The 61,125-nt window shown below is 48.2% G+C and overlaps 7 protein-coding genes across 10 annotated transcripts; 4 read left to right on the top strand and 3 right to left on the bottom strand.

The window, feature by feature from the left end:
• Positions 1 to 6,946: 6,946 nt before the first annotated feature.
• On the top strand, positions 6,947 to 22,836 carry ARPC1A (actin related protein 2/3 complex subunit 1A). 2 transcript variants are annotated; one of them, XM_058849965.1, is made up of 10 exons: positions 6,947 to 7,083; positions 10,246 to 10,350; positions 11,119 to 11,223; positions 13,663 to 13,885; positions 15,537 to 15,644; positions 18,484 to 18,696; positions 19,875 to 19,950; positions 20,140 to 20,333; positions 21,254 to 21,344; positions 22,431 to 22,836. In XM_058849965.1, the coding sequence occupies exons 2-10, from the start codon at positions 10,287 to 10,289 to the stop codon at positions 22,467 to 22,469; spliced, it is 1,113 nt and encodes a 370-aa protein (XP_058705948.1). In that variant the 5' UTR covers positions 6,947 to 7,083; positions 10,246 to 10,286; the 3' UTR covers positions 22,470 to 22,836. The 2 variants fall into 2 exon arrangements, with proteins under 2 accessions (XP_058705948.1, XP_058705947.1); XM_058849964.1 differs by having other exon boundaries at positions 10,269 to 10,350.
• Positions 22,837 to 25,649: 2,813 nt separating this feature from the next.
• ARPC1B (actin related protein 2/3 complex subunit 1B) lies at positions 25,650 to 32,580 on the top strand. Of its 2 annotated transcripts, none has more exons than XM_058849508.1 (10): positions 25,650 to 25,806; positions 28,161 to 28,234; positions 28,877 to 28,981; positions 29,625 to 29,847; positions 30,153 to 30,260; positions 30,553 to 30,759; positions 31,231 to 31,306; positions 31,389 to 31,585; positions 32,047 to 32,137; positions 32,283 to 32,580. In XM_058849508.1, the coding sequence occupies exons 2-10, from the start codon at positions 28,171 to 28,173 to the stop codon at positions 32,319 to 32,321; spliced, it is 1,110 nt and encodes a 369-aa protein (XP_058705491.1). In that variant the 5' UTR covers positions 25,650 to 25,806; positions 28,161 to 28,170; the 3' UTR covers positions 32,322 to 32,580. The 2 variants fall into 2 exon arrangements, with proteins under 2 accessions (XP_058705491.1, XP_058705493.1); XM_058849510.1 differs by having other exon boundaries at positions 25,665 to 25,806; positions 28,043 to 28,234.
• Positions 32,581 to 33,886: 1,306 nt separating this feature from the next.
• Positions 33,887 to 42,076, bottom strand: PDAP1 (PDGFA associated protein 1). Its single transcript, XM_058849511.1, has 6 exons — positions 41,931 to 42,076; positions 38,748 to 38,839; positions 36,802 to 36,909; positions 36,314 to 36,435; positions 35,330 to 35,481; positions 33,887 to 34,740 (listed from the first exon to the last, which is right to left on the bottom strand). The coding sequence occupies exons 1-6, from the start codon at positions 41,938 to 41,940 to the stop codon at positions 34,682 to 34,684; spliced, it is 543 nt and encodes a 180-aa protein (XP_058705494.1). The 5' UTR covers positions 41,941 to 42,076; the 3' UTR covers positions 33,887 to 34,681.
• Positions 42,077 to 42,126: 50 nt separating this feature from the next.
• Positions 42,127 to 44,297, top strand: BUD31 (BUD31 homolog). Of its 2 annotated transcripts, none has more exons than XM_058849512.1 (5): positions 42,127 to 42,266; positions 42,636 to 42,788; positions 43,245 to 43,367; positions 43,579 to 43,745; positions 44,032 to 44,297. In XM_058849512.1, the coding sequence occupies exons 2-5, from the start codon at positions 42,695 to 42,697 to the stop codon at positions 44,080 to 44,082; spliced, it is 435 nt and encodes a 144-aa protein (XP_058705495.1). In that variant the 5' UTR covers positions 42,127 to 42,266; positions 42,636 to 42,694; the 3' UTR covers positions 44,083 to 44,297. The 2 variants fall into 2 exon arrangements, with proteins under 2 accessions (XP_058705495.1, XP_058705496.1); XM_058849513.1 differs by lacking the exon at positions 42,127 to 42,266 and adding an exon at positions 42,289 to 42,536.
• Positions 44,298 to 44,753: 456 nt separating this feature from the next.
• On the bottom strand, positions 44,754 to 49,264 carry PTCD1 (pentatricopeptide repeat domain 1). Its single transcript, XM_058849572.1, has 8 exons — positions 48,693 to 49,264; positions 48,031 to 48,171; positions 47,617 to 47,835; positions 47,189 to 47,290; positions 46,128 to 46,880; positions 45,778 to 45,894; positions 45,279 to 45,461; positions 44,754 to 45,070 (listed from the first exon to the last, which is right to left on the bottom strand). The coding sequence occupies exons 1-8, from the start codon at positions 49,149 to 49,151 to the stop codon at positions 44,891 to 44,893; spliced, it is 2,154 nt and encodes a 717-aa protein (XP_058705555.1). The 5' UTR covers positions 49,152 to 49,264; the 3' UTR covers positions 44,754 to 44,890.
• A 124-nt stretch (positions 49,265 to 49,388) lies between these two features.
• On the top strand, positions 49,389 to 56,271 carry CPSF4 (cleavage and polyadenylation specific factor 4). The gene is made up of 8 exons (XM_058849575.1): positions 49,389 to 49,706; positions 50,650 to 50,700; positions 51,181 to 51,333; positions 52,059 to 52,154; positions 52,304 to 52,397; positions 53,102 to 53,174; positions 53,725 to 53,817; positions 55,061 to 56,271. The coding sequence occupies exons 1-8, from the start codon at positions 49,604 to 49,606 to the stop codon at positions 55,127 to 55,129; spliced, it is 732 nt and encodes a 243-aa protein (XP_058705558.1). The 5' UTR covers positions 49,389 to 49,603; the 3' UTR covers positions 55,130 to 56,271.
• Positions 56,272 to 57,218: 947 nt separating this feature from the next.
• On the bottom strand, positions 57,219 to 58,873 carry ATP5MF (ATP synthase membrane subunit f). The gene is made up of 4 exons (XM_058849576.1): positions 58,818 to 58,873; positions 58,621 to 58,728; positions 57,692 to 57,808; positions 57,219 to 57,363 (listed from the first exon to the last, which is right to left on the bottom strand). The coding sequence occupies exons 1-4, from the start codon at positions 58,831 to 58,833 to the stop codon at positions 57,335 to 57,337; spliced, it is 270 nt and encodes an 89-aa protein (XP_058705559.1). The 5' UTR covers positions 58,834 to 58,873; the 3' UTR covers positions 57,219 to 57,334.
• Between the last annotated feature and the right edge of the window lie 2,252 nt (positions 58,874 to 61,125).

Here is a 61,125-nt window from a genome sequence, read left to right on the forward strand (position 1 = left end):
CCTTTGTTACTAGAATGCAATTTTTCTATTAAAGCCTTTGGAGCTCTCCTTCCATAGAGTGTTTTTATTATTATTATTATTATTTTTACAGCAGCAGCAACAACAGTCCTCCAATGATTCATATCAGTAAACAGTAAGCGCTAAATGAGCTGTGGGACTCATATTTTCCATGAGATAAAAAGACACATCCATATCATAAACTGTGGAGCAGAGGGTATGTTTGTTGAGAAAGCAATCAAATACAGATTCAGTCAGTCTAAAGCCAGCTGCTGCTACTGCAGCAGAGCTTTGAAATAAATAATATTGGTATATAAACTCAATTCCAACAGAAATCCAGAAAAATGCATGCGGACTTCAGGCCTTGGTAAACAACAGGGTCTGTTTCTGCCTCAGAGGTGTATCATTGTATCATTCACAAATCATCTCTGGCAGCTGAATGGAAGAGACAAGCAGATAAAAATGATGTTTTGGGTCTCTAAGACGTCTTTCTGCCCTCTAAAATCAGTTTGTTTACTATTAAATAAAAGCTGGGGCCTGACCTTCAACACATTACTAATGAGCACAAGGAAATCATCAGTGAGTACTGAGGAGGTGATGAGGGAGCAAAGAAAGCTGTGGCTGATGTAAGTCACCTCCCCACCTTTTTGCCCTTTATGGTGGTAGCTGGAAACTTTCAGGTATGTATTCCATTATTTCTCTCCAGTGCTGATTTGAAAGCAGTGTTAATAATAGATGTCAGCACTTGCACTGCTTTTTATGATCCTGAAAGGCATGTTAGCTCACTGATTGCAGCCTGGCAGAATTAATCCACAAAAGAAGAAATTCACTTTCACTCTGCCTGCCTGGTAATCTGCATCACAGATGGCACCCTGAGGAATTCCTCCATTTCCTCTTGATTTGTCCTTTCTTTCACTTATTACACAACTCCACTCCTCACACCTATCAGCCCTCCAACAAAGAGTAGGCTGGGTTCCCTCTCCAGCGAGTCAGTGGCATTTGGAATTGGCAGAGGGGAGCAGAGCTGCCAGCACTGAGCAGATTGCTCCTTTGGCACTGTGCTGACAACTGGCACTTCCCAAATATCACAGCTAGCTGGGGATTTAATGCACAGCGTTTCCTCCCAGACTGACACTGAGCCTTCTGCCACCTTTGTGCTTTCTGCTACCGCGTGCTCAGACAATGTCTTCACCCTCCACCTACGGCACATGCTCAGCCACCTTCTTTCCACTGGAGGGTTCAAATAAAAGCCTGAAGTGTCATTAGAATCAAAGCTATTGATTTAATAACAGGTGGGGATAACAACTTTCACTAGTCCAGTGGTTCAAAACAAGCACCCCACCACCTGGTTTATGGTCTGATCTAGAGTTGTCCAAAACGTCAGGGATTACTTCCAATGATTTCAGTGAACTCTGGATCCAGCCTTCAGAAAGGCAGGCTGTGATACACAATAAAATTAAAGATATGGCACAATTTCTCAGAAAGCAACACACAGATTTCAAATCTACATATCCTAGCTTTCCATGATCTGTATAAATAGCTGTGCTCTCAATCTGTTTCATACCTTCCTCACAGGCTTCCTGTGTGGCAAAAGATCTGTGTCAGGAGCAGGATCATTATGTGCACCTGGAAAAGATTAAGAACAACTATTAAATTGCAATAAAAGACCTGTAAGTCAAGATGGAATAGGTAGAACAGCTAGCCCTGAGAGGAGGGGAAAAAAAAAACACCATTATGAAACTCCAGGGTAAGAAAAACATGTACAAATATATTAGAAGATTATTCCAACAGAGCAGCTATGAAACTCTTTCCTGCACCTGAGCTTCCACATTCAGCACAAATACCTGAAAAGGAACATTTTCATTTAACAACCAAGATGTCCCAAAGGGAATGCACTAATTCAAGGAAATCCAGACTAGGCAGAAAAGCTGCATGTGGGATACTCTGAACCCACTGGAGCGCAAGGGAATTTCAGCACTTTGCACCCCGTGCAGAACTCATCCATCAGAATCTTTATGGTGCCTGAATGCAGCAGTAACAAGCCACTGGTCTCAGCAGCTGATCTACACCCACAAAGGAGAATTTGGAAGGTGTGCTGTCATCAGCAGCATGACTTTTATTTTTCAACTGCAACAAAATTCTAGAGCACAATTAACTTCAAATTCCTGGGGTAGATACCATTGTCCTATTTCTGACCCTCAAAATGGCATATCAATTGTCCTTCTGCTCCTCTTCAGATGGAACTGGAAACAGCCAGACACCGAACAGAAACACTGTGTGGAGACTGAAAATTCTGCCCAAGAAGAGATCTCTAAAGGAGCTGGTCTTCCACAAGAAATGGCTGTAAAACCATGATGGGACAGATGCAGAATAAACTGTAAATGTGGAGGCTGTAGGTCTTCCATGCCCCAGCTCAGTGTTTCATTACTTGGGAGTTTGATTGGATGATTCTTTCTGGTGCCTTCCAGCTTGATGTGTTCTGTGATCACACAATGGCACCTGGTACACACCAGGGGCATTTTCCCTCTCCAAAACACCTGCAGGAAGCACATGTTCTGTTTGCACTGACAGTATCCCTAGACATGTGGACCTTTGTAGACTTGGAGGCACCTTTTGAGACAGTCACTGGAATGTGTGCATCACTCTACAAAGGATTGTTCTTCTCTGCCTTCTGTGCAGCCACTTCCTGATCTCAAGCACAGTCTCTGATGTGTGCACAGACATGAACACACAATTTATAAAATATTTATCCACTCTTCAGGGTCATGCCCATTCTCCTCACCTTGATGTCACCGTGCACAAATATCAAGCATGTTCCAGGTTAATTTTTTCCAGTGCAAAGATTTCTCTTGCTAAATCAAACCACTTCTGGTACAGCAACAGAGCCTGGCCAATTAAAGGAAGTCCATACACGAAGTGGAAGATGCAGAGAGGGAGGTGGGATGGCTCCATTGGCTCTAAACAAACTGCACACCAGGCACTGTGTCTCAAGCTTGGCTTCCTGAGGAGGTTATCCAAGGCCTCAATCCTCTTCCTCTGTGCCAGTGGCTCAGGGAAGCTGGAGCTCGCGTGTTTGAATCCACCTGCCATGAATTTATTAGAGCAGAAAAGGGTGTGGGATGGAGATGAGGAAAACATAGGTGTGTTCTCAACACCAGCTGACTCATGCAGTTCCCTGCAAAAGGGAACACAGATATTCCACAAGTCTCTTTAGGCACAGAGGTACTCCTGGAACAGCTAATGGATAGTACAGATGTTTTCACTAATGGCAAAACAGAAAGGGAAGAAGCAGTATCCTTCTACTCCCCAAATGCACGCACAGTAAGGGCTAAATCTTTTCTTGAAAGAATAGAAGACAGAAAAGGTGTGAAAGAATCTTCAGACAAAGGAATTATCCGTGTGTCAGGCTCAAAACCTTCCAAATAATATATCCCTGGTCTATGTGGAATAATGGAACACATCCAACACTATGTGAAAGATCTGTGCTAACAGAGATTTAAGATTTTTCAAGTCAAGGATGGGAGATGTGATCCAGGTCACCTCTTGCAAATAATTCCTCTCCTCAATAGCCTTTATTCATAGTCTTATTAAGGTTTATTATATGAAGAAAAACCTGAATTTGTTCACAGTGAGGAAGCAGAACGTATTCTGCTCAAACTCAAGATGTAAGGCATCGCAACAGGAGGGTAGAGAGCACAGAAAGAGCAAATTCAAACAAGCTGAGAGGCAAGAACAGCTCCTGTGGCAATGCACACCTAGAAAGCACTCAAAGCATGACTTTTCATCACCAGTTACCTGTTTGTCTATCTAACAGCCTGCTTCCAGATCTCTTTTTGACTAGCTGCTACCCTGTAGCTGAATGAGGATGTCCCATCTTAAATCTTTTTTCATATATACCTTAAGGCAGATTGCATCTAAACCACTTTCACTAAGATCAGCTCAGCCTTGCTTGTGAGGCTTTAATCTCAAAAACATCAGCATCCTTCTTGGATTAGCGCAGTGCAATTGTATCAGCACTACAGCGGGGACTGTAGTTCTGCTGTTTCCGCAGTGGTGGAAAATTCTTCGGGAAGCTTCATTGGAGACAGGGTCTTAGCTTTTAATGCTTAAAACCTCTGCAGAGCTCCTCATTTAGATGCACTCCCTCCATCTGGTGAAAGTCATTTTGTAAACATAAAACCATACTTAAAATGTAATTTTGTTGCTGTTACGTAACTCTACTCAGCCTAGTTGTGTGTCTCTAATCCCTGCAGCTGAGGCAGTTTTATTGTTAAGCCAATAAGGGCTGCACTGATTACACATCTCGCAGCCACAGAGCCACAGGACCACTGACAGAGGCCATAGACTCTCACATCCTTCCTGAACACAAGACCTTGTATTACACTTTTGCCATCCTGACAAATATTTCATTTGTCCATTTCATCCATTCCCAAAAACTTCTAAGAGCAGCCCTTCATCCTGTCAAATCAGTTCCTAACACAGGGCTTCACTACTTCAAAGCAGTCGCTAGCAATTTTTTACCCAGATCTGCCTTGTTGTTATCTTAGCTTATGACTTCTCGCCCTACCCTGTGGACATAAGAGAACAAATTGTTCCTTTCCTCAGAGCAGCAGCCTTTCATCTATTCAAAGACTACGCACATCTTCCCTCAGTTTTCTGTCCTCTCAACAGGCTCAGCTGAAGTCATGTGTTCAAAGACCCTGATCATTATTGCCACCTTTTTCTCCAAATCATCCACGTTTCTCTGGTGCACAGGACCCTAATGCTCTTCTAATGGATTCCTCTGCATATGTTACTTGAATTTTCTTACCCACATGTGTCTGTGTGGTGTTTACCTCATCTACAAAAATAGATTTTTTGTTCCTGTTCAGCTTTTAACCCTCAGCAGCCCCTCCACCCTTCCCTGCAGCACCGCCAGCTGCCCTATTCCCAGTGGTGTAAATCTGAAGCTGATGGTGTTGAAGTGAACAGCAGTGCACCTGCTGCTCAACCACATCCCATTTCTGCCACAGAGCTCCCATTTTGAATCCTGGTTCTGCCACTGTGTTTATTCTGAACTTGGTCTCAGCTTCAGATGCAGTAATTGCATTATTGCATCACAGATGAGTAATGGACAGGTAATTCCCCGTACAAGCACTGATATTAAGTATTTATTCCCTCAACCAGTTTTGCAACTCCTTTAGAGCAGTATCATCTAGACTGGTTTCCCAGTTTATTATTAGAATATCCTGCAAGCCAGTGTCACAAACTCTACTAAAAATCAAGATATATGATATACATTGCTTCGCCCTTATCTGCAATCCTTGTTATGCTGCCAGAAGAGGAAATTAGATTGGCTCAATTCATTCCTGACAAAGCCATACTGGCCAGCATTCACCTTCTTTTTTTCCTTTGAGATGCTTATAAATTGTTTATTTTCTCTCAGACTCGAAATTAAACCCACTACTCTATTGCTCCTCAGTATATCTGGGAGTCACTTATCTCTTCCCATTCTCCCAGACAATTTTGTTCATTGTTGTCGTACTTAAGCTCACAAAATCTCACAAGTTTGAAGGAGACAAACCATGAGACCCCAAAGAGGAGGCAATTCCTTGAGGGGTTTGAGAGTAGGGGAAATTATTGCTCATTAACTTTTTTGATATTCCAGTTCTCAATCACAGAATGGTTTTGGTTGGAAGAGACCTTAAAGATCATGCAGTTTCACCTCTCTTCCATGGCAGGGACACCTTCCACTATCCCAGGTTGCTCCAAGCCCCATCCAACCTGGTCTTGGACACTTCCAGGGATGGGGCATTCACAGCTTCTCTGTGCCAGGGTTTCCCCACCCTCACAGAGAAGAATTTCTCCCCAGTATCCCATCTAACCTTGCCCTCTTCCAGTTTGAAGCCATTCCCCCTTTCCCTGTCCCTCCAGGCCCTTGTCCCAAGTCCCTCTCCAGTTCTCTTGGAGAACTTTTAGGTCTCGGAAGGCTCTCTAGGGTCTCCCTGAATCTTCTCCAGGCTGAACATGCCCTGTCCCCTCCAATGGCATCTTTCCTTGTATCAGGCCAGCAGGACCAGGGCAGTGATCATCCCCCTGTACTTGGCATTGGTGACACCACACCTTGAGTGTTGTGTTCAGTTTTGGGTCCCTCATTTCAAAAAGGACATTGAAGTGCTGGAGTGTGTCCAGAGGAAGGCAGAAGACTCATGAAAGGTCTAGAAAACCTTATAAGCCATGGCTGAGGGAACTGGGTTTGGTTAGTCTCAAAGACATGCAATGTGGATTTATTTGCTATCATATTTGTGTAATTTTGTCTCCCATTATACCGTGGATGCCTCACGTACAGTATAGATTCTCTGTGATATATTCTGTAGGATGGGTTATGACTGCTGCTGTTTGGGACCCCAAGCTCATGAATATGTTCATCATTGTGGCACTGCTGTATTTTGCGAATCATCTACAAGGAACAATTAATAATCACACCTTTGTTTTTTTCTCCTCAGAGAAACAATCGTGTGGGAGGAAATAGCTTCCTTTTTCCCCGTTTTCTTTCCTTGTCCTCCAGGCTGACTACAGCAGTAGTGCAAGCAGGGTGTATTGAGGTGGGATCCAGCCTTTTCTACCGCATCTGCAGTGCGTGGACTGAACGAAATAGCCTTAAGTTGAGGCACTGGAGAGTCAGGTTAGATATAATTTTTTTTTTTTTTCACTATTTGGATGGTCAGACATTGGAACAACATACCCAGGTAAGTGGGACTCACCACCCCTGGAGGCGTTTAAGAGGCGCTTGGGTGACACGGCTGAGAGCTCACAGCAGCAGGGGTGGACTGACAGTGGGATCCTATGACCTTAAAGATTATTAATTCCTTAATTCCCAGGCAGGGAGATTATTAATTCCTTAATTCCCAGGCAGGGCCGCCCCGCCCTGAGGGGCCGCGCAGGCGCGGCTCCGCCTTTGTGAGGGGAGGGCTGGCGGCGCAGGCGCGGAGCGCGTTTCCTGCCGCCCGTGTCAGAGCCGGGCCCGCTCGGCCTCTCCCGCCGCCGGAGCGGAGTCGCGTTGACTGCCCAGAGTCCGCGAGTCCCGCTCCGCCCCCGCCGCCTCAGGTGAGTCCCGGCCACGGCAGCGATGGGCCAGGGGAGCCTGCGGGCCCGCCGGCGTGAGGAGAGGGCGGGGGGGAGGCACCGCAGCATCGCTGCCCCGAGGGGCTGGGGACGCCCTGCTGAGGGTGAGGCGATGGGCGCCGCTCATCCCCTTCGCCCTGAAGGGCCGAGGAGGTGCCCCCATTCCCCTCGCCGTGCCCCCCCTTATCCCCCGCTGTACCCCCTGCGGCCCCTTGTGTTGGCAGGGCCGCAGCCTCCAATCCATCCCTGTCCCGGCGGCTTTATCTGCTAACGGTGTCTTGTGTCAGGAGGTGCCCGAGAGGAGTCACCCCCTGGGAAATCCGCGCTGAGTGACTTGAGAGGGAGTGACAGTGGTAGGAGGCTGTCCTTCGTCGCAGGTGCTTCGCTTCCAGGTGTTTGGAAGTGGTGTAGGTGCTCCGAGAATGGGCAAGGATTAAAAAGGTTCCTTTCTCGCTGTCACACACACATTCTATCGCCACTTCTGAGTCCTTATCCTGGCCGGTTGCTTGTCCAGGAATGGGATTTCATCACGTATTTCTGACCCCACTGAGAGGTGGCAGTAGCTGAGTCCTCCACATCCCAACCTCAATCCTTTCAGGCCTTGTGTTGAAATAACTGCTCTACAAAGGTGCAAGATTTCCCTTTTTTTCTCCATTTTAAAATATTGAAAGTCAAAGTCAGTTGCTTTCCATTTGAAATAAAACTCAGAGAGAGCTGCATTAAGCAACAAAGGTAACAAAGTCATACCAGTATCTTCCCCATGCAACATTCTGAGGCTGGATGACAGGAGGGCATTGAGGTTATTAATTTGTAAAGAATCATAAAGCTAGCAGCATTTTCCTTGGTGAAATATGAGTTGAATTTTGTCTTTGTATTGGTAAGGAATGAATACAACTGGAAATTTTCTTTAAGATTTATCTTCCCAAAGAAAATACCACTGTACCTATCAGGAGACAGAAATAGAATTGCTTTTTGAGGTTATCATCATTGTTGTGTTGTATGGGTTTCTAACCAAACCAAAATGGAAAAAGGTCACTTGTAGCCAATTATGGAGCTCAAGTAACTCAATCAATGGGAAGGAATAGATCATACAACTTTGCATTCGTTTTGGGAGCAGCTGAGTAAAAATACTTGAACTAGGAGTTAGGGTGGGACCATATTTTATATGTCATGCCAATCAGTGAATAAAATACTACGGTTGTATTAGAAAGTGTTTCAAAATAGCTGCATTCCTTGGGGAGAGGAGACTGGATATTTTTACATTTTACTTAGGAAAGTGTAGCAAAGGCTGAGCATTCCATGCTGGTGGAGCAGCTCTTGAACTTTTCCTGTATATGGAAATGTGCTGCTACTGAATGTTGGCAGGAGCTAAAGGAAGATCCTGGAAAAAGCACTTTGCAGTTGTGTTTTGCTTATATTCACACGTGGGATCTCAAATGATGGATGTCCAAGGGCAGAGTTAACGCGGATTATGGCAACATTTCACATTAACAAAAAATATGTAATTATTTTGCCTAGGACGTATGTATTTAATACTTCATTTGATTGGTAGGGTGTATTATTATAAGAACTGTGAAAATCATGCTGGTTAAAATTGTGAGCTGGACTAAAAGCTCATATTGACAGAAATGTATTTCAAGTACGTTTGAAACACACCCATAATTTGCATATTTTTAGAATAACAGTGCTGGATTTCTTTGAACAAAAAACCTAAATAAAATAAAAAAGTCTCTCCAATTACTTGCATTGGTGCAGTACTATCTCACCTTTGCTCCAAGATCCAGCATTTTCAAGGTATTTGTTAAACTGCTGATGTGATAGTAATTCCTGAGGCTCCGTAAGAGTGTACTCATCCTTCTTTCACTCCTGAGTTTCTGTTGGATTGCCATTCATTTCCTGTTTGCTTCCAAATTCCTACCTTGTCCTGAAGTCTCCACCCTCTGCTAACATGGCCATACTTGGGTATGTTGTAATTCCAGGCTGTAATGGGTGTGGATGTCTTGGAATGACATCACGGAGATAGTTCTTTTAAGATGGATATGTGGTGGTAAAAATGCTTTGATCCATCAGGCACTGATAAATTGCTGTGAAAATTAGTGGAATATGTGAAAGGAATTGACAGAACCAAGTTGGATGTATTGAACTGTGCACATTTTTGTTCTTACAGGTGACCTTGAGTTTTTATGATGCTGTCTTCCATCCATTTGTGCTGCTCTGGTTAATATAGCACATAAAATACTATATTTTAGTACCTAAAATATTTTAATGCCTGAAATTTGATGTCTAAAATATTTTAATTTCAAAAATATACTATTCTATGTCCTGTATTAACCAAAGGCAGCATAAATGGATGGAAGATAATATAATAAAAACATTTTAAACAACTTTTTGTCTGCGGATGGGTGTGACTCCAACTGCAGATTTTCAGCACTATCTCTTGTAACAGCCACAAGTTAAAAGAAAAAAGTAGGTATTTAGCCATTTTTATACAAAATACTCACAAACTGCAATGATTCAGCCTGTTATACTTTTTGAATTTCATGGGGCAGAAGTCTGATTATCAAACAGTTCAGTGCTAGAATTAATTTGAAGAAATTACTAAGTAGTTAATTACTAATCTTAGTAATTTTTCCCCCAGGATACATATAAATGGTTTTATCAAATAATATATCAGCAGATCACAGTTACACATCAGTTTGACTTCTTGAAGAAGAAGATTTTGCTGTAGTGCTGGTTGTGGGCCTGGATACAATTCAGGCTTTAGAATCAGTTCACTGAGCTTTGTCCTAGATATTTATTTTTTCAGTTATTCTATTTCCATAGTAAAATTAATAAGTTTATAAGATTTCTTGAGGACCTGCTCTTTTGTCTGTGAGGATACACAAAGAAGCAACTGTATCTGGCTTTTAGGGCAATTGCAATTAGCTAACATAAGCAGGACAATGAAAATCCATCATCCTACTGAAAATATCTGGGGGTGTGACACAGGCAGCTCTTGAGCAGCCTTATCATATTTATTAAGTTGTGATCTGTGAATAAATTGTAACACTGCACTGAAAGCTGCTTAGTAAATGTTGAAGGTTAACTTTGTTTCATTGATTCTCTCATTTTGAAGCATTTTGTTTTCAATTTTACACCTTTCAGCCTTTTCACTTTTTACAACATAGGAATCTCTTTAACTCGGAATGTCTCTACATCAGTTCCTGCTGGAGCCAATCACCTGCCATGCCTGGAACAGAGACCGTACTCGTAAGTAATAAGTTCATTTTCATTTTAAATTCATTTTTTCTTCAATTGCTATTTTCGTTCTGCTGTCAGTTTTTGATCTTCTGATGTTCTGGGTCACATTTAGGGGAAGGTGTGATCATATACATATGAGTGTTCTGTTCTGATTCAAAAAGCACATGTCTTCCAAATTTGAGCTTTTCTAAACCTGTTGCTGGAACTCTGGCATAGGAGATAATTGAGTCTTCCTGGTGTCCCACAAAGCTTTGCCCCTTGGCCAAGTTTTCTATATAATGTGGATTGTTGTGTTCCAAATGTGTTGTCTTGCTGTGCAGAGTACTCATGACCGTGGTATGTGTACCAATATCAAACTGCCAGAGGGCAGGGTTAGATGGGATTTTGGGAGGAAATTCTTCCCTGTGAAGGTGGGGAAACCTGGCACAAATTCCCAGAGAAGGTGTGTCTGCCCCTGGATCCCTGGAAGTGTCCAAGGCCAGGTTGGATGGTGCTTGGAGAAGCCTGGGAGAGTGGAAGGTGTCCCTGCCATGGCAGGGAGGTGGAACTGGTTGATCTTAAACATGCCTTCCAACCCAAACTATTCCATGATTATCTGTCCATAATTATTGGAGATTTTCCAGGGATTTTGGGCCTTCATTTACAAAGCCCATGCAATGCTTTCAAATTTGTGAATAGAGGTTTTAGATGGGAAAAGTCTTTCTAAATATAGCATTTGCTATTAGAAAGCCTTCTGTTAGGATAAAACAACTGGATTGTTTTATTTCCTCTTTCAAGAGATTGCCATTAGCCCTAATAACCATGAAGTGCACATCTACAAGAAGAGTGGGAACCAGTGGGTGAAGGCTCATGAGTTGAAGGAACACAATGGACACATTACAGGTGAGATTGTGCTGAGCCAGACATGAAGTTCTCAAGCCCCTCCTGTTTTCCCCAGTTGAGATTCTGAACAGGAAATCTGCAAGTGTTGAGTAAATAGATCTTTTTATTGGTTGGCATTCCCACTTAGAGCCTTGCAGCAGTTTTCTGAACTGCATGTAGTGAATGTTAGGAAGAAAAGCCCCATCTCATTTCCAGACATTTCAGTGGAGTTACTGAGCCATTTTTTCTTATCTATGGCTTATTTTTCATCCCTAATGACATAATGAGAACACATTTTCAGTCTACTGAAGTAATCTGGTTGTGTCACAGTGATGCATGCTGCTCCCTTTCAAGTGCTAGTACTAAAATTTCATCGAGTGTATGACTGTAGCATTGCTTTGTGGTTTCCAACAACAATAAATACCCTCTTTTAGGGACTGTATAAACACTTGAAGTGGTCAGTCCTGGTCTTAGGCCATTAGTGAGCACATTTATTGCAGGCCAAGAGTATCTGTACATCCACAATGAAAATTAAGAAGAGCTGCCACATTGAGTCACAAGGTGTTATTTTAAAAAATGTGATTATCCTGTGGCAGTCTTTTATATTACTGGTTTTCTGGGTTTTTTTTCATGGTAATATTTTTAAAAGGGTTTTATTCTCTTAAGGAAATGAAAATAATTAATACAAGCACATGCCCAAAGCTTCTTTGTGAAGAGTCACTTGGGCTGCATTTACAAATTAAGTGTGCCCCCCGCCCCCAAGACATTTTATTTGTGTCTGTTAGTGTTAGAAGCCAAATATTTATGACTTGGGAAAAAAGCTCTCCCTGCTTTCCTTCACTGTGTGTTCTTACAAAACACTGTGGTGGTCGTAAAGAGTGGAGTTAAGCTGTGGTTACACACAGGAGATCCACTGATCAAACTGCTTGTAACCCCTGACAGGAGTGAGTCAGCTGCTGCCACTCCAGCTCCTGATCACAAGGGACAAGGTCCTTCTCTTGACTCAGGTTTGTGATGAGCTGACTCTACTCACTCACAAGAAGAACTTTTTTCACTCTCTTGGCTTAATTTTCTGCTAAGCTGAAAATCTGAACTTGGCATAAGTCAGAACAGAACCAGGGATGGTGAGAGGAGGAGAGACAGGATAGTTCCTCTCTCAAAGGCAGTTCTGGAACTCCTGTGACTGCAGTTTCAGGCTACCAAGCTCTTTACTTTTTAAGCATAAACCTATTTTGAATGTAAACAGTATGTGAACAATATGGTAACATTAGTACAAATTCTTTCCACAGCTTTTATCCCACTTTCAGTTTGTGAGCTTAAGAGATGTTTTTAATTCTGAGTGTAGTAATGGAAAACCACTGACATAATTTGTGGCAGGAGAGTTGAGGACTGCATCCCAAAGGATGCTAGAGAAAAGATGAAAAATAATGTTCCCATAAGACTTTCCAGTTGGGAACATCCTTCATTGCCTAAGAGTTGAAAGAAGCAATGGCAGCCTTATCAAAGGTTTTATTTTATTCTTTGAATTTGTTATTTTTTTCTCAATGAACCTTTCTTGTGGCACAGCTTAAGTAGGCATGAAAAAATTGTGTCACTACATAAAGATTGATAACATCTAACCAAAAAAATCCTGTTATCTAAACTTTAGATCATGGCTGCAGTCTGGCAGCAAGCACAAAATGTTGTTAGAGGTTGTGCAGTTTTAGAGTTTTCAGCTGTTGAGAGGGATCTTGCAGAAGTCAGAGGTTTGGAGGGTGCTGGTGGACAGGCCTTGGGCGGTCTGCAGAGCTCCACCTGTTGGCCAGCCCTTGGAGCTTCCTCAGCCAGGGCTCGGGTAGAGACTCGAGTAGGGCAGGCTCGGGTAAAAAATCGAGTAGGGCCGACTCGGGTAAAAACTCGAGTAGGGCCGACTCGGGTAAAAACTCGAGTAGGGAAGACTCGGGTAAAGAATCGAGTAGGGGCAAATCCCTGGGATCTGGGAATTTGGAATCTGCAGTTTTGATGAAAGCTAGAGGGAGAAGCAAGTATTCCTAACAGCTTGAAATAGCTCCTGGAGAATAAGAAGTAATAACTGTATCAGCCATCAGTTCATCAGGAACTGCAGTGACAGGGCACAGAGGAGTGCCTTCAGATTGAAAGAGGGGAAACTTAGGTTAGATATATGGCAAAATTCTTGCATGTGAGGGTGGAGAGGCCCTGGCCCAGATCGCCCAGAGAAGCTGAAGCTGCCCATGGCTCCCTGGAAGTGTCCAAGGCCAGGTTGGATGGGGCTTGGAGCAACTTGGGATACTGAATGGGAGTTGGCAGAGTTGGAACTGGGTGATCTTTAAGGTCCTTTCCGCCCCAAACTGTTCTGGGATTCTGTGACAGAGGACTGACTGTGAGATGATCTCTGTTTTGCCTTAACATAAAACAAACAGCATGAGGAGAAATTAATTCCTGTGAACTCTTCACTTGCAGGTATTGACTGGGCTCCCAAAAGCGACCGGATCGTGACGTGCGGCGCCGACCGCAACGCCTACGTGTGGAGCCAGAAGGACGGCGTGTGGAAACCCACCCTCGTCATCCTCAGGATCAACCGTGCCGCCACCTTTGTCAAGTGGTCTCCCTTGGAGAACAAATTTGCTGTGGGAAGTGGAGCTCGACTCATATCTGTGTGCTACTTTGAGTCTGAAAATGACTGGTGAGCTGTTTCTCTATCTTTTAGGTCTGCATTGGAAAGCTGAAGCTGTTTAATGCTGGGAACTGGGTTACTATTTTACTAATTCCTAAAATATTCAGGAAATGTAGAGGAATGGCCTCATCAGTTCTTTTGTGGACTTCAACGTTTGGGGAAAAAGCTTCTTTCTCTTCTTCACTCTGCTGTAGCGCCTAAAGGCCTTTGCCTTTTTTCAGACAGTACAAGTTGGCGTGGATATGTTCTGCCTGACTGCCATAAACATATGTTGCGTTTCTAAAAGTGCAAGAATTTCTGCAGAGTAAAGATTTCTTTACTACGACTGCATAGTTGAAAAAAATAAATATTTCCTTCCCCCTCCTTGTGAGAGAATGAATGAAGAAATCTTCACTCGAGTCTTTCTTCCATATCTATTATTTTGGGCCATTAGAGGTTTGAGTCTGTCACATCTCCAGGGTGGTCTGTTAGATGTTTGAGCTTGTCATTGACCTATTCTGCATTTTGTTATGTACTTCTATCACAGTTTATAGATTTCATAGAGGAATATCACAAAGATATTTCCACCATTAACATTTTTCTCGTTTTAGCATCTAAATGCTTCTGATCTTCTCCCTTTCTAGCTGCACGTGTTGGAGCTACATTTGCTGTATCATCTGTAGCTGAAATCAGTGTGTGGAGTATCTTTTACTTTGGGTTGCATAAACAAGCACAAAAACACAGGTGTCCTGTGTGCAGTCTGCCATGTGGAGATGAAAAACAATGACACCATCTTCAAAATACATTTTAAAGATTGTTTTGGACTTTTATGCTTTCCAGCATATTCACTTATCAATATTTTTTCTCTGCCTCACTTGTCTGCAAAAGAATCAAGACTCCATATGCTAAAGAAACATAATTTGTAAATTGTGAGCCTTAAAACTTGTGCCTGATGGAAGTAAAATCAAAGAAAAAGCACCATCATCCCAAATGCCATGAAGTGAATAATAGATTTCATTACTAGTTTGTAAATAGTTCAGATAAACCAAATCTGCTGAGACATATTTAGGCCACTATTGATGCATTCAGCAGCAGGATCACTTTGCACTGCACTGCAGATAATTGAGATGAATGCACTTGTTGTGTCATTGGCAGTCCCCCCATTTTCTTGTTGTGTTTTATAGTTACTGTATTTTTAAACAGTAGAAAAGTCAATAGGCAAGAGATGTGACTATAAAACTCGTTGGAAGGACTGGAGGACTTGTACTTGGTGATCTGTGAAAATAGTGATGCTTAGCTTTGAGTCACAGTCACAGCTGACCTTGTGTTCACTGGGTGGAAGAGACCTGGCAATTCCTGTGCAAAATTCACATCAAGAAGTTCCATCTGGATGCATTTTAAGAATTAGTTTGAAGGGGAGTAGGACTTAGCTGAGGAGATACCTATTTAATGGGTTTGTTCATAATATTTGAAAGTTTAATTACGCTAACCATAATGTTCACAGATTGCACAAGAGAATGTGAATGAGTGAAAGGTTTGGACATTAAGTTTTTCCAAAACTGATGTGTTTAGTCATTTACAAGGAGTGATCTTTTTGAGGAGTGCTTCATGGATCTGTGGGAATCAGGTAAAATACGTTCATATAAATTTTATGTCTTATTTTGGTTTGGTTTCATTTTAGGTGGGTGAGCAAACACATTAAAAAGCCCATTCGTTCCACTGTCCTCAGCCTGGACTGGCACCCCAATAATGTCTTGCTGGCTGCAGGATCCTGTGACTTCAAGTGCAGGTGAGAGAAACTAAAACATCTGTCTACAGTTTGGGCTGCTGGATCAAATCAGTAGCTTGGGCATGTCGATCAGGTATTTGCACTTGCTATTAGGATAAAAGGTGGCTCATTGTGTAGTGTTGTTGGTACCAAAATAAAATATCCAGCTTGAGAAATGTTGGCTTTGGTGCTGCAGTGTCCTGACTTCAGACAGCCAGCATGGATCTGCTGAGGGACACACCTGAATTTGGGGAATTGATGGGTTCCTTGCCAGCATTACACAGCATTTAGGCTGAGAGGTGGTCATTAGGCTGAAGTTGGATTAGCAGGTGTCATCTTGTAGAACACCAACACTGCTAGTTAGAGTTTAAAAAGCAATATTCTAATGGTGCAGTTCCAAAATTCAGAGTAACTGGCCATTTCCAAAGGCTTTTATTGCCTGAGTTCCTTGTTTCTTCCCCTTTGCCTGTGGGGAGCAGAGTCAAGGAATTAATCCACCTGCAACTCAACACAACAAAAGAGATTTTTTGAAGACCATTTAAAAAAAAATCAGCCTGTTAAAGGCAGATTGGCATGAGAGATGGATGGGGGAGACTTTGAAACTCATTGTGAAATTACAGCGTGAGGGAAGGGCCCTGCAAACTGCTCTGTGCTGAGTGATTGGGGTCACTGCAGGGGACTCTGCATGGGGAGTCTGCAGGGCCTGACTTCAATCCACATTGACTTAATCACTTGTACCTTGAATGATAATGAAAGCTTCTTTTCTTAAATTCTTTATGTAATAGGGCAGTTTTTATGCTTCAAAGTGTGTACTAAAAATGACTAAGGAGGAGTGGGAGGGGGAGGTGGGACTGACTATTACATTCCTTATTTCAGAATGAAACCCTTGCATCTAAACCCTATCCTTTGATACCTCTTCATGTAAGGAGGGATGTTAAATGGAAGCTGGGGAAGAGGGGAGAGTTGTCTTCCCTTTCGTGCCTTATTTCCAGTTTTACTTAGATAAACTGTGTGTATTCACTTCCTGTCACAAAAAAGGTGATGTGAAACAGAAGCAGCTACTTTTCACATGTGGAATTCTTTTACTTTGGGTTCATAAAGGACCTTGGGACTTTGACATTAGGTCACCTGAAATGTGTGTGTGGTTGTGTGTGTGTGTCCAACCCAAACCATTCTGGGATTCTAGGATTCTGTTTCCTCCCCAAAACCATGAAAAACTGTTCTCTTTTGTAAATGATGAGTACAGATCCCTAGAATTCCAGATCTCCCTTCAGTCCCATATTAAAAAGAATAAAGATACCTGCTCTGATGGAAATTAGGGAATGGATCTGCCAGAACCACTGCCACATAATAAGCAGCTAAGTGGGAAACATTTTGGGAAAGGAATGGAGTGCAGGAGGCTGCAAATTGCTGGGTATTCAGCATAGTTCTTTGGTGCTTAGCCAAGGTAAATGAGCTCCCCTTATATTTATCAGAAATATGTATCTGTAGCTATGAGTACCACCTAAGTATGATTTTATGTTCTTGCTGTGGGACTGAAAGTCATTTCCCAACATTCTTTAAAGGCTGGGGCCTTCAAGCTGAGGTGATTTCGGTTTTGAAAGACAGGGAGATTTTAATAAGGGAAAAGACTTCTTACATTTTTAACTAACAGTTAAATTCAAGGTCTTCCCTACTTAGATGTGATTTTCCTGCCTTGTGTCAAAGGCTGTTGCTTTAAACATCTTGTCCTACTTCCATACATTAAGAGACCATCCTTTTATAGAGGTGGTTCTATAAAATTTGGTTTTTTAAAGGATTATCATTAGATTATATTTAAACTGATAGAGCCAAATATATAGCCATACTTAATTCCCTGAAAATCTGTACCTAATATAGCTGCAGTTAAACCCTTCTCATTCCAAATGAGCAGCTTTATTGAAATAATCTGAATATAGGTAGCTTTGGAATTGCTTACCCCATACATACAAAAGATAGAAAAAACAGGGAAGGAAGAGCTACACTTCCTTAAACTCACTATAAAACAATTCCTGTTTGTGTGTGACTGCAACCATGAATATTTGATCATAGTTTTTCATTTATACTGATTTTTTTTTCCTCTGGTAGTAGCATGGTGTAGCTGCCTTGCTCCTCCTGTTCAATGGACTCAAATCCTATGGTTGTGACGTCCCATTAAATTCCATGGTAACAGTCAGGAACACCATACTGTGGCATGTCTGAATCATGCAGAAGGAATTTGATGAAAGGGGGAGGTTTTCTATTTAAGCATATCTTGAAAATTGTAGTGCTGGGGAAAAAAAAAATCAAAAAACTATAAAAACATTGCGGTATTTCAGGTTTTCAAGGCATTTTTGCAATAATGAGCCGGAAGAAGGTGGCTCAGAGCTCCTTTGCTGGCATTAGAACATCACATTTCTTTCTTTGAAATTCTTCTAAAACGGGAATGTTCTTAAAAAGTGGGTAATTTTGTAGGTGTTTGTATTAGCTTCTAATTATACAGTGCCATTCCTGGGTTTTCTCTAACTGAAGGATTGACTCCAGAGAGCTGTTAGCACCGCAAAAGGATGAAAGGGAAATCTTGGCACAGGGAAAAAGGCACTGACAACATGTATTTTTGTGCCATCTTCTGGAAAAAAGGGAGAGGGCTACAGGAACAACATTTATGAGAAACCTGTGTGCTTTACATCCTTTAAACTGTTCCTTTCTCTCTGCACACTGCTGCTTCCAGGCTTGTTTAAAGACAAAATATTTTATTTTGGGAGAATCAAGACCCATCTCTTAATTTCCAACATGAAACGCATCCCATGCTCCCAGAAGCTTTGTTCTCTCTTTGCTCACACAAAAATCTTTTTATTTGCAGGGTGTTCTCTGCTTACATTAAGGAAGTGGATGAAAAGCCAGCCAGCACACCCTGGGGCTCCAAGATGCCTTTTGGGCAGCTGATGTCGGAATTTGGGGGCGCAGGCAGTGGAGGGTGGGTGCACAGCGTGAGCTTCTCGGCCAGCGGCAACCGCCTGGCCTGGGTCAGTCACGACAGCACCGTGTCAGTGGCTGATGCCTCCAAAAACATGATGTGAGTATCCCCTGGCTGCTATTATGAGCCTGATGATCCTAAAGGTCTTTTCCAACCATAATGATTCCATGATGTGTGGAATATTGGGCTCCCAAGTTCGTGCCTCTGTTGTCTGTTTTACTGTAGATTCCAGGAGTCTCTTTGAGGCTTGTAAAAATATTCTATAAATAAGGTTGTTTCTGAGAATTTTAGATTATGTAATTTAAATTCTTTATAAGAATCCTTCAGTGAGGGTATAGCCAATTTGTTTTTGGGGAAGAAAAAGGCATTTGGGAAAAAAGGTATGTTCCACTGAGTAACCAGGGAAACAGTATTTCCTTTTCCAAAACAATATTTGCAATACAGAATATTCCAAATGATATTCCAGACAATATTCCAAATTCAGAGAGAATCCAGAAGCATGCTCACTGCAGAACTAAGGCCCCATCCACAACCAGAATCTGGAAAATAAGTTCATGAAATACTAATTTCAGCCTTTGTCTTTAAGATGATGCTGATGCAAGGTTTTAACTTGCACCTTCCAATCCAACAAAATATTTAACTAGAAATTGTTCCTTCTGCTCCTTCTCTTATCTGCAAAACTTTACAGTGTCCTTGGCTTTCCATCCAGGAAGGATGAGATTCTCCATATGTTTTGGTAGCAGAAATCTCTGGGGTCATCCAGGCATTGCTGGGATTCATTTTGAATTGTGGTTCTGATCACTATAGTTGTATAAGTACCTGGCAGGGAATATCATTCATTATAAAGTGTTTAAGAATTCTCTTTATTTGTCATTAAATTGCCAAAATTCACTTAAATGAACATTGAGGCTTTTTCTCTCCGCAAAGATGTCAAGCATCAAAACTTCAAGTGTTTTTTATATTCAAATGTAATTAATATCTTCATCCATACACACATTTTTGGGGGTATTCCCTTTAAACTCTTGCCCCTCTTTGCATACAATTTTGGTAACAATAACCTTTCACCTGGAATGCTTGGGTTTGTTATAAATCTTCTGGTACACCTTCATTAGGCTGAAACTTTATATTACAAATTACAGCCTTCTGTTGTCACCACAGGACAGCTGAGCTACTCTGACTTTTCCAACAATCCTTATGTGGGAATGGTGCCTATTTTTTGTTAGAGCCGAAAATGAGAGGTTTCAGTGAATGCCTCTAACAAATGTCCTTGTGCTCAGGGTTTCGCAGCTGAAAACAGAGTTCCTCCCACTCCTGAGCGTGTCCTTTGTCTCTGAGAACAGCGTGGTGGCAGCTGTAAGTGTCTGCTATTTCCTCCTTGTTGAGCTTTGTCGTGTTTTGGAGGGGGAGGAAACCCCATATTTTGCACAGTTAATAATAATAATCATAATAATCATAATCTCTGCCCTGGTGTCAGTGTTTGCCCATTGGAAGGGCAGGGTGGGAATGCAGAGGTGACGTTTCCTGACGAGTCTTTGCTTGCAGGGCCACGACTGCTGCCCGATGCTCTTCAACTGTGACGACCGTGGCTTGCTGAGCTTCGTTTCCAAACTCGACATTCCCAAACAGAGCATCCAGCGCAACATCTCGGCCATGGAGCGCTTCCGGAACATGGATAAACGAGCCACCACGGAAGACCGTAACACCACCCTGGAGACGCTGCACCAAAACAGTATAACGTGAGTGTCCTGCTGCCTGCAGCAGGGCAAGGAGTGTTCTCCATGCCCAGTGGGTTTCCCAGGGTGTTCTGCAAACCCTCAGGTTTTGCTGTGCTGGAAGGTTTTAGCTGGGATCCCTTTTTCCTTGTGGTCTTTCCTTAGCAGCTCTCTGTTTCTGGGATTTACGTGAGTGCTGGTGAAGTTAATCATTGACATGGCTACAGCTGTTTGCTCCTGCTTAATGTGTTGTGTACTTTAGACAAAGCTTATCTTATCAAATATGTGGGAAGTTCCCAAGAGGCTGGTGGCACTGTGCAAAATCCAGTCAGCAAAATCCACCTAAAATTCACATCCCAGCTTCCTGTTTCAGATGTTACTGCCATGTGTATTTATTATGTATCACTGTTTTCAAACTGAAAGAGGGGAAATTTAGGTTAAACATACATAAAAATCCTTCCCTGTGAGGGTGGGGAGGCCCTGGCACAGGTTGCCCAGAGAAGCTGTGGCTGTTCCATCCCTGGAAGCTTTCCAGGCCAGGTTGGAGCAACCTGGGATTGTGGAAGGTGTCCCTGCCCATAACAGGGAGTGGAACTGATTGAGCTTTTAAGGTCCCTTCCACCCCAAACTGTTCCACGTTCTGTTAATCAAAAGGATTCATTCAGATTAATTGGGTAAAATATCTCCACATTAAAAAAATTATGTGATTCCAGAGGATGTTGGGCAATTTGTCTTTATTCAAGGAAAACATTTAGTCTCACCAAGCCATTAAAGAGCTTTCAGTATCTTTTTCTTATTTTTCTGAGGCATTCTACCAAGATTCTAATGTAGGCTCTGGTATAGTCATGTCTCCATCTGAAAGAGTAGGAGTAGAATTTAGCCCAAATTTCCCAGTTTTCTGGCTCTCTGGAATGGGTGTTGGAGCTCTCACTCTCTGTTTGCAGCCAAGTGTCTATTTATGAGATAGACAAACGGGATTGTCGGAAATTCTGCACCACCGGCATCGATGGAGCAATGACCATCTGGGATTTTAAGGTAGAAATGTGCTTTTACTACATGTTTATGTGAACTAGCTGGGCTGGTGGGGTTTTTTCGTGGTTTTGTTTTTGATCTCTAGTATCAACTCCTGGGGCTTATCCCCAAGCCAGGTTTTAGTAGCAGCAGGAAATCCAGACTGGAATATTCAAAACCATTAGTGAAGTCCATAAGAAAAACTGATCCAAGAATCTGCATAAATGGAGATGCAAGTTTGTTAACCAGTTGGTGCTAATACTGACTTATTTCTTTAATAGAAACACTTAATGTCCCTGTAGGAATCCCCTTAATTCTTTCATTTTCCAGCCTCAGCCACAGTTGGGCTGAAACAATTGGTACAACACAAAAACCCTGCCTCTTCCTTCTCCCATCCCATGGGACTCTGCTCATCGTCCTGCTGCAGAACATGGTCCTGTCCTCTCAGAATTAACTTACTCAAGGAGTAAGAAGTTGTCTCTAATAGCTGGAAAGTAAAGTATTGAAAATCCTAAAAGGATATATTAATGTCCATGCTTGCTTTGCTCAGGCCTGGCCAACAGAGGTCCCTGTTGGTCTACCCAAAACTGGGATGTGGGATTTGATTTAGGGAAAGAATAGATTGGGCTCTGTGGTGCCAGAGTGCCCTGGTGGGGACAGGAATCCAACAAGTTGAGGTGATCTCTAAGCTGCAGTTTCAGGTCTGTACCATTGTACATGCCTGAGTTTGAAAGGAATGACTGCTGTGGTCTCTGGCTCTTGAATTAGGAAGAAATCCTTTACTTAAAGAAGAAATTCTTCCCTGTGAGGGTGGGAAGGCCCTGGCACAGGTTGCCCAGAGAAGCTGTGGATCCCTGGAAGTGTCCAAGGCCAGGCTGGACAGGGCTTGGAGCAACCTGGGAATGTGGAAGGTGTCCCTGGCCATGTCATGGGCTGGAATGAGACAATCTTTAGGGTCCTTCCAACCCAAACCATTCTGGGATTCTATGACTGAGTCTTATTTCAAATATTCATATTTTTCACTTGGTTTTGTTAGCATTTACACTGAATGATTTAACCCAAGCTATTGCAGCAGATTGTAATTAAGTTTTTTTTTTTCTCTCCTTCAAGACTTTAGAGTCCTCCATTCAAGGGCTACGAATCATGTAAAGATGGATTTCCATGATCTAGCAGGACAAACTGCTTGACAGAACGCAGCTCCCACATCTGCACAAACCTGAAAAGGGAGGAAGAGGAGGAAGGTGAAATATTTGGAAACACTGAGAAAATACAGCTTGGCAGATTTTCTTTTGAATCTAAATTTGGTGAATTGTGTTGGTTTCAAAATCAGCTGTGATTGTTCTTTTTGTTTTTGTTTTGTTTTTTTTTTGGTTGGTTGTTTCATTCCATTCTTTACCAAAGCTGCTCTTTAAGTAGTTTATTGCAGGAAGTTATGAATCACTAACTTAAAAGGGGAATTTTATGTAAATTGTCTGCTAGAAATAAAAATAATAATAATAAAAAAGAGAAAAACTGATTATTTCTTTTGATACTTATTTATTAAAAAAAGGATGATAAGGAATTGGGAGAGAGACAGAGTGGGGAAAATCCTGCACCAATATTTTATGTCCTTGAAACAGGAAAAGTTAATCTTAACTGAGAGGTTCTAAAGTTGACAGACCTGGAGTTCTGATGATCTGGATGTGAAGATTCAGATGAGCTTCTTCCAGGGGAATTCTTCCTTTGAGGTGATGATTTTGGAGGGCAAATGATTTTATCCTACTTCTCTTCATTCTGTCTGCCTTGCATTTAATTCATAACAACAGCAGATTAACCTGAACATCTTTTTTTCTTGTCTGCTCAGTGGGTCACATTTTTCCAAAGGTGGGTGACCAGAATTATTTGTAGTTGCCTTTGGGATTGGTCCCAAGCCTGCTCCCAGGGCAGTGCTGGGGGACAGGATGGAAAGCTCTGTGTGGAAAGTGAGACAAAAATCTGCTGAGCCTCGTCTGGGGAAGACAAATTAAAAGTGAATCACTTGGTAAGTCCATGAAACTTCAAGGCTGGGAAATCACCATTCCTGGAGGTGTTCAGGGAACGACTGGATGTGGCACTCAGTGCTCTGAGCTGGTTGGCAAGGTGGGGATTGGTCACAGGTTGGACTTGATGAACTTGAAGGGTTTTTGGAGGACACAGGATTCTGTGTCCTGTTAGAGCTGAGCTCTCAACCCATAAAATCCTGTATTTATAAGGACTGGTGGGCAAAAGGAGTTCCAGCCAGAGGTGTCAGCGTGGTCTGGCTTCTGTGCCGATCCTTTGTCCCCAGGTACCTTTTGCAGTTCAGCTCTGAGCCTCAGGAGCTCACGGAGGCATTTGCACACAACTTTCTTTATTCACAGGGTGTAGTTCCTCCTCCCTGTGTTGCTGCCTTGCTGTGCTCTGAGGGGATTAGCTGGCTCATGGCGCTGCTTTACAAAGTTTAAGATCGTTATTTCTGCCGAAAATGCAGAAGTGTATTTAAAAAACCCAAATGACTAAATTTACCACTTCCTCTGGAACCAGGGTTGCTGCATACCCTGCTCGTTTCTCAGCTCAGGGGGGAGGGTGAGTGATCAGCTCTGCGTGGCAGCCACTGTTCTCCATCACAGAGCTGGATCCTTCTCTGGTTTCCTTGTGTCTCCCACCTTCTGCCCTGGAAGTCAGGCTTGGCTTTGCAGTTTCCTCTCCCTTCTAAACAAAATAATGAGTATTTAATTTCTTGCAGTCAGGGGATCTGAGGGGTTGCGTGGCTGGGATGGGTTGGGAAGCAGGGAATACTCATTGGAGCCTGCCTGCAACACTCCCCAAACACAGAATTGCTGCTGCTCATTGTCTGCACTGCCCCAACCTCAGAGAAAACCACCAGAAGTGTCTTCATGTCCCCAGTGTCTGTGCAGTGGGACAGTTCCTCTACAGCTTTTCGAGGATGTGACGTGCTGTGGGGGCAGGAGGATCTTCCCACTTTAGAAACGGAAGAAAAAGCAGGTAAAGGGTTTGGGCAAACATGAACTGGGTCTGGCAGAGGCCCAGCAGGGCTGAGCCTCCATCCCTGACTTCCACAGTTCCCCCCATGGGCTATTGGGCCTTGGAGAGCCCCAAGCAGTGTTCAGAAGCAGTGGAGGCAGCTCACAGCTCAAGCAGGAGCAGCCTGGAGATGGGAGCAGTGAGGAGAGGGGATGGCAGCAAGGAACAGGGGCCACGCTGTCCTCTCCCTTCCCTTAGTAACATACCCCAAATCCTCCTGCAGAAGTTAAAATTGACCCACAGTTCATTCCCATCCCTGCCTGGGAGCCATCCCAGGATCTCCCCGTGTCTGCAGGGATCATGGCAACATGCATGAACTGAAACCCAGCTATGGATGAGGATCAGGAGCGAGTGCCCGCTCTGTGCCCCCCTTTTACCTACAGCTGACCCCTCACTTGGCCATCGATTCTGCAGCTCAGCCGATGCCAGATTATTGTATCCCTGAATTCCACGTTATTGTACCTAAATCCTGCAGCTGAGAAGAGATCCTGCCCTCCCTAGCCAGGACCCCAGCGTGCTGCGACATCACTCAGAGAGGGATGGGGTGAGTGGGTGCATCCCCATGCTCGGGAGGGAAGGGGTGAGTGCATCCAGGCAGGAATGGGATAAAAATCAGTTGCACTGAAGCAGGAGGTGATAAAAGCAGAGGGCTGGATGTCTGGTGCGTGGGGATACAGGCATGGTGACCGCAGCCAGCCTGGGACTGGGTCCCACTGGGCTCTGTGGGATGCAGGAACGAGCAGCAGCTGCTGCCGAGGGCGGCCGGATCAAGGTTCCGTGGAGTCCTGCGGATCTCCCCGGCCGTGGGAGGCGATGATGACGGGCGTCTCGGCCCGGGTACCTCCCGGCACGGCTGTTCCCCGGTGGGGGCCAGCACAGGCGCCGGGGAGTCCCCATCCCTCCGGAACGCATCGGGGGCCGGGGGTGAACAACACTCCCACTGCCACAGGGGGACGGCGGGGATCCTTCCCTTCTCTTCTCCTGGCTGTATCCTTCCCTGGAGCAGCCAGGGCGAGCTGCCCACGTCCCACCGAGCGGCCGGGAGCATCCCGGGGGCCGGGAGCATCCCGGGGGCCGGGAGCATCCCGGGGGCCGGGAGCATCCCGGGGGCCGGGAGCATCCCGGGGGCCGGGAGCATCCCGGGGGCCGGGAGCATCCCGGGGGCCGGGAGCATCCCGGGGGCCGGGAGCATCCCGGGGTCGGGGGCACCACGTGCGGCGGTGCTGGAGAGCCCGGCCCGCAGGCACAGGGGCAGGGCGGCCGCAGAGCTGCTCTGCGCTCCCCCAACGCCCACGTAAGGAAGTGGTTGCATTTCTCGGAGAGGAAAAGGGAAGTCGGGCTGCCTCGGCGGGGCAGGCACGGCTCCAGCCGCTCGCTCCGGGCTCCGTTCGTGTCGACTGCCCAGAGTCCATGAACGAGCCCCGCCGCCCAGGAACCGAGCAAGGTAAGGACGGACAGGCAGCTCTGCCACCCCGCCAGGACCTGGGGCTGTCCCGTGGGGCTGTGGCTGTCCCCGCTCCTGGCGCTCACACCCTGCTCGAGGGTTCGGGGGGTCCCCCCGGGCTGGGCTCAGGGGGGTGCAGGCAGCCCCTTGCCCCCTGCGAGTTTCGCTGTCGCTGCGTTTCTGATGTTTTGGGGGTTTCTCCCAGCTTTGTCAGCAAGTTTGAGGTTTCTTTTTCTGTTGCCGGCGCTCTGGCAGCTCTGGGTGGGGGGGGGTTGTGATAAGAGTCCTCCTGTGGGGGTCCCGTCGGGGCTGGTGCCGGCAGAGGCAGAGCTGTCGCCATCTGTCCTCTCCTGCTCGGGAATCAGCTGCCTCCCGCTTTGCCCGGTGCGAGGAAGAGGAGGGTCAGAGCCGCCCTCCGTCTGCTCTGGGACAGGGATGTCCCCTCAGGGCCAGGCTGGCTCATGGGGTGCCCCCCACCAACACTGGGGGCTGAGCACGGGTGTCCCCAGCCTGGCTGGCAGGAGCACGGGGGGTGACACCTTCCGCAGGGAGCAGAGGGGCTCCCGGGGGTCCTTATTGGGGTCTTGGTGGTGCAGGGGCCCACCACAGTGTCCGGGGAGAGTTTCAGGGGGTCCCAGCTCCGAGCAGGATCCTCATTGGGTTCAAACCCTCCTCCCGCCACCCCGCCAGGCTCGTGAAAACCCAAACTCCATCTCCTCTGGTGTGTGGCTTCCTCCCGGGACTGGGAGGAGCCCCCGGCACTCGGCTCTGCCAAGGTTTGGTTATCTCCTCCGAGGATGTTTCCGAACTGCTTGGACTGGCCGGGGAGATAACGGAGCTGTTCCAGCTCCCAATCCCGCCCTGTCTGGCCTTCGGAAAATTCCCATTTTCCTCGCTTAAGAGCCGCTGTGTTGTGGGGGGATGTAACCACAGCTCCTCTGATGCTCTCCCCAGCTGGGGAAGGGGCTGCCGAGCCCCCGTGGGTCACTCCAGGGAGGGAGCAGGACTCAGCCAGCGGGGCACCAGCGGGGAACTGGCTGGAAAGGGGCTGTGGGGGAAATAAAACACCACCCGCTGCAGGGAGCCGCCAAGGCCCTCGCAGCCCTCGCTCCTTCCCCTGTCTGGCAAAGGTTTCCATCCCTGGCACAGGAGCTGAACTCATCCCCTCGGAGTGGCACCCAGCATGGGAGCAGCAGGGACCCCAGGAAGGAGGGTTTATGCCCCTGAGCTCACAAACCACCTGGAAAAAGAAAAAGTATTGCTGTTTTCTTAGTGTCGAAGCCAGGAAGCTCCTCGGAGGGCCCTGCCTCCCATCCCTTGTCCCGGGAGCCCTTTCAGCCGGGTGCCCGTTTCAGCCAAATCCCTTTTCCACACATTTTTCCTCTCCTGATCTCTTGCAATTCCAACAGCAGTGTCCCTGTTGCTGATGAATTTGTCCATCCCTCGTGGTGGCAGCAGCTTTGTACCCTCCTTGGGACACCCTGTGCTGCATCCCAGGGTTGGGGTGGATGGGGCAGCTGCCTCCTCATCCATGCCCATGTCCTTGGCCAGGGGGTGTGTGAAGCAGGGTTCCTACCCTGCATCAGCACTGGAATTTCTTCACATGCAGGTGATGGAGTTCCTCAGATTTTCTTTTCCCCAGCCCAGGGATGGAGCTTGGCTAAGAAGGACTTTTTTTTTTCCTTCCCCTGTAACGTTTTTAGCTGCCAAAGAAAACGGGACGTGTTCAGGGAGTTCCCAAAATAGCCGAGAGCAGGCTGTGAGTAATTCCCGTCTGCCACACCCTGGAGAGGTGTTTCCCTGGATGGCCAAGGGGCTGCTCGGAGCCCTTCCCGGTCCCGTGGCACATGGAGGGGCCTTTGGGACAAACTGCTCCACCCCATGACAGCTGGGACCAGCAGGAACGGTGGGAGTTCAGCCAGGAGAAGGGATTAGTCCTGAGAGCTGAGCACTGATGGGATGGAAGTGCCTCCATGGGGCTTTGGCTCTTCCTAAGCGAGAGGCGTGGAAGGAGTGAGTGGATCTGGCCCTGTTGGGGTGGAGAGAGGAGATGCTGCCCGTGGAGGGACCCCAGGGGAGCACATGGGGCTGCTGGCATCAGGGTCCCTGCGTGCCCAGCCAGCTCCTGCCCAGCAAGTTCCAGCCAGCTGGAGCAGGATGACAGCAGGGTTTAGAAGTTCCTGAAATGAACAGTTTCTGAGCTTGGAGATCCTCAGGAAAACCCTCTCCCCAGCAGAGGAGAGATGTGAACAGGACTGATCCCAGAGGGAAGGATCATTCAGTGGGGCTGGGATCTTGTCCCTGTGGCTGCAGCAGCGTGTCCTGACAGCCTGGGGGTCTCTCCCTGTCCCCAGCCCGTGAGCCATGGCCTACCACAGCTTCCTGCTGGAGCCCATCAGCTGCCACGCCTGGAACAAGGACCGCACCCGTGAGTACTCCTGGGACACCCCGAAATTCCCAAGGACATCCCCAGGCACTGTCCCGGCTAAACCTCCCCGTGGTGGGCGCTGCTCCGGGACAGAGCTGGGCTGGGTTTGGGGAAGCAGATCCTGCCCTGGGCAGATGTGGGGGCTGGGACAGCACATCCCCCCGTGTCCCCCGGCCCCGCTGCCGGGACAGAGCCTGGCACAGGGGTCCCAGCACAGCGTCCGGCCCCGAGGCACCGGCAGGGGACACGGAGCAGAGCCGGGTGATTCACGGCCGATGGCATTTCCCGACCGAGGCCCGGGGGATGCTGGAGAACAAAAAGGGCTTTCTCTGCTGCGGCCGGAGCGCCGGGCAGGCGGGGCGGGATGGGGCTGGATTTGGGAGCTGTGCATCCGCAGCCGTCCTGTTCCATCCCATCCTGTCCTCTCTCATCCCAGCAGCCCCTCGGGACCACGCTCGAGGGAAGGGAGGACACTGGGCTGTGGGGTGCAGGCTTCTCCCTTCCCATAGGGACAATTTGCAGCACCAGGGCAGTGCAGGACTAGGGCTGGAACCCGGGAGGGGGTGGGTGGGTGGGTGCTGGTTGGCCCTGAAGAGCCTGTGACCCAGGGGAGGGCTTTGTCCCGGTCACTGTCACCCCCAGAGATCGCCCTGTGCCCCAACAACCACGAGGTTCACATCTACCGCAAGGATGGGGCCAAGTGGAGCAAAATCCACGAGCTGAAGGAGCACAATGGGCAGGTGACAGGTGAGTCCTGGCTGGCACAGGGGACAGGGACAGGGGTGGTGGCTGGGCCTGTCCCAGAGCTGCTCCCAGCCCTGCTGGTGGCACTGGCACCCAGTGGATGGGGATTGTGCAGGGATGGAGGAGAATGGAGCAGGCTGTGTCCAGCTGAAGGCAGCCAGGGGTGGGGATGGATGGGATGGAAGAGATGGACAGGGATGAGGTGGAGGGAAGGAAGGAGGGAGGGATTGAAAGGGACATGGATGGATGGGAGAAATGGGGTGAGATGGACTGGGATGATGTGGGATGGATGGGAAGGGAAGAGATGGGGTAGGGTGGAATGAGGGATGGATGGATGGATGGATGGATGGATGGATGGATGGATGGATGGATGGTGGAGATACAGGAGAGATGGAATGGAACAGTGTGGAAGGAATGGGAAGGGGTGGGGTGGAATGAGATGGATGAGAGATGGGGCGGGATGGGTTGACATGGAATGCTTTGAGGTGGGAGGGATGGGAAGGGATGCTGTGGGGCAAAGAGGAACTGTGGAGCAGAGACCACCCAGAACAACCACGCCTTCAGACATCCCCCAGCCCTGAGTGCCACCTCCCCATTCCCATTCCTGTGGCTCCCTGGGCCACCATCATCCTTCTCTGCCTTCCAGGCATCGACTGGGCCCCTGAGAGCAACCGGCTGGTGACGTGCGGGACCGACCGCAACGCCTACGTGTGGACCCTCAAGGGCAACGTCTGGAAGCCCACCCTGGTCATCCTGCGCATCAACCGCGCCGCCCGCTGCGTCAAGTGGTCCCCCAAGGAGAACAAGTTCGCTGTGGGCAGCGGCTCCCGCCTCATCTCCATCTGCTACTTCGAGCAGGAGAACGACTGGTGAGGATCTGGCACGGCCCTGGTGGGAAAAAGAGGGGGGATGGATGGATGGATGGATGGATGGATGGATGGATGGATGGATGGATGGATGATGGATTGGGAAACAAGAGACTGGAGGAGCTGGAGACAGATGGGAAAATTGCGTTGTGGACTCCCCATGCCCAAGCTGCTACTGCAGGATGGTGGCTCAGGGCAGCTCCTGGGGTGCTTGGAGCCCTGACCAACATCAGCCAGGTCCCCAAAATCCCAGGGGGGCTGTGGGGATGGTGATGCTGCCCCTCTGCTGCCACACCCTCTCCACACAGGTGGGTTTGCAAGCACATCAAGAAGCCGATCCGCTCGACGGTGCTCAGCCTCGACTGGCACCCCAACAACGTCCTCCTGGCCGCTGGCTCCTGTGACTTCAAGTGCAGGTGAGGAGCAGGGGTTGGGTCACGGGGGGGGGCCTGATGCAGGGGCATCCCCAGGGATGGGTTGGGGGCAGGCTTAGCCACAGGTGCTGTTTGGAGCAGGGAATGGAGCACGGGAGATGCAGGAAGGTCTGGGGACCATCCCAGGGATACAGCAGCCATGGGAGGTAGGGGGGGAACCCCGCAGGCTCTGCCAGGGAAACTGAGTCACTCAACTGAGGCAAGGGGCAGGGATAAAGGTGGCACAGGTCCTGTATCCAGGGTCACACGGCAAGGCTTTCCCTCCCTCTCCCAGGATCTTCTCAGCCTACATCAAGGAGGTGGAGGAGAGGCCCAGCCCCACGCCCTGGGGCTCCAAGATGCCCTTTGGGGAGCTGATGTTCGAGTCGAGCAGCAGCTGTGGGTGGGTGCACAGCATCTGCTTCTCGGCCAGCGGCTCCCGCGTGGCCTGGGTGAGCCACGACAGCACCCTGTGCCTCGCTGACGCTGGCAAGAAGATGGCGTAAGCAGGGCTGGGGACAGGAGGGGGCTCAGGGGGACTGGGGGAGGCTGTGCTGGGGGTGGCAGCAGGGGTTGACCCCCAAACCAACACGGGGATGGAGGTATCTGGGTTGGATTGGGCCAAGAGCAGTCCCAGAGTGTCCCTGCACATGGGTGGGGGAAATGGAAGGGTTCAGCCTCAGGAGCTGGGTTAACCCTGGAGCATCCCTGGGTATCTCTGAGCATCTGGGTATCCCTGAGCATCTCTGGGTATCTCTGAGCATCCCTGGGTATCCCCTGAGCATCCCTGTACATGGGTGTGGGACATAGAGGACCTGGACCTCAGCTCCAGGACCTGGGACACCCCTGGAACATCCCCAGATCACCACGGGTGGAGGAGGTGGTGTCTCCCCTCGTGGGTTCCACCCGTGTGCTGAGCTGTGCCGGTCTCAGCACTGAGGCTGAAGCTCAGCTCGTTGTTCACACCTTGCAGTGTTGCCTCCCTGTGCACTGAGACCCTGCCCCTGCTCGCTGTCACCTTCATCACCGAGAACAGCCTGGTGGCCGCGGTGAGTGCGGGCGGGGGCACGGGGTGGGTGCTGTGGCAGGGGCCGGCCGGAGGGCGCTGAGCAGGGCAGGTTTGTTCCCCAGGGCCACGACTGCTGCCCGATGCTGTTCACCTACGAGGAGAGCCAGGGTGCCCTGACCTTTGGGGGGAAGCTGGATGTCCCCAAGCAGAGCTCCCAGCGCGGCCTCACCGCCCGCGAGCGCTTCCAGAACCTGGACAAGAAAGCGAGCTCAGACACGGCCAACGCCACCCTGGACACCCTGCACAAGAACAGCATCAGGTGTGGGCTGGGGCAAGGGTGGGGAGGGACAGGCTTGGGGTAGATGATCCCTGAGCATCCCCTGGGTGTGCTGCTGTCAAGTCCAGGAGCTGGGACAGCCCTGGAGCATCCTTGGATATCCCCAGAATGTCCCTGAGCATCCCTGCAAGTGGGAGGGGGAGACTGAGGATCCAGCACCGGGAGCTGTGGCAGTCCTGGGTATCCCTGAGTTTCCCAGGGTATTCCCAAGCATCCCTGGTGATCCCCAGAGCATCCTTGCATGTGGGAAGGGGAGATGGAGAGGTCTAGTCCCAAAAGCTGGGACAGTCCTGGAGCAGTCCCCAAGCATCCCTGTCTGCCCAGTGCCTGCCTGCACTGGTGGGGGAGATGAAGAGCTCCAGCCCCTCTCCCACCCCTGACTACCAGGCAGCTCCAAGGGCTCAGCACTGGGGCTGATTCCTGCTCCCTCTCTGTACCCCCAGCCAGATCTCAGTGCTGACAGGTGGGAAGGACAAGTGCTCCCAGTTCTGCACCACAGGGATGGATGGTGGCATGAGCATCTGGGATGTCAAGGTAAGGAATCCCTGTGGATCCCCAGGGCTGAGAGTACCCAGTGTTGAACCATCTTCCCTCCCTGTTCCCCCCTTTCAGCTCCCCAGCCACCTCCAGTTTCTTTGGGAAGCAAGGAGCTGATGAACACCCTCCTGTTTCATTTCAGAGCCTGGAGTCGGCGCTGAAGGATCTCAAGATCAAATGAAGGAGCCCTCCAGGAAGGGCATCCTGGCTTGCAGCCCCTGCTGTGCCCCCTGCCTGCTGCCCTCTGCCACCCCCCCGTGCCACGATGCCACCAGTGCCTGTCCCTGCTGCCAGCCAGCCCCGGTGGCTGTTTCCAGACAAAGAAAACCATTTTTCTTACTATTTTTGTTACCATCCTTCCCGATGCTGGTCATACATTGCTTGGAGAAACAGCAAATAAAGGATTTTCCTGGATAAATCAAAATGCTTTTTTTTTTTTTTTTTTTTTTCACTTTTTTAGAACAAGTTCAGTGCAAACACAGGTGAGCTCAGGACAGATCACAGTGCTGTGCCACATTTCACCACTTTCTGCCACTACTGCTGAGGGCAAATTGGGATTGTGGGGATAAGGGGAATGTCACTTTTCCATTCCCTGTTTCAGCACCATTTCAAAACAGGACTGGTGTTAGAGGAAAGGGAGGGGAGAGGATGGAGGCAGCCAGGGAGCACAGGTTTCCCGTTCTCTGAGTTTCCCTGGCAAAGTCCTGCCAGGTGGGCAATTCCCAAACCTGGAGCCAACTCAGAGACCTTGGGCTGCCCAACTAATCCTGTGCCTTTCCAGCCTCTTAGCTCAGGAGATCAGTCCCAACACCGCCCACGGGTTGGGGAGGGAGCACTGGCTGGCAGAGGGACAGTGACATTTGAGTTCTGCTCCAGCCCTGCCAGTGGGAGGTGTTACTTGGAAGTTTTTCCACCCGTTTCCACAAGCGTCAACCCTCTCCCCCTGTGGCTCTAACCCTGCTCTGTCCCAGGCATCAGCCCAAAAGCTCCCTCTGTCCTGCCCCATCCACCTCCCTGTGCTCCAAGGATCACCCAAACTTCCCATGTCAGGCTGTCCCCACCATATCAGCTCCTCCCTCTGGGAGCTGACAGCACAGGCACCGCTCCTGGCAGCACTTGCTCATCTTCCACAGCTCCCTGAGGATATTCCCTATCCCAAATCTTGGCTTGGTCAGAGCTGTGGTTTGGGCCACCAGCTCACAGTGACATTCCCTGGGGCACTGTCCTATGTCACACCCTTGTGCCCAAGTCCCTGCATGGCCAGGGTGACACGGAACAAATCCCATTTGTCACCCTCCATGCCCACAGCTGCAATCCCTCTCCCAGTGACTTCCAGTGCTCTAAGCCCTGGGGCTCCTCCAGGCTTTGGGAAATGAGTCTGGGAATCACTGGTGTCCCTGAACAGGCTGGCAGCAGGACTCCCAGACCCCTGGGGCACAGCAGGCTGGAGCATCTCCCCTCCAGACACATCTGAGAGGAGGTGACAGTTCGGTGACTGCCCTTCTGACAGGGGACTAGACCAGACAGTGGCCTGAGGGTAATTGTTTCCTCCACTGTGGTAAACAGATTGTGCAAGACATCCATCAGAATCAGCAGGGAAAGATTTTTCCCTCCAGGCTGTGTGTGCTGATGGAGCTTCTGAACCCAGAGCCAAACTCCACACCACAACCAGCAGCCCCCAACTGCAGCTGTGACTCCCCCAGGACCCCCCATCTGTGCCCTTCATACACACGAGGCCACAGCAGCTCTGATAACTTACAGTTTAATCAGCCAAATATACAAGTTCTCTTGGTGGTTTTAAAACTTGATCAAGTTTTCTGTTTTTTGTTTTTTTTTTTTGCTTTTCGTTGCGGTTTTTTTTCCATCTGGATCTGACACAATAAATTTTGTTTGTTTTTCTCCTTTAAACAAAGGATGATGTGGTTAAAAACTGGCACTATCCCTAGTAAGGAGGAGAAAAAGAAAATGAAGAGGAGGGAAAAGGGGAGACTGGCTGCAGGAAAGGAGGGATGAATCTGGGAAGGAACGGCACTCCAGATGTCCATGAAGTCAGGCTCCCAGCTTATACTGCAACACCCTGCAGCAAAATTTGATGGGCTCTTTGCCAACTGGATTCCTCAGATACATTATCCTTTGGGTTTTCATACCAAGTCGGTTCCCCACCCCATGCCCCACCCCAAAACGACCCCACATTCTATTTCTTGCAATCTAGTATTTGAAGCACCTCCCCTCCCACCCTGCCCCCCTCCCACCGTCTACGAGTTCTTGATCCTAAAAACAGCAAAAACATTCATGTTTCCAAACTGTTACAGGGAATTGCTGTCCAGCACAGCTCTGCACTGCAGAGAGCAGCTGCCCCTAACCCCAAATGGAAATCTGTGCCAGGATGAGGACAAACACATCGTCAGTGTCTCTTGGAGGTGGAGGTGAGGTCAGTGCTGCAGGATGCCCTGCGTGGCATCGATGGAAGGCGACACAGCAGAGCTCCCAGCAGGACCAGGCACAGTTCCCTGGTGTTTCCTCCTCTTGTATGGCCTGTGCTTACTTGTTAAGGGATAGTGACTGCAGTCTTTTACCTGCCATGGCCGCTTCGTCTTTTGCTGGGGAGGAAAACAACAGAGTTTCATCATTTCATGGTGCAGATCAGGGACTGGGGATGGATTGGCAGCCCCAGGGATCAGGATCCTGCCAGCTGGGTAAAGGAAAAAAATCCCACCCTTCCCACCAATTTCTCAGAGGTAGCAGCTACAGATCCTCTTGTGTGTTCCCTTCTATCCCTGGCCTTCTCCAGGTGTCCACAAACCACCCTGATGCCCAGACTTCTCTGTGGAAGCCACCAAGAAGCCATGTTCAAACCTCCCAGGGAAAGGCCAGGAAGGGAAGGAGTGCTGTGAACTCCTGTGCAGTTCAGATCCCCACAGGCAAAGCAGATAAATCACCCAGCACAAGGAGCCTGCTAAACCCCAGACTGGAGCCAGCATTGCCTGGGAGGCAGGGAGCAAGATGGATAGGAAGGGCCATTCCCTTCTCTCTCTTTCCCTGCTCCAGTGTCCAAGCTCGTTTATAAAGCAAGAACTTTATGAGGGGCTGAGCCTGGCTTTGCTGACACTCAGCAACACCACACAGGCTCAGATGAAGGATGTGTGGCCTCTTGGAGAGGTAGGAGAATATGATTAATTACTCTCTAACCTTTTCTTTCTTCTTCTTTCTTTCTGGCAGCTTCTTCCCTTTGCTTCCGAATGATGGCTAATCGGGCAAGGTCTGCCTTGGCTTGCTCTGTCTTCCCAGCTAGGTGCATTTTCATGTATCTTTCTTTTGCCTTTTGCTTCTCTATTTCCTCTCTGCCCAAAGGAAACACACCAGTCACCAGAGTATCCAGGCAAGTCCACAGGAACAGAGAGAGTGGGGCTTTCCAGTCAGGAAAAACCCCAAAAGTGGGGGTCCTTCACCACTTTTCAAGCACAGGTTCTGTCTATTTGCAGAGTTTGAACAGAAGTGAGGTGAGATATTACTTCTACCTTCCTTCAGCTAAGTAAGGCCACAGACACACAAGGAGGCCAAATGAATTAGCCCTGCACCACAAGAACTGTGACATGTTTTTCCCAGCCTTACCTTCAAAGGTATCCTTCTGCTGAAGCAATCTCTCCCAAATAAAAAAAATTAGACCTTCCCTTCAAAACCTCACCATTGCTAATTGAAACTAGAAGATTAAACTTTGGTTTTCAGGTTATTTATCTGCCCAGATAAAAATTTCACCGTAACATCTGGAATCTGGGAAACTGCTACCTGTCACCAGGGCACCTCCTGCAGTGAGATTAAAGTGGATCCAAGGTGACCTCTGATTAATGGAATTTCTCTTCTGATTTTTAGCATAAAAATTCAGGAAAGGAATGGCCTAAATCCCTTTCTCTCAGAGCACCAGGGCAGGCTGCCTGGCTCCAGGATAGCCACAGCTGCTCCCAGAGGACAGACAACTCCTGTGAAGTTTCTTAGGAACCACATTTTGTAGCACAGTGTGCCCAGTTTGCTGCTGCTCATTGCCTGCTTTAGGCAGCAACAAACTTTTCAGGGCCTCCCCGAAACACTGACACACAGCAGGGGAAACACCTCCCTGCATCAAGCTGCTGCCAGCAGCAAGGCTGAAATCCCAGGGGTGCAGCAGGGAACACTCACCTCTCTCGTCGTGAGAGCTCCTTGGGTCCATCCAGGTCCAGCTGAGTGACTTTTTTGGTTGTCTGAATGACACGGTTGGGGTTCTCTATGTCTATCAACCCCTCCACTCCTTTGCGCTTTTGCTGCGGGTCAAGAACAAGAGGGAGGTTGGGGAGCTCTCACACCCAGCTCTGGTTGTACCAGAGCTCCCCAAAAACACTGCAAAGCACCCCAAAAAGCACAAGTCAAGATTTTACAACTAGCCAGTAAAACCATTTACGAATCAAGGCACCTTTGGCCTTTTTAAAAATCTTGTTGCCTTTGCATTTCATTTATAAATATTCACAAGTTTTCATTCTGAGGGCAAAATGCTGTCAGGTGAGTATTTTTGGCTTCTGAAAGTAGTTCTATAAAAAATGCACTCTAGGTAGCTCTGCTCAGAATCCAGAGTGTGCATCTCCCCCCCAGCCCAAGTATTAGATGCATTAAGTGCCCTGAGAATGCAGTACCTGATAATCCTCATCATCTTCATCACTCTCATCTGAATCTAAAGATTTCTTCTCCTTTTTAGGGTCCCCTGTTGCTCCTTCTCCTCCTTCTTCTTGCTCCTCCTCTTCCTACAAAATCAGAGGAAATATCTGTCACTAAAAATCCCAAACGCAGCCCTTAAATGAGATTTTGGAGGGATAAGAGATGGCTCTGAGCGCTGGTGTTCCTGACATGGCCCTGTGCCACCAAGGGGGTCTGGCTGTCACAGAATGAAAGCTCCTCCTCAGCAACATCATCACCTCCAAACAACTCTGCTGCTCTAACAAGAAAATGACTGTAAAAGACACCACTGGCACTTTACTTTCCCCCAAGTTAAAGCTCTCCAGAAGAATTTTGCCCTGGGTTTCCAGTGCTTACTACCTCAGAGACTGGAAACTACCCCATATATTGGAAACTACATGGATGCAGCTTAGAGCTGGATCCCATCCTGGGTGTGGAAAATAAAAACACCAAGAGAAGAAAATGGACAACCATCAACCAGAACATTATTATCCAAGGAACTGCAGCCTTTTTAGCACAGGTTCCACCAGTCAGAAGCCTGGGAATTAATTTCTGAATCATAAGAAGAACCAACATGGGTGTGAGCAGATTGTTTTACACTACCAACATCTCTCATCAAGCAACCAGCAAAGTGGATGAGCAAGGAACAGTAAGAGGAGTATTTTTGCTAATTGTAGGGGAGGGATTTAAGCTTTCCTTAATAAATCAGTGTTAGATGTAACCATGATACGGATTATCACAAAAAATATATCTTTCTTGAAAAGCAGTTCTCTGGTTTGCTGTGAAACAAGACACATTTCAAGTGGATCCTGCTTTCCTTCCATTTCCAGTCAGTATTTTTATTAACAACATGGAAGCAGAGAACACTTGAACAGTTTGTGAATGACATCACACTGGTAGGAGTTGGAATTATTTTGGAAAACAGGATGAGACTCATAAGTGGTTTCAAAATTTGGAAATATGGCATGAAACCAAGAAGGTGGAATCAGAAACTAACCAAGAGGAGTTACACTTTGGAAGAAGAAATGCAACACAAAGCTGGAATATGTGGCTAAGCAGCAAACCAAACAATCATCTCCAGTTCCAGCTGGACAAAACATTAAAAAGGATTCAACACTATGGCTCAGAACTGCTTGAGAGTCATCTCTGAGGAATTCCTACATGGGCTGTAATTATCCTCCTGTGGTCAGTGCTGTGAGGCCTCAGCTGGAATTGTGTATTTGGGCTGAGGCATCACTTTCAGAAAGTCACAGAAAAATATCAGAGTGCCACCAGAGCTGTGATAAGAGAATAAAGAGAGTAAGAGCCCCAAAAAAGCAGCCAAGGCTTTTATAACAGCAGTCAGGTCATGGTGGAAGTGGGGGGAGCTGTTACACTCCAATGCTGGGGCACAGAAACACACCCAAAAGAGGCCCCACATCAGAAAACTCTTATCTCTCCCTACAAGTCAGAGGCAAACAAGAAAATCATGTGTCCAGGAAGAAGTTAAAGCAGTTTGGTCCATAAATCTACAACAGAAAGAGGCAAATACAGAAATTTCAACATACAGTAACATGTCAAGATGTGGCCCTTGTTCTCCAAAGCCAAGCTGCAGAACAAATCAGCAGACACTGGAGAATTGAATGATGAAATATGGGGAGAAAAGATCTCCAGAGCTGCTGTGTAACCAGCTCCCCCATCCTTTAACCTTCAAATGCTGCCCTGGGTTTCGTTCCAGGCCTCAGGAACCAGACTGGGTGACACCCTGGAGTCTTCCCCAGCTGGAGATATTTGGGATCCATACTGTGATCACTGCTGGAATGATCTGCAGCACCTGGCTGAGCTGCCATTGCTCCTGAACAGTGAATAACCAGGCTGGATAAGGCAGGAATTAGGACAGAAAGCACACAAAGGAGCAAACACATACCCTTGCCTTTTGCTTTTCTGCTTGGAGCTGGGCATCAATCTCCTCAGGACTCGTGTACTGCCTTGCTCGGCCTTTGTGGCCTCCTTTTCTACCTGTACAAAATTAAAAACAACAAATGGTTTAGTGGTAACCTCCAGAAAGGTCTGTTCCTCCTGCAGCACTCTCTGGATTTTAGGTGTGGATAGGGCAAACCAAAATAGCTCCTCTGATAGACCCTAAATAACAAAACCCCCAACTGAACTTGGTGATACGCTCCAAGGTTTTTAGGTGAGATGCACAGAGAATTGGGATTATTGATATCACCCTTCCCTGCCAGGGCTTGTGGCCTCTCCAGTTCCCTTCCCAGGCTGGCAAGGGACACTCAGTCCTACAGCAGATCCCAGTTTCCTGCACAGGAGGAATCACAGTGTATTCCTGTTGGTTACAAACAATATTCCAACAAGCTCGGCTCTTTAACCCCTCCCACTGTGCCAGGAGAAAATAGGAAGCAAGTTGGACAAAAGCTTTGGGAATGACAATGGGAGCTGAAGAAGTACTAAAAGGAGCCCCCATGTTCTACTGCTTTATGAGGAAAAATTAAAAGAAACTCTAGGAACCAAGAAGGGGAGTCACTGTGGCTGGCACTGCCCCAAGTTCCAAATTCTGTTGATTAATGAACTGCTGAAGCCATTAATGCTCCCTCTTCAAGCCACTGCTCTGGTTATGTTCTTCCAGCCCAAAGAACTGGGAAGCAAGTTGGACAGAGCCAATCCACAGCCCTGAGTGAGGAAGACTGGCAAAAAGCAAACAACTCTGGCAAGAGAGCTCTCTGCCACTGCAGGAGTCTTGGAAGTCCCAAGGATGGAGCAGGAAACACTGGATCTCTCTCATCCTCCCCACTTCACCTTACAGTGATGGGAAGGATGAAGGATCACCCCTCCCTCCTTGGCACAGTGTGGGATCCATGGGAGATCAGCCACTGCTCTCTCACTGTGTGCTGTTGGACCGAGAGCCCTCAAGATCCAACATTTTCTGACCAATTCTCCAGGCTCAGCACAGACAAACTCTCACAATGCCTTAGTTCTGTCCCAAAACCCCACTGTGAAGCTTTACAGAAACTCCTGAGATATTTTTCCAAAATGAATGGGGAAGTGCAAAGACCAAATCATTCCCCCTGGATTCAGCTGGGGAAGCTCATGGGCTCTCAAACCCTGAGCAGAACCAAAGCTTTGGTGCAGCCAGACAGGTGTTTTTTGTTTATCTGTTCCCAGCCATCCCACGTGGGGACACTGACACCCTCTGGAAGCAGATCTGCCATGGGAATGCTCCTGGGGAGACATTACCTCACTGCCCAGCACATGACATCACCCCAAATGGAACAACTGTGACATCTGTGACACACCAACCCCCAAATAACCAAACTGTGCTCCCAGCCTGGCCAGGGCCAGGCTCCTCACCCAGCTGCTCCACAATTCCACACTGGGCTCAGGACCAAGGAACACAAACTGCTCATTACTGCAAATAAACAGTGGTGTAAGGGGGAGAAGCAACTAAAGAGAAATTATTTTACATTAAAAGCCTAAAAAGAAGAATGGAGCCCCTGGGAGCTCAGCACAGTGCAGGGATGGGGCTCTGCTCCCACAGGGAGATCAAACCTCGCATCAGATTTAGGGAGCAGGTCTGACACCTGCCACTGACCCGCTCTGTGTCTCAGTTTCCCCATTTGAAAACAGGGATAACACTTCTTCTCCACCTCTGTGAAGCATTTTTTTAAAAATAGAATCACCTGCAGATTTTACCTGCAGCAAAGCCCAGTGGTGCCCAGGCAGGCCCACATTCAAACACATCTGTCTTCAGCTTTAAACAGCCTAATTAAAGAACTTAGATGGAAGAGAATGGAATCTCTTCTTTTAAAATCAAAGTATTAGGGGGAAAAAAAGAAAATTAATCAGAAATAATCCTGTAAAGAATTTATTACTAGCCAGTTAACACTGCTCCCTTTTCTATTAAGAGTGAGTACCAAAATCCACTCCTCTGCCAACAATCCAAAAACTCCCACTGACTTAGGGAAAAATGACCAAAGCCCCTTCTTCTTCCAAAAAGCAAAAGGTTTGAATCAAACATCTAAATTTGTACAATGAAATAAAGAGCAGGAAATCCTGAAGTTACACGGTATTTAAATATGAAAAATGGGGTTATAACCCAGCACGGTTCTTTGCCTTCACAAAAACCACGTGAAAGCTTCAGCCCCATCTCCTATCACTGTGCAAATGGACCCAAAAAATGAAGCAGTTAAATAAAAGCTAAGCAAGGAATCAGTTTGGTAGGGAAATGCTGATGAAATAAAGCAGAGCAAACTGCAGGGAAGAGGAATGAGGAGAGCTGGTTTTTAACGTGTGTGACCGGGGTTTGCAAGAGCCAATTATGCAGATGGTGCATGTGGAGAAGGTTCTGGGTGGATCCTGCTGAGCCGTGAGAGCCCGGCCGTGCCTCATCCCCGCTCCTGAATCACACGAGGAGCAAGTCGGTGCCCGCTCCGGAACACCCAAAACGCGGCGCTGCCGGAGCCGCATCAAAGGAGCCGCGTTTGGAGCCCCTGAGCCCCCCGGGGCGGGACCCCCTGCGCTCGGCTCCCCCGGGCCGGGCAGCAGCCCCCGGTACCCGCCTCCCCCGGGCTCCCTGAGCCCCACACCCCGGCCCGGGGGAACCGGCCGCGGTTCCCGTTCCAGCGGGAGCACATGGAGCCCAGCCCGCTCCCACGGGAGGTCCGGACACCCCCAGGAGTTGCTGCGCTGCCACGGCACTTTGGGGAGCACAGAACGGGCCCCCGGCTCCGTGAAGGGCGCGGGGAACGCGCCGGCTCCTGAGGGGCGGGGAGGGGGCGAGGCACCCCCGGAGCCGCCGAGAACGGGAGGGGGAAAGAGAACCCGAGACCCCCCCCCCCGAGCCCAAACACAGCCGCGGGGGCAGCGCGGGGACCGCCGCCCGCCGCCCTAAGGGGGAAAGGGACCCCCGCAGGCTCCCGCAAGGCCGGGGAGAACGGAGCCGCCGCGGCGTCTTTACAGCCGGGGGCGAACACGAGCCCTGCCCGCGCCGGGGCCGGGGCGGCCCACGCACCCCCTCAGCCCCCTCCTCTCTGTCCCCCGTGTCCCCCCGCCGCCGTTCCCCGCGGGGGGACCCTCGGCCCGGCCCGGCCCCCACCACCTTTCGGCATCGCGGCGATGGCGGCACGGCCCCCCCGGCCCGAGCGGCGCCCGGAACCGGAACCGGAACCGCCCCCAGCCCAGGCCCCCGCCGCTGGGCTGCCCTCAGCGCCGCCGCCGCCGCTGCCCGCGCCGCCTCTCCCGGTGCTCCCGTAGGCACAGCGGGGAGCGGGGCCGGTTCTCTCCCGGTGCCTTCTCGCCTCTCCCGGGGCGGCGGCGCGGGCGGCGGGGAGCGCTTTGCTCAGGCAGCGCGCAGGGCAGCCCGGGGGGCGGGGCCTCGGGCGGTGCGGCTGCGAGAGGACCCCGGGTGACGGCGGCGGCGCGACGGGAGCGAGGGGTGAGCGGGACCGGGACCGGGATCGGGATCGGGATCGGGATCGGAATCGGAATCGGAATCGGAATCGGGACCTGGAACTGCAGCCTCCCCTCACCCCGCCGGCGCCGGGTTCCGCTGTGGGGCTGTTGGGGCTGTCGGGGCCGGGCCGGGCGGCCTCTGTATCACCGGGCTCTGACCGGAATTGTCACCTCAGAGAAGGAGTGGCTTCCGCGCTTTGCTGAGGATTTATCGTGCAGCAGTCACAGAGCTTTCACCTCTTTCACGAGCTCCGTAAAGCTCATTGTTATCCTTGAAGTGGAAAACGGGAAGGGGGCACAGAATCCTTAGGAGAAATATATCTGACGGCTGTTTTCCTTTCGTTTTTCCCAGTGATCCTGAGGGAGTGTTGGTAGTTCCCTTTGCCTTTCGGCCCTTTCGTTCCCGAGGCAATGCCCAAAGTGAAGAGGAGCAGGAAGCCTCCCCCGGATGGCTGGGAGCTGATCGAGCCCACGCTGGACGAGCTGGATCAGAAGATGAGAGAAGGTGCGTGCGTGTTCTAAGAGATGGGACCCCAAAAGATGCTCACAAGACCTGCTTCATGAATACAGGTGGACCTTTTTGTGTCTGTGCCTCCAGTGGTGCTGCAGGTTGATCCTGAGCCATGCTGGTCCCTAATTTTGGGGTTCTGGAGCACAGAGCTTTGTTTACAGCTGGTTTGGGGATGAAGCTCATGGGTGTGTGGAGGAACTGGTAGTTCCTGTCCATGTCGTTGCTGTGGGCATGAAGTCACCCTTGATCCCAGTGTGGGTTATGTCATCCCCCTGCCATTGGTTTTGAATCCTAAAGGAGCTGTTCCAGGTCAGGTCCCTCTCATTTGTCTCCTCCCATTAATCTCAATCTTATCCCTGTTGTGTGAAAGTTATGAACATTCGTGGAACAGTGCATTGCAAAGTGCTTGAGGGAAGCACTTGGTCACTTGGTGTTTGTGTTCCCTCCCAGCGGAGACGGAGCCACATGAAGGGAAGAGGAAAGTGGAGTCCCTCTGGCCCATCTTCAGGATCCACCACCAGAAAACACGTTACATCTTTGATCTCTTCTACAAGAGGAAAGCAATCAGCAGAGGTGAGGAGGGCAGGGCTTTAGCTGGGGCAGGGGGAAACTGGAGTGAGTGAGGTGTTTACCCGTGGATGCCACTGAACTGGGAGCTGGTGGGATCAGGTTTCTGGGGAAGGAGGATGGAGAGAAGGCTTGGAAGCTGCCTGGCTTTAGCTGCTGGTTACTACAGCTGGTAGCCCCTGATAGTGAGACTGTGACAGTGTCTGCTCCTCCCCAGAGCTCTACGAGTACTGCATCAAGGAGGGCTATGCTGACAAAAACCTGATTGCCAAGTGGAAGAAGCAGGGCTATGAGAACCTCTGCTGCCTGCGCTGCATCCAGACTCGGGACACCAACTTTGGGACCAACTGCATCTGCAGGGTCCCCAAAAGCAAGCTGGAAGTGGTGAGTGTCCAGCTTGTTCCTCTGCTCTGCAATAGCTATTCTGACTTCTCCCAGCTCAGCAGTGTTGTTCTTCCTGCTAAAATCCTCAGCCTTTGCTGGTAGAATTGGTGTCCAGTTGGTGCTAAAGTTACTGTCAGCTTTGACATTCATTTAAGGTTGTTAAAAGTATAGGAAATAACAGCAAACTGTGGAAACCCTTCCCACTCAGAGCCATTCCCTGCCTCGAGGTCTGAGCCTGCTGCTCTGGCTGTGCCTTGGCTGTAACACCCTGATGTTTGTTTTTCAGGGCAGAATCATTGAGTGCACTCACTGTGGATGCAGAGGCTGCTCTGGGTGAAGCCTTTTGCCATCAAACTTGTTTTTTGAACTCTGAGGGACATCGTCCTCCTCCTCAATGGACTAAGAGTGCAATTACAGCTGCTTTCTGTGATGGGATATTTCTGTATAATAAAGCAGCAGCATGATCACCTGGATTGTGCATAAATGGGGGGGTACTTTTGAGTAGGGTTTTGTGTAGCCATTTATTTTAAAATAAAGCTTGCCTTCCTGAGAGTGGTGTGATCTGCTGGTGAAACATTCCTGTGCCACTCTTCTCCTGTTGGATGTGTTCTGGGTGCTTGAACATTGTTGTGTACGTTGTGAGCTGCTCTGGGTTTCTTTCCTCAACTAAATCCATTTAAAAGGCTGTGTAGAAAGGAAACATAATTCCCAAATGTTCAATCTGAGGTCTTCCCTGACCACGTGCAAATGGAAGCTGCATTTCACTGGAATTCTCTGCTGAGGTTTGTAACCTGGAATTAATGCAGATCCCTTCAGGAATGCCAGCAGTCTAGAGACTTAGAGGTCACATGTGAAGTGACAGGACACAGACAAAACCAGCACTGAGCTAAACCCCTGTTAAATCTGATTTTACTTCTTCCTTCCTACCCTTCCAAACAGGGTTTGCTAAACTACAGCCCATCTAATCCTCAGCAGTTGAAGGAAATTCACTGAGAATGTATTTGCTCCTCCTTAAAACAAAAGGAAATATTTTATTATGTAACTATTGCAAGAACTGGGGGTTGGGATACAGAAAGCAGCTTTGCTACAAGCCAGTTTAAAGAAGCAAGTCATGCCTCTTCCTTGTGCTGGAAGAACTTGAAGCTTCAGCATCCTGCTTCCTTTTCCTGCACAGCCTCTGCCTTGTTGTCCTGCCCCCCAGGCTTTGCTGTCCTGTACTTGGCCCAGGGGTGGGGGGTCTCCTCTCCAGCCATAACTTTTAACCACCGGTAGTAGTAGCCACGAAAACCATCAATCTTCTCTAGGTAGGGGTTTTTGTACTTATACTGCAAAGAGAAATCCAACAAGTTTCTATTAGATGAGAGCTCACTTCAGCATCAGCCTGCAGGAGCTACTGAAGAAACAGCGATCAAGTATCATCAGCCAGACCAGACAAAGACACTCGGGCAGACATTAATCATCATATTTACGATTCCCCTCCCTTGTTGGTGTCCTTTGTGATGCCTTCACAGCCTGACAGTCCTGGCTCCTTACCCTGTCAAATTTGGGAGGGTACCGTGCTGCAAACTCCAGCTGCCGGATGATCACTTCATTGGGAGGCACCTGGTTATTCCTCATGTCCCGCAGGATCTCCGTGAGGTAACTGTAATCCAGCTGCCTCACAGCAGCAGCAATCAGGGTGCTGTAGATGTACTTGTTGGGAGTTACTCCAGACCTCTGGAAAGAACAAATGCTACAGTTAAACAAGTTTATCTGCTGGCTAGTGCAGGATTTGCAGAAGGAAAAGGCAGAGGCACTTTTTACACAAGGAGCACAGCTCTCATCGCAGGACCTGTGAAGCAGCTTGTGCAGAGCCAGTACAGGTGCAGGACAGACCACCTGAGCTCCAGCTACTCTGGAGCTGCATGTTTTTGAGAAGAGAACAAAACCACTCTCACAAAAACCTCAGCAGGTCTTTTAAAAGCATTAACACTTCACTTTGCCTTTTCCTGCAGCTCAGACCCCAAGCAGCAGTGGATTTGTCTTTGATTACCTTCAAATCCAAGAGCAGCTGCAGTCCATCCTGCTGTTTGTGACAGGCAATTGCTAAGTTACAAAATGTCTGGAGGTTAGGTGACAGTCCCCTCTTCACCAGAGCTGGCAGCACGCTCTGCAAGACACAAGTGTTGGCATCACTTCCCAAAAATTCTTACTGTAGCTTTCCAGACAGGGAGCTGGATGTGCTAGAACAGAATCCATAAACAGAAATTAACCCAAGCACCACCTTGTGGAAAACGGTGTGAGATCCCAGTTTCTACTGTGGACAGAGAAATGGGTCTCAGCAAAAGAGAGGCCTGAGACAAGGAGGTGGTGATGGGGCTGGTTCTGAGGTTTTTCTCTCACCTTTGCTCCTTCCAGGTCACCCTGCTTACTTCTCTTCCTCATTAAAGCATTAAAGAAGGTCACATCTACTTTTACTTTATGATCATCCAGCAGTGCCAGCAAAGAGGACTCTGAGGGGCTTTGGGGCTCTACCAGTTCAGCCAGTAACGTGAACGTTTTAATGTTGGGCTCTGCATTGTCCTCTTTCATTTTGTTCAAGAATCCCTCTACATCCCCCATCAGAGCCAGTCTATGGGATGGTGTGGCCACTGTCCCCAGGGAAACCACGGCTGTGTCAGCCATCCTGGAATCCAACAAGTTGGGCAGGTTGCAGAAAGGCAGCTTCTGGCTTGGCTGTGGCTGTTCCTGTTCCATCTCACTCTGGGCTCTCCTCATCAACGCTCCAGCCCTGCTTTGAGTGATGCTGGGGCTGTCAGGAGCAGCTGATTTTGCTTCAGCCTGAGGCACATCTTTATTTTGTTGCTGGATCTGTTCCTCAGGCTGCACCAAACTCTCCTGAAATAATTGCTTTTCCATAGCTTCCACATCCAGCTGGACAGCAGCACTCTCTGATCCCTTCTTCCTCCGATTTTTCACCTTTTCCTTCTGCCTGCCAGGTGGCAGCTTCAGCTGAGGTGAGTTCTCAGGGGGACTGAGCAGGAGTTTAGAAGCCAGAGCGGGATTGCCAATCCCACAGTCTCTGGCCGCGCGCAGCATCAGGTTGTAGATGTGGCTGTCGGCCTTTATTCCCAGCTTATTCATTTGTTGCCAAACCTGAAGAGGAGAAGATGGATATTAAATAGCAGGAGCATCTCTAGCAGCCTGTAAGTACATCTGTTAATGGGATCTGTGTGAGAAGGAATGAATTTACAGCATGCAAGGACAGTGACCTTGAGCTGGAGAGCCCTGTGAGATGATCCAGGGTTATTTACCAGCATAAGAGATGTCCTGAGCAAAGTCTAGTTTTCAGAACTTGTGCTTGGAGGAGCTAAACTCCTCCCATTTCACTGTTTTCCATGTGTTCAGGTGATGAGTTACAACACAGCAGCACTTTCCCCCCCTCCCAGAACATGAGAACAAACCTGCAAGGCAAATCGGAAGCCGTTTTCACTGTCCTTTATGCAGCTCATGAGAAGGAAGCTGAAGGTCTCAGCTGTGGGGACATGGCCCTTCTGCACAATTTCCTGAAAAGAGTGGAGAGCATGAAACCTTCTGGTTATCCTGTGTGGCAAAGCTCAAATACCACTGCCACCTCCTGGAGATAGATGTAACAGGTTTTGGACACACCCAGCCAGTTTTAAAGCCAAAGCTGCCTCCTTTTAGGTAATTAAGCTTAGAGTTTGGTAGGTACAATTTCACTCTATGACAATAAGGATCAATGAAACAGAACCACAGGATCTGTAATTATCTCTGCTGGAAATGCAATTAAAACCCGATGCAACGTGACAACTTCCAGGAGCTTTAACCACAGCACAGAATAGGTTTAACAGGAGAAAAGTAACCTATTTACCTTGAGTACATCCAAGCACATCCTGAGGTCTGAGCAGAGGGCACAGACCTTCAGCAGGGCGTGGTAGGTGATGAGGTTCAGCTCCTCGTTCTTGCTCTGCAGCTGCTCCCGCAGTTTCAGGGCACTCTGCAGCCCCGAGTCCTTCCAAGGAGACTCAGCACAGGCGTTGAACAGGGCTGTGTAAGTGGCCTCAGTGGGGATTAACCCTCGTTTTTTCATCTAAAGGAAGAGAAGAAGGATTTGAACTGGCCTTTTTGCAAAAGGACAGCTTGAATTTTTTAACTTGTTTTTAAGAGTTTCAGGCTAAGAAGGTGCCAACACTAAGGCAGAGGCAGTTTGGAGACAAAGTAATATGACTGAATACTTGAAATGCTTTTAGCTTATAAAATGCTTAGAGGGTGAAGTTAAACCTACATCATTGTAGAGCCTGAATGCCTTTTTCATGTAGCCAACCCTGCCACAGCCGCCAATGAGAACAGTGTAATTGCCTTCTTCTGGCTGGACACGCTCCTCCTTCAGCATCTGCACTTCAAAGAGCTCCAGAGCCTCTGCCAGCTACAAGGATGAGAAAAATCCATCATGAGGCAGCAAGAGAATCAACTACAATGGATATTAATATATGCAGCTGTGAGCAGATTGTAGTGTGAGTCCTACAAAGTGGGACTTTTTTAATCATAAGAAGTCTGGAGAGGGTCCTTGGATGAGGGCATGTGGCAACAGGACGGGGGGATGGCTTTAAGCTGACAGAGGGGAGGTTTAGGTTAGATATTGGAACGAAATCCTTTACTGTGAGGGAAGTGAGGCATTAGCACAGGTTGTCCAGAAAAACTGTGGCTGCCACTGGATCCCTGGAAGTGTCCAAGGCCAGGCTGGACAAGGCTTGGAGCAACCTGGGATGGTGGAAGGTGTCCCTGCCCATGGCAGGGGGTGGAAGTGGATGAACTTTAAGGTCTCTTCCAAACCAAACTGCTCTAGTACAATTCTACAAGAAATTTTTATTTTACTTCTTTCTGTAAAGGTCAGATCTGCATCTTTCATTAGTGCTATTAAAATCAAGAAAAGAGCTGGGCTCAAACCTTGTTCTCTTTGATGAGGGCCTTGCAACGTAGGAAGTACCAGTATGGAGTGTTCTTAGGGCCCTGTCGAGGTTTTCTTTCTGGTTCTTCTCCTTCTTCTTGAAGCTTTAAATCCCGAAAGCGCGCTGTGGTTTTGTGGTAATATTTTCTAGAGGAAAATTTATCAGTCAGCGTCCCGAACTCCACACCTTCATCATCATCATCATCATCACCCTTCTGCTCCTCAGTATTTCCAGCAGAGCTGCCAGCACTGATCTCTCTCGGGTCGCTGCCGGGCAGTTTGCAGGAGGCCCGGGAGGAGCTGCACGTTCTCCAGCCCGGCAGCGGGCCCTGGCCTGGGGGCCGGGACAGCAACGGCACCTGCTCGGATCCAACCCCGGGGGCTGCGCACCGCTCCCGCAGCAAAGCGGGAAAGGCGTGGCGGCACCAGCGGGGGACGAGGAGCCGCAGGGAGCCCATGATATGCTCACTGTCCCCGGAAGGGAACGGGTGCGGAGCGGGACCGGGAGTGGGAGCAGAACCCGGACCGGCCCAGCGCTCGCACCGTTCCCCCTCACCCCGCCCCTGACCCAGCGGCGCCTGCGCGCACGGAAGGGGCGTGTCCTCGGCGGTCTCTGATTGGCGGATGAGCGCGCGCTGCCCGCCGGGCGGCGGAGCCCCGGGCGCTGATTGGCCGGAGCGCGCGCGCTGCCCGCCGGGCGGCCGTGCCCGCCGTGGGTCCCGTCATTCCGCGGGCGGGCGGCGCGGGGCGGCCACGGGGCTGCCGCCGCCGCCTCCCCTCACTGCAGGCGCTGCCGGCGCGGAGCGGAGCGGGCCGGGCCGGGCCCGCTCGGGCCCGCCCGCCCGCCGCCACCAACACCGCCACCATTCCGCCCCTACCTTCCCGTTGTCGGCGGCCCCCAGCTGCCACCATGCAAGAGCTCATCGCCAGCGTGGACCACATCACGTTCGACCTGGAGCTGGCCGTGGAGCAGCAGCTGGGGGCACAGCCGCTTCCCTTCCCTGGCATGGACAGTGCGTGTGGGCTCTCCTCCGCGGGGTGCTCGGGCCGGGGCTGGGCCTCTGGGGCTGGGGCCCTGGGGCCGAGGAGGTTGGGCTGGGCAGGGTTCGGGTGCTCGGAAGTTTTCCAGAGATCTGTGCGTCTTCCTTAGGTCTTATCCATAGATCCACCCAACTTCCGCTTTCCCCGTGAGGTTTCTGTCATAACCCAGATGTTTTTCTTTTCTATTTAATGAAATCCGTAGTTAGTGCTAGCCAAGCTGGAAAATTAAAGTTGAGATGTTACCGTGAATAAACATCACTCTCCTGCAAAGTACTTTATATTTCCTTTTTAATTCCCGTTTGGCAGATGAGGTGTTTTGATGGGAAGAGTCATCATCTTTAGGTATATCCATGGCTGACTTTCCAAATCTTTTCCTTCAGTCTGACACAAACTCAGGAGACTCATAGTTTGCTGACTTTTTGTGGCTGGGCTACTAAACTTGTGTTTAGCTCCCTTGAATGTTCTCTTCATCAGGATCAGCAAGGGATAACATGCTAATAGTTGTTTCAGGTAGTACAGGTAAAGAAATATAAGACTTAATGCTGTGATTGCAAATTCAGGGTTCAGGAATTGTACTTCGATGATCCCTGTGGGTCCCATCCAACTCAGGATATTTTGTGATATGACTGACTTAACATCAGAGGAAGACCCAGTCAAGAACTTAAATAGCTGAAAAGCAAAACAAGCACCTCCAAATCTCAGCAAATTCCCCTTGGTGTCCCTCAAGAAGAAAACAGATGTTTTTGAGCACCAGGTTTTAACAAGAAACTTCTGCAGGAAAGTAAATTCCCCAAGCCAAAATACTGCTTTCCTCTTGATGCTGGAGATTAGATTTTCTTTCTAGGGTAGGAGATATTGTAAAAGTTGCCATGAAACTTTGTTAACATAAATAATGTTTCCTTATTCTCTTCACAGAATCAGGCGCAGCTGTCTGTGAGTTTTTTTTAAAGGCGGCATGTGGAAAAGGCAAGTTGTGGAATACTGGAAAAGGCATTTATTCTCACAGGATGGGGGTGAAAACAGATTTTCCAGCACTGTTTATAGTGTTCTTGTTTTGTAAAGCTGAGGGGATAACCTAGATAGAGGAGAAAACTAAAGGATGTTGGAGTATCTGGAGCAATTGGGAAATAATGTTTTTTAAGGGAGGTGGGAAGTAAACAAGTAAAGCTGCTGTTAAAAGAAGGTTTGAACTCAACACAAGCAGACTTTGCTGTGGATCTGCTTCTTGGTTGCTGTGGTTTGTAGTTGCCAGGATTAAGAGCTGGAGACTTTGTTGTGAAGCTCATTAGAGGGTATCACAAGACTATTTTGGAACTCCCTGTTTTGCTGTTAACCACTTAATGCTGATGTCTTCTGAAACCCCTCTTGTAGAGGGGTTTCTGTTGCCCTGTGTGACATATTTTAATTGTTCTTTTTTCCCTTCTTGCCCCACCCATCCTTCCACAGGAGGCATGTGCCCCTTCCGACACATCAGTGGGGAAAAGACAGTTGTTTGTAAACACTGGCTACGAGGACTGTGCAAAAAGGGAGACCAGTGCGAGTTCCTGCACGAGTATGACATGACCAAGATGCCTGAGTGTTACTTCTACTCCAAATTTGGTAATTAGCTTCTTCTTAGCTTTGTTAGCAGGTGTGGGAGTCTGAAGAAGATCCCTCCTCAGACATTCTTCTGTGTCTGATGTTAGATTGACATTTTTCCAGATCTGCTTCACCTTATTATCCACATAAATTTGTGATGTATCGTGGATATCTTCAGTTGACTGCTTGTCCCTTGCAAGAAGAGGGGGGAAACCTCTGATTTTCACTGTTTTTTTTTTACCTTAAGTTCATTTTTTTTGATTATGAGATGAGTAGGCTGAGCAGATGGTCTTTGCATGATTTTGGGGAGCTGATGAGCAGCAGAGGGCATGGGGATGCAAAACTTTTGTGCACTTGCTTTCCAGTTCTGGAGATCTGGACATAATGAGGCAACTTGGTGCCAGAAACTTACATCTTATAGGTTTCCTTCTACTGAGGTTAGTGTGCAACTTGTAGTTTCTCCATGCTTCTGGTGCACTAAATGTTTGGGTTCTTTTACCATGACTGCTCTTTCAAATTTAGTTCCCCCATTGTTTTTAAAATCATAAATAATCCAGTCTGGTAGAACTTGGCTCACCAGGGGTGAATCCTTGGAGCTCTTCATGGAGGTTAAGGCAGGCAGTGCCTGAGTATACAAATGTTTGTAACAGCTCTGTGGGAGCTACATGATCCAGGTGGTGTTTTGAGAGTAATTTTGATCTCAATCCCACACAATTGACTAAGAAGTGTGTTTGCTTTTGATGCAGGGGAATGCAGTAACAAGGAATGTCCATTCTTGCACATTGACCCGGAGTCGAAGATCAAAGACTGTCCCTGGTATGACAGAGGCTTCTGTAAACACGGTAAGTGCCTCCCACAGTTGCTGTTTCTGTGGCTGGAGATCAAGGGTGGAGTGTTGCTGCTCCATCTTTGCATGATCTGCTGGTGGATATGCTGGGATCTGCTGGGATGTGGATGTATGGGATGTGAACTGCTGAGCTTTGTGTTGCAGGTCCCCTCTGCAGACATCGGCACACTCGGAGAGTCATTTGTGTGAATTACCTGGTAGGATTCTGTCCAGAGGGACCTGCCTGTAAATTCATGCAGTGAGTATGCTCCAGGCCTGTCCTGTAGCCTTGTGTTTCCCTTGTGGTCTGGTCATGTCAAATGAGGGTGCTCCCGTGCTTCCCAATGGTTTGGAGATTTGCCAATGTTTAGTTGGGCCAAATTTTTACGGATTTGAGGACTGAGAAAGTATTTACAAGAGCATGTAGTGACAGGACAAGGGGACATGGTTTCAAACTGAAAGTGAGTAGGTTCAGATTAGGTATTAGATAAAAATTCTTCCCTGTGAGGATGGGGAGGCCCTGGCACAGGTTGCCCAGAGAAGCTGTGGCTGCCCCATCCCTGAGAGTGTCCAAGGTCAGGTTAGATGGATCCTGGAGCAACCTGGGATAGTGCTCACTGTTCCTGCCTGTGGCAGGGGGGTTGGAACTGTATGAGCTTTGAGATGCCTTCCAACCCAAACCAATCTATGAGATGGGGCAGGGCTTCTCCCGGGGGTTCCCAGTAAGATTGGCATGGTGATTAAGTGCCATCAGAGCAGTGGAATCACATGGATTTATATTCCAGAAGGCACAGGGATATGCTACACATAAGTAAAGAGAAGTGGGGAGGGGGAGGTCTGTTTCCTGTGATTTCCAGATTTAACTAGCTGAATGTTTTGTTGTTTGGAGTTACTTGACTGAGCTGATGATAAAATGTTGGCATATGATTTGAGAATCAATTTTCTTGTTTCCATCTAAACCAGCCCTCGGTTTGAACTGCCAATGGGAACCACAGAGCAACCACCACTGCCTCAGCCAACACAAACACAGCAAAAGGTACCCAGATCCCCTGCCTCCCCACACAGCCACCCTCAAACCTCTCCCACAGTGCTTTAAAATAGAATAGGTTGTCAGGTGGTCAAAACTGGGCACCCAGGCTCTTGGGTCTGGAAGGGAGAATTACACAGTGAGCAACCCTGAGTGCCTTTATAGTGATGAAACCCCACAATTGTTCCAGCTTCACATTGAGATCATGTCACAGAACACTCCCACGCTACACAGAAGCACATCATATGTGGTTGTGCAGCAGTCTGCCAGGTTTTGTAATCAGGGTGACATCCCTCCATGATGGCAATGATATTTTAGCAGCCTAAACCTACTCTCCAAATCTGCTTTCCAGAGAAAAACAGGATCACTGGGCTTCGTAAGGCTCAGTGCTTGATTTCTTCTCTCTGGTGCTCCAGCTGGCAGAGCACCCACACACAGATTTGGAGGAAAATTGATCATTTGACATATGGGGTGCTCTTTTCCCTTAACAAAACAACAAGCACAAAGATCTTTATCCTGGATGCATTTAACGAGTCAGAACTCTTCTCCTACCCAACAGAGGACACCCCAAGTCATTGGAGTCATGCAATCTCAAAATAACAACAGTGGGAACAGAGGACCCCGGCCGTTGGAGCAGGTCACCTGCTACAAGGTAATGCAGAGGGGAGGGCTGAAGAGGGAAAGCAAAAGACTTTTTCACACTGTTAAAAGGTTCATGAATTCTGAGCTCTGCTCGGTAGACATTGTGTGGTGCCTGGATACAGCTGTGGGAATTGGCCTTGAGTTCTGAGGTCACTGCCTTGCCAGTCCTGGACATGCTATGACAATGACAAATTCTGTAGGACTTTGTTGTCTGCTAATAAACAGGAAAACGCTGCCCCAAAGACTGAAAGGAGACTGCCAAGCTGCACATTTCAAAATAAGAGTTAATAATAATTTTTTGTTTCATAAGCTGATTTGCTTACACTGGTGGGTGTAGATTCTCTTCTCCTGTTTCCTGGAAGGTCACTGAAAGTAATAGAAAACAGGTTTGCAAAGCCTGCTCAGTATTTGAGCTGTAAATGCACCCTGTGGTGTCAAACCAAGGAATGAGTTGTTCACCTTGGTTGCTCATTGAGGAGCACCAGGAAAATATGGACACAATCAAGTTTTGATCTCCTTATTTTTCCACAAAAGCCCCAGTCACTACAGTCACTAGAAAAGGACAAAGAATTTTCCTGTTCCTTTAGCCCTGACAGTTACATTCACATTTTACATGTCAACTCTGAGCCTTAGGTGCTTGTTTGGGTAAGAATCACCCAAATTTATATATTAAAATATATAAAATATATATTTAGATATATAACATACAAAATATGTATTTAGATATTATAGCTGAATCCATTTCACTGAAAACCTTTAATAGCTGCCTATTTTATCTGCAAGTAAATTACAGATCTGGAGAAGGCTGTTGCACAAGATACTGGCATTCCTCTGTTTATGAGTAGCTTTAAATGCAAAGTCATGAATCTGTGACTTTCTCAAGTTCAGAGGTGCTTTTCTCTGGCTATTCATGAAGATCAGGAGAGTCTCCATGGATATGGTGCATATCACACGGAGTAGTCTGAGAAGCCTGAAATGTTGAAATCCTCCTTGTGTGCTGAGGGTTCTCTCCTTTGAAATGCCTTAGAATAACATGGCATCAGGTTACTCCCAGCATAGAAGCAGCTTTTGCTCCAAGGAATGGTAACAGCCCATAAATCCTGTCCCTCCTGACACCCTGTTTCACTTCACCTGCTAAATGCTGCATGTGTGGAAAAGCTTCCAAATGGCAGCAGTTGCTGGGTGCCTTAATAAAGGCAGCTAGGAGGAAAAAGCTGGAACTCTGCAATTCCTGTCTCTTCTCTCTCTTTCAGTGTGGTGAAAAAGGTCATTATGCCAACAGATGCACCAAAGGACACCTGGCCTTTCTCAGTGGACAGTGAAGGAGCAGCAGGAAGGTGCAAGGGAGCTGTTACCACTGAGGAAAGGTTTCTGCCTAGCACAATGTCTGGAGCTATTAATCAGGTTGTTTTTTTAATGCCATTACTGAAAGAACTGGTCAGAGGCTGGCTGCTGCTGAAGCAACGTTTTTGTAATTGTCCCCAACTTTTTTAAGTTTTAACCTTTTTAAAATCAATTTTGGCCTCCGCCTGTGTTCATTGAGCCCTTATGAAAGGTAGATCTTAAAGCCAGTAGATAAACCAAGCCCTTACTGGTGCAGCACTCCACAAAAATACACCTTAGGCCAGTGTTTCTTTAAAGTATTTTCCTTCTGCCATTTCTCTTTGGAGAATCTGCAGCCTTTCAGCCCTCCCTGTGGAAACAGGAAGACTGACTGGGAAAACTTAACACTTGCAATGCCTTCTCCTCAGTGAGGAAGCAGGGATTCTGCTGTCCTGTAGCCCTCCAAAAGCAAAGTCCTGTTTCCAGGTCAGCCTGGTGAGCTTGTCCTGGTGGCTGACAAAATCCCTCACGTACATCAGGCAGTAAAACCCGTGTCCACTTGCTTTGTTTCTGTGCTTCTTGTGGAACTGAAGGTTAGAAATCAATCTTCTGTGACAGAACTGACCGGGGGGGAGAATAAATTGGCATCTCTCTGGTTAGCCAGACAATAAGGAACAATGATTATAGGAAAGCTGCATCTGTGCTCAGTTCCCACTTGCAGAAAGGAGGGGAATGAGCATGGCTTGGAGTAGGAATAGAACCTTGTCTCAGCCCCCATCTTCCAGCTCAACTGAGCAGGTATTCCCACACTCTAGAGACCAGGAAGTGGAGCTGTATGTTCTTATGGAACACTGCTTTTAAAGTGTTAGTAGAGATTCCTTCTGAGAACATTTTTCTTTCAACCCAAACCCCATTTATTTTGAGATGACTATTTCAAAAGGGCCAATGACAAAATACGAATTAAAAGAAAAAAATTACCCACAATGTGAGCCTTATTGATTCTACCCCATCTCTTCATTTGCTGCCTGCCTTTATACTTTGTTTTTATTGAAATGTACTGATGGCAAAAGCTGGCTGTGAATTTATTTTTCTTTAAGAACAAGGTAAATGTGGCTGGATTAAGAGAAGTGACCAGAGCCTGTGTTGGTGTCAATGACTGCAGTTATTTCACTGTGGAAATTCCAAGTCTGAAGTCACAGACCATCAGACACTTTTCATAATACTCTGTGCCCCCCTCAGACTGAGCTGTGTGATCTGTTTGTAACTGGGCATGTGGAAAGGGAACTAAAACACTCGAGTGTTTGATCACCTTCCCCATCAAGTTAAGGAGTTTTTGGGTTTCAGTACCAGTTTTCCAGCACTGAAAGCCTTCCTGGAACCACGAAAGCTCTTGGGAGATTCTTCATGTGCCTCAAGAAGTGGTTTTCACTCTCCCTGCTGTTCAGACAAGGATGGTTCAGGTGGGCAGCACTGCCCAGCTCCGGGTACGGTGGGACTGTGGGGCATGAGGAAGCTCAGAGCTGGGTCCAAACCCACAGATGCTCCTTTAAGCTACATCTAAGTCTAGAAGGAAAGCTTTCCTTTTCTTTATTTCAATGGATTAAAAGTCTGAAGCTTATTCCCACTCAGAATGTCCTCCCAGCTTTGGCAGTGAAAGGAGGTAGAGCTCTGATGGAAATTTTGGGTTATCTTGAGGCAGTGACAAGAGAGTTGCAGACCTGTCTCATCTCAGACAGTGCTCTGCAGTGATGGGAAACTGCCCAAACCACCTCCAGTCCCTGGTGACAGCCTGACTGAGAACCAGAAACACCAACAGGGTACACAAAGCTCAGATATTCTTTCAAATCAAAACACATCCTCTCAGCCCTTTGTCCAGCCTGTCCATAATGGCCAGGAAGCAGCAATTTTTAATTGCTACCGTTTTTATCAAAGGAATCAGTTGCCAACAGTTCCCCCAGTTCATGATACAACCTGAGGAGCAGCTGCTTTCCCTCTGAGCTTACCCTAAGCGGTGAAACTCTCAGAAGACAAATTTATTTGCACAGTACAATTAACAACTCAATTAGGAGAGTGTCAGCTCAAGAAATGTAAAGTGTATGCACTTTATTATTGGTCACAAGAGTACAGATTGAATAGCCGTAGTTCTAATGTGTCCTGTCAGGGTAGCTGTGCCAGGAGCTGCACCTTCACCTTCTGATGGTGTCTCAGTGGTACTTCCTCCTGCGGTCGTGCTCTGCAGCAAAGCACAGCAAATTAATTCTGCTGAACTCCCAAGAAAAAAATCAACCCACCACACCTGAAATTACAGGCAAGAAAGCACTCTGAAAAACCCCAGAGCATGTATTTTCTAGGTGCTGGCAGGTCAGCCAGGCACCAAAGTCTAAACTTTCTTCATTGCCAAGAAAATAGTCAGTAAGCATTCAAGTTTTCTACGGCTAAGAGAAGTTTGTTTGCCAGCAGTCTTTCATTTTATTTCTAAAAGCAGCAGCAGGTAATAGTTTTTATTCCCCAGGCTACCTTCCAAGCTCCCCTGCACACACTCAGCCATGGTTTTTACTTACTCACGTGACTGTAGCTCCACATGTAGCTGAGGACAATGTACCCAGCCAGCACCATGGAGATACCCCCAAGGCCCCCCTTCCTCACGTTGATGTATTTGTTGTAGTATCTGTCATAACCTGTGGGAGAGGAAAATTTTTCAGAGCCACCAGATGAGTTTTCTGTTACCCTGTGAGAGAAAGAAGCAGCCTGGATTCACAAAACTTCAGGAAATTGGTTCTAATGAAACATCTGAAGGTCTCAGAAGCAAGTCTGAGTGGAGGCAACCTCTGTGCTAGTTGAGCAAGGTGATCCTAACTTGATAGACCTCAACCTTAAAAAAACAACAAAAGGGAAAAAAACCCATTTTTCATTTTTTCCTAAATATTATTGTGACTTTCATGAGCTCAAGCTGCTTTGCAATTATCTGACTCTTCCATGCATTATATACGTGCACACGTGTTATCAAAGGCAGACTCCTGCATTTGACATTTTGTGTTTAAAGCCACCTGAATGACATTTGTACCTACAGCAAATGACATTGGTGTGAAGTGATCCATAAGAGCTCTGTCTTCTCTTTTACAATCTGTATGGATCAACTGCTTTTTAATAATTTTTTTACTTGTGATGTGAAACTCCCAAGATTTTCAGCCAACGGGTTCAGGAGTAAGGGTACCCCATTTTCCCTTTATACAAGAAGTAATACTGAAAGCAAAGATCCGAAACAGCCACACGAGAAATAAATTTACATTTGAAAAAACGAGATGTTACAGGAGAAACTACTCTGGGAAGGCAAAACTCGCCATGGAGCAGCCCCTGCGCTGCCAGACGCCCCCCCACCCCCAGGCAATCAACTCCGGCAGGCAGATTCTCGTGTGCTACTCGTCCTGGCTCCGGCAGGAGAAGGATTCGGGCACCCGCACCCTCCGGGCCTGCCCCGCAGCCCCCTCACCTCTTCGCATGGCCCCCAAGATGCCGCCGGGGGTGAAGTCCCTCATGGCCAGCCAGGTGCCCAGCTGGCCCAGCTTCACGTCCATCAGCTTCGTGTCCTTGAGGAGAACTGCGGCAGGGAGAGGGAGAGAGCCCGGTCAGCGCGGGGCTGAGGAAGGGAGGGGGGCACCGCGGTCACCTTGATCCCCCAGCACTCACCCGGCGGCTGCGCCATCTTGATGTGCCCGGAAGGGACCGCGCGCGGGGGCTCACGGGAGGAGGGAAGGGCGGGAACACGGACTGAGGGCGGGTCGGGGCCGGCGCCATGTTGGGTGTGTCACAGCGCCATGTTGGGTGTGTCACAGCGCCATGTTGGGCGTGTCACGGCCCCTTCAGGAGGGACCATGGCGGTCCCGGTGAGCCCGTCCAGCCTGTCCTAGGGACAGGACAAGGAGTAATGGGTACTAATTGGAAGTGGGAGAAATTTTGATTAGATATACAGAAAGAATTATTCCCTGTGAGGGTAGTGAGACCCTGGCACAGGTTGCCCAGAGAAGCTGTGGCTGCCCCATCTCTGGAAGTGTCCAAGGCCAGGTTGGACGGGGCCAATTGGAGCAATGTGATCTAGTGAAAGGTGTCCCAAGCCATGGCAGAGAGTTGGAACTGGATAATCTTAAAGGTCCATGCAATCCCTTAACATTCCATGATTCTGTGATCTCCTGTCTAGGTGCCAATTCCCCAGTGGGGGCTGCACCCGCTGCCCCAGGTGCCACAGGCACTGCCAGCCTGGCTGAGGGCTGGGGCACCTGAGGGGTTTTCCCTTCATTTCCAGTCCAGCAGGTCCCTTCATCAGCTGCATCCTTCGTCAGGGGATGGTAAACAACTCCTGAGCATGTCCTTCAATCCCCCAGGGCAGCGCCTCGCACCGTCCCACGTTACGGGGTGTCAGGTGCCCTCCTTGCAGTGCTTCAGATTGTGAGAAAATATAGAAAAATTCACAAGTTGTCATCAGCATCTTCACACGTCTCCATCAGCAATCTTGTCGATGTCCCACAAATGAACCTTTTCCAGTGTGTTCTTAAGTTTCAGCTCTAACACGGTAAATGTGTGCTTGCAGACAGTATATACTGCAACATACATAGAAATTATCTCTTATTGTACTGCAAGAAGTCCCTTTTCAGTGCCCACTGAGGCTTTTCCCTGTGGGAATACGCTGTGTTCTACTCATGTAGGTGTCAAAGGCAAAAGGAGAGGCTGGATTGGGGTATATGGTGTAAATAAAGCCACATAACCAGAGTGGTGGAGCAATTAATGTGCAGATAAAGATAAATTTTATATTCCTGAAACAGGAATTGCAGAATATCCCGAGTTGGAAGGGACCCACAAGGATCAAAGTCGAACTCCAGGCCCTGCATGGGACAGCCTGTGGAACCCTGACAACGTTGGAGCTCTGGCAACCATGGGGCTGTGACCATTTCTTGGGGAACCTGGTCAGTGCCCCACCATCCTCTGGAGGAAGAACTTTTTACTGATATTCCCCCTTACATTCCAGCCATTGCTGTGAGTCCTGTCCCTGGTCACAGAGAGCAGAGATTGGAGCTCCCCTCGCTGCAGAGGAGCTGCAGCCCCCGATGAATCTCCCCTCAGTCTCCTCCAGCAGAAAAAAACAGGTGACATCAACCACTCCTTGCTTTGCTTCTCCTCTAGATCTCTCCCCAGCTTCTTAGCCCTCCTTTTAATTGCTTTATATCTTGTATTGTGGTGCCCAAAACTGCATCCAGAACTTGAGGTGAGACTGCACCAGCTCGGAGTAAAACGGGAAACTAATGCAAAATCCAGGTTTTATACTGTATTTTTTTAAACCAAATAGTCACTTTTTTTTTTTACTTTTTTTTTTTACTTTTTTTTTTTATTTATTAAATGGGCATACTTGTTTTGTTAAATTGGACATAGTCACTGCTGAAATTTATAAAGCATTGCCCACCGGGAGAATTCTATGGCAGAATACGACACAAATAAAATCCAGTAAAATAAAATTTTTTAAAGGGATAAATTACTAGTAAGATCAAAGTAGTAAAATGAAAGTATTTCAAATGTGTGGAATAGAGTTTGGGAGCTGAAAAAAAACTGTGAAGAGACCTACCTATGCTAGAATTTCATCAATGCAGAACTTGAGTGGAAGGAGAGGTCCTGAATCAGAAGCACATGCTAAGTTTGTTGCACACATCTACCTACTCAAATCCTCTTAGACACAATTTCTTAACAATCACATTTAAATTTTGTTCATAGTCTTGTTTAAAATGAAGTTGAGTCTTAACATTAGCCTTCCACTTGATTTTGACCTGTGTGCTTATGTTACTGCTTGTGCCATCAAACCCACCAATAAAAATAAGTATAGACTAGCACTCTAGAATGGTTCTCATCTCAAAGAAACAGTCTGGCCTCTGTCTCTAAATCTAGCGCACATCCACACACAGAAAAACCCATCACTCAACAGAGAAAGGCAAGAGGGGCTGAAACTTAAAGA

The sequence above is a fragment of the Poecile atricapillus genome, chromosome 14 (genome assembly GCF_030490865.1).
Source record: "Poecile atricapillus isolate bPoeAtr1 chromosome 14, bPoeAtr1.hap1, whole genome shotgun sequence".
NCBI classification, from domain to species: Eukaryota; Metazoa; Chordata; class Aves; order Passeriformes; family Paridae; genus Poecile; species Poecile atricapillus.

Excerpts from the sequence above, each read along its gene's own strand:
- ARPC1A (XM_058849965.1), top strand. The coding sequence starts at position 10,287 with ATGTCTCTACATCAGTTCCTGCTGGAGCCAATCACCTGCCATGCCTGG. Across the intron at positions 11,224-13,662 it reads ACACAATGGACACATTACAG|GTATTGACTGGGCTCCCAAA; the intron begins GTGAGATTGTGC and ends CTTCACTTGCAG. Across the intron at positions 13,886-15,536 it reads TTTGAGTCTGAAAATGACTG|GTGGGTGAGCAAACACATTA; the intron begins GTGAGCTGTTTC and ends GTTTCATTTTAG.
- ARPC1B (XM_058849508.1), top strand. The coding sequence starts at position 28,171 with ATGGCCTACCACAGCTTCCTGCTGGAGCCCATCAGCTGCCACGCCTGG. Across the intron at positions 31,307-31,388 it reads AGAACAGCCTGGTGGCCGCG|GGCCACGACTGCTGCCCGAT; the intron begins GTGAGTGCGGGC and ends TTTGTTCCCCAG. Across the intron at positions 31,586-32,046 it reads CTGCACAAGAACAGCATCAG|CCAGATCTCAGTGCTGACAG; the intron begins GTGTGGGCTGGG and ends CTGTACCCCCAG.
- PDAP1 (XM_058849511.1), bottom strand. Across the intron at positions 36,910-38,747 it reads CAGAAAAGCAAAAGGCAAGG|GAAGAGGAGGAGCAAGAAGA; the intron begins GTATGTGTTTGC and ends CTGATTTTGTAG. Across the intron at positions 35,482-36,313 it reads GAGCTCTCACGACGAGAGAG|AGAGGAAATAGAGAAGCAAA; the intron begins GTGAGTGTTCCC and ends TCCTTTGGGCAG.
- BUD31 (XM_058849512.1), top strand. The coding sequence starts at position 42,695 with ATGCCCAAAGTGAAGAGGAGCAGGAAGCCTCCCCCGGATGGCTGGGAG. Across the intron at positions 42,789-43,244 it reads GGATCAGAAGATGAGAGAAG|CGGAGACGGAGCCACATGAA; the intron begins GTGCGTGCGTGT and ends GTTCCCTCCCAG. Across the intron at positions 43,368-43,578 it reads GAGGAAAGCAATCAGCAGAG|AGCTCTACGAGTACTGCATC; the intron begins GTGAGGAGGGCA and ends GCTCCTCCCCAG.
- PTCD1 (XM_058849572.1), bottom strand. The coding sequence starts at position 49,151 with ATGGGCTCCCTGCGGCTCCTCGTCCCCCGCTGGTGCCGCCACGCCTTT. Across the intron at positions 47,836-48,030 it reads CATTCAGGCTCTACAATGAT|ATGAAAAAACGAGGGTTAAT; the intron begins GTAGGTTTAACT and ends CTCTTCCTTTAG. Across the intron at positions 47,291-47,616 it reads TGTGCTTGGATGTACTCAAG|GAAATTGTGCAGAAGGGCCA; the intron begins GTAAATAGGTTA and ends CACTCTTTTCAG.
- CPSF4 (XM_058849575.1), top strand. The coding sequence starts at position 49,604 with ATGCAAGAGCTCATCGCCAGCGTGGACCACATCACGTTCGACCTGGAG. Across the intron at positions 50,701-51,180 it reads AAAGGCGGCATGTGGAAAAG|GAGGCATGTGCCCCTTCCGA; the intron begins GCAAGTTGTGGA and ends ATCCTTCCACAG. Across the intron at positions 52,155-52,303 it reads CAGAGGCTTCTGTAAACACG|GTCCCCTCTGCAGACATCGG; the intron begins GTAAGTGCCTCC and ends TTTGTGTTGCAG.
- ATP5MF (XM_058849576.1), bottom strand. Across the intron at positions 57,809-58,620 it reads CTTGGGGGCCATGCGAAGAG|GTTATGACAGATACTACAAC; the intron begins GTGAGGGGGCTG and ends CCTCTCCCACAG. Across the intron at positions 57,364-57,691 it reads GTGGAGCTACAGTCACGTGA|AGCACGACCGCAGGAGGAAG; the intron begins GTAAGTAAAAAC and ends GCTTTGCTGCAG.